General features: G+C 40.5%; 1 protein-coding gene across 1 annotated transcript; it reads left to right on the top strand.

The window, feature by feature from the left end:
- The first annotated feature begins 21,923 nt into the window (after window positions 1–21,923).
- macir (macrophage immunometabolism regulator) lies at window positions 21,924–33,207 on the top strand. The gene is made up of 2 exons (XM_048595134.1): window positions 21,924–22,039; window positions 31,526–33,207. Exon 2 carries the CDS (start codon window positions 31,539–31,541, stop codon window positions 32,160–32,162), a length of 624 nt encoding a protein of 207 aa, XP_048451091.1. The 5' UTR covers window positions 21,924–22,039; window positions 31,526–31,538; the 3' UTR covers window positions 32,163–33,207.
- The last annotated feature ends 24,407 nt before the right edge of the window (window positions 33,208–57,614 follow it).

The raw sequence follows: 57,614 nt of genomic DNA, 5'->3' as shown, positions 1-57,614 counted from the left end.
CGGTCCTGGTAGAGAAAGCAGAATTAACATTTCAGGTCCGGTCCGGTCCGGTGAACCTGCTGAGTTTTTCCAGCAATTTCTGTTTTTGTTCCTAATCACCTGTGTTTGACTTGAATTTGCCATGAGGATGTAACTAGTAAAATAGATTTAAGGAGAACCCGTGGATGTGGCATATTGGGATTTTCAGAAAGATTTTGATAAGGTCCTTCATAAGAGGCTAGTGGCAAAGTTAAAGCAAATAAGTTAGGGGGCAATACATCAGCATGGATTGAGGTTTGGTTGACAAACTGGAAAAAGAGTGGGAATAAATGGATCATTTTCCAAGTGGTAATCAGTGACTAGTGGGATACTGCTGGGATCAATGGTTGGGCCCCAGATAGCCATGATACACATAAATGACCTGGATGAGGGTACCAAATGCTACAATACAGAGTTTGCTGATGACACAAAACTGGGTGGGATTGTGTATTGCAAGGAGGCTTCAACGAGATTTAAACAAGTTGGAAAGACATTGGCACATACAGTACAACTTGGATAAAAGTTAACTTATACATTTAGGTGTAAAAAAAAGTGTTACTTAAATGGTGATATATTGGGAAGTGTGATATACAGAGATCTGAGTGACCTTGTAAATGGGTACATTTGCCTGTGTTGCAAAAGGATTTGAGTTGAGAACTATGGCTGTCTTACTGCATTATTCAGGGCCTTGGTGAGACAATACTTGGAGAATTGCGTGCAATTCTGGTCTCTCTACGCAAGAAAGGATATTCTTACCATAGAGGGAGTGCAATGGAGGTCCACTTCGCTGATACCTGGGATGACAGGACTGTTCTTCGAGGAGAAATTGGTTCAACTAGGCCTGCATTCACTACAGTTTGGAAGGATGAGAGGGGATCTGATTGAAACATAAAATTCTAACAGGGCTGGATGGACTAGATGCAGGTAGAGATAACAAAGTATGGAGCTGGAGGAACACAGCAGGTCAGGCAGCATCAGAGGAACGGGAAAGCTGACGTTTCGGGTCAGGACCCTTCTTCAGAAATGGGGAGGGGGAAGGGAGCTCAAATAAATAGACAGGAGAGGTGGGGCTGGGGAAGGTAGGTGGGATGGTGATAGATGAGTGCAGGTAGGGAGTGCTGGGGATTCATCAGTAAGGTGGGAGGAGTAGATAGGTGGGAGAGAAGATGGACAGGTTGTGTCTGGTCAAGGAGGCGGGGATGAGAGAGAGGGTTGGACATGGCATCAGGACAGGGGTGGGGAGATATTGAAACTGGTAAAATCCACCTTTAGGCCATCGGACTGTAAGCTCCTGAGGCAGAATATAAGGTGCTGCTCCTCCAGTTTACGGGTGACGTTATTGTGACACTGGAGGAGGCCCAGAATGGACATGTCACCCAAGGAAGGGAGTTAAAATAGTTCACAACTGGAAGGTGTTGTTTGTCATGTACAGAGTGCAGGTGCTGTACAAAATGGTCTCCGACCCTCGCTTGGTCTCACCGATGTAGAGGAGGCCACATCGGGAGCATTGGATGATCAAGTTGACGAATGTGCAGGTGAACCCATGACTGATGTCAAAGGTTTGTTTTTTGCCTTGAATGGAGGTGAGGGGGGAGGTATAGGGGCAGGTGTAGCACTTCCTCCCGTTGCAGGGAAAGGTGCCAAACGTGGTGGAGTTAGTGGGGAGTGGCATACAGCACAGTCCCTACGAAAGGCAGGTGGGGTGGGGAGGGTAATATATCTTTGGTTGTGGGTTCGGATCGTAGGTGGCGGAAGTGGCAGAGAATGATATGTTGGATGCGGAGGTTGGTGGGGTGATATGTGAGGACAAGGTGGATTCTGTCTTTATTTTTGTTTTTGTTTTTGTTGGGGGGAGAGGATGTGATGACAGAGGTGTGGGAAACGCAAGAGCTGTGTTTGAGGGCATTTTCAATCACCGGAGGGGGAAGTCATGGTCCTTGAAATAAGAGGTCATCTGGAATGTGTGGGAGTGTAATGCTCCATCTTGGGAGCAGACGCGGCGGAGGCAGAGGAATTGGGAGTAGGAGATCACATTCTTGCAGGAGGACAGGTGAGAGGAGGTGTAATCTAGGTAGCTGTGGGAGTCGGTGGGCTTAAAATAGATATTGGTTATGAGGCGGTCATCAGAGATGAAGATGGAGAGGTCCAGGAAGAAGAAGGAGGTATCAGAGGTGGTCCAGGTGAATCTGAGGTTGGGGTGAAAAGAGATAGTAGAGCTGATGACTGTTCAAGCTCCTCGTGGGAGCATGAGGCAGCGCCGATACAGTCACTGATGTAGCGGAGGAAGAGGTGGGGGCTAGTGCCAGTGTAGCTGCAGAAGAGGGACTGTTCCACATATCCTACGAAGAGGCAGACATAGCTTGGGCCCATGCGGGTGCCCGTGGCCACCCCCGTCATCTGTAGGAAGTGGGAGGAGTTGAAGGAGAAGTTGTTAAGGGTAAGGACGAGTTCAGTTAAGTGAATTAGGGTGTGGTGGAGGGGACTGGTTGGGCCTGCAGTAGAGTAAGAAGTGGAGGCCTTTTAGGCCATCTGTGTGGGGGATACAAGTACAGAGGGACTGGACGTCCGTAGTGAAGATGAGGCACTGGGGGCTAGGGAACCGGAAGTCCTGGAGGAGGCGGAGGGCGTGGCCAGTGTCCCGGCCATAGGTGGGGAGTTCCTAGACCAGCGGGGAAGAAACAGAGTCAAGGTGGTAAGCGGAGATAAGTTCAGAGGGGCAGGAGCAGGCAGAGACAATGGGTTGGCTGCTGCAGTTAGGACTGTAGATTTTGGGAAGAGACGGAAGCAGGCGGTGCAGGGTTGGGGAACGATGAGGTTGGAGGCTGTGGGTGGGAGGTCACCTGAGGTGATGGTTTGGTGGTCATGTTCGAGGGGGCAGTAGAAGGAGGTGACAGACAGTTGGCACCTGGCCTCAGCTACATAAAGCCTACAGCCCGATGGTCTAAACGTGGATTTTACCAGTTTCAAAATCTCCCCACCCCTGGCCTCATCCCATGACCAACCCTCTCTCATCCCTGCCTCCTTGACCTGACACAACCAGTCCATCTTCCCTCCCACCTCAATGACCAATCCCCACCACTCCCTACATGCACTCACCTATCACCATCCCACCTATCTTGCCCAGCCCCACCCGTCCTCTCTATTTATTTCTGAGCTCCCTTCCCCGTCCCCATTTCTGAAGAAGGGTGCCAACCCAAAACATCAACTTTTCTGCTCCTCTGATGCTGCCTGGCCTGCTGTGTTCCTCCAGCTCCACACTGTGTAATCTCTGACTCTAGCATCTGTAGTTCTTGCTCTGTTGAGATGCAGTTAGGATGTTTCCATGGTCTCAGGATATAGGTTTGGCCGTTTAGAACTGAGACAACATTAAAAATCTAGGCACTTAACAGGCAGTGAACCTGTGTAATTCTCTACCATGGAGGCTGAGGAGACTAAATCACTGAATATATACAAAAAAGAGATGGATACATTTCTAGACTTTAAAGGCATCAAATAAGATGGGGAGAAAATAGGATAATAGCATTGAGATAGTACAGCAGGCTCAAGGGGCAAAACGGCCTTGTCCTACTTCTGGTGTCTATGCTTAGGGGAAGTTTGAATCACCTCAAAGGCTTTTTCAAGAGGACTGGCTAATGCCATTATGGCAGGATTGTTATGGATGAATTTCAGGGCATTACAGGAGCTCCCTAGTATTTGTCATTTCCATCCTGGGAAAAATAATCTCTGACTATCCACCCTATACATGCCTGTCAATTTTGTAAACTTCTTTCAGGTCACCCCTCAGTCCCCCTGACACTCTAGCAAAAACAATCCAAGTTTGTCCAGTCTCTCCTCATAGACACCTGGTAAATCTCATTTGCACCCTCTCCAAAGCTTCCACATCTTTCCTACAGCGTGGCAACAAGACCTGCATACAATACTCCAAAATGTGGTTTATACAGCTGCAACATGATTTTTACACAATATCCTTACCAATGAAAGCAAGCATGCTGTACACCTTTCCCACCTTATCCACTTGTGTGGCCACTTTCAGGGAGCTATGGACTTGCACCCCAAGATTCCTCTGTATATCAATGCTTCTAAAGGTCCTGCTATTTACTACATACTTTCCTCTTGCATTTGACCTCCCAAAATGCATCAGTTCACACTTGCTTCGCACTCACACTTCAACTCTATTTGCCATTTCTCCACCCAACTTTCCAACTGATCTGTATTTGCTGTATCCCTTGACAAGCTTCCTCACTATCCACAACCTCCCCAATTTCCTGTAAACTTGCTAATCCTACATTTTCATCCAAAGGTCCTACCACTGATCTTTGCAAAACACCACTGGTCACAGACCTTCAGTCAAAAAAATACCCCTCCATAACCATCCTCTGTCTTTTATGACCAAGCAAACTTTGTATCCAACATACTACTAACTGTGGATCTGATTATTCTTCTGGGCTGCCTACCATGAGGAACCTTGTCAAATGCTTTAATAGAGTCCATGTAGATAATATCCACTGCCTTACCCTCATGAATCATTCTTGTCACTTACTTAAAAAATTCAAATTAGAGAGACAAGACCTCCTCTGCACAAAGCTATGCTGACTATCCGTAATAAGTCCATTCTTTTCCAAATACAACTAAGTCCTTTAATTTCCCTGTCACTGCTGTAAGGCTCACCAGCCTATAATTTTTTTAATTATCCCTGTTGCCCTTCTTAAACATTGGAATGACACTGGCTATTCTCCAGTCTTCTGGGACTTTGCCTGTAGTTAAAGAGGATATAAAAATCTCTGTCAAGGCCACAGTAATCTCCTTCCTTACCTCCATCAATATCCTGGGATTGATCCCATCATGTTCTGGGAACTTCTGTTTCTCAATACACCCAACATCTCCTCCTCCTTAATATTGACATACCCTAGAGTATCAATATACCCCTCCCTAAGCTTACCATTATCCATGTCTTCCTCCTGGGAGAATACTTAGATGTGAAGTACTCAAAGGATTTCACCCACTTCCTCTGTCTCCATGCATAAATTCCCTCTTTTGTCCTCGAGTGTACGTACTCTTCCTCAGCTCCCCTCTTGTTTCTAATATATGTTTAAAATGCCTTGGGATTCTCCTTAATCCTACTTGCCAAGGATATTTCATGGCCCCTTTTAGCCCTCCTAATTCTTTGTTTCTTTCCTGCTTCCTTTGCATTCTTAAAGGGCATTGTCTGATTTCAATTTCCCGAACCTTACATATACTTCCTTTTATTTTTTGACTAAACTTTCAAAATCACTTGTAGTCTAGGGTTCCCAAATCTTGCTATCCTTATCTTTCATGCTCGCAAGAACATGCTAGTCCTCAACTCTAATCAACTGGCCTTTAAAATATTCCTACGTGTCAGATGTGGATTTTCCCTCAAACAGCTGCCCCCAATCTAATTTCCCCAGTTTCTGTTAATGCTGTGGTAATTAGCCTTCTCCCAATTTAGCACTTTCACATGAGGACCAGTTCTCTCCTTATCCATAACTACCTTAAAACTTGTGGAATTATGATCACTGTTTCCAAAATGCTCCCCAACTGAAACTTCAGTCACCTGGCCAGGCTCATTCCCCAATACACGGTCTAGTACAGTAAGGTAACCATTGTAAATTCATGTAATGTCACTTCAGTGTTCCCAATTCTACTTATCCCTTCTGTAGGGAGCTGGCATGGTGGCTGGAAACAGAAGGGGTTTCTAATACCCACATTGAAGCACTTCATATTGTTGCAGGCGAATTGAAAGACAACAAGTAATCATTGACAATATTGTCTCTCTAATCCCACTTGCAAATAGTCCATCTTGCAATGATGTTCATTCCTACAACTGACTTGGGGGGGAACTTGCATGTAGCAGTGTTCCCAAGAATCAGCTGTCCTTGACCTTCTACATGGTATGTGTTGTCTTAGAATCCTTGATAAATTTCTGCAGTACATCTTGTAGATGGAACACACTGCTGCTGCTGAGGGAGGGAGGCACTCCCAGCTGGAGTGCCCAACATGCCCAAAGGACTACCCCTATGTTGCAACTATTTGCCTCCTGTAGGTACCAGTGATATCCATACCGTGGCCAGTCTGAAGAGACCAGCCCTTGAAGACATCACCTCTGAGAAAGAAGCAACAGATCCTTCAGAGGCATTGATGAGGTCTCCTCCATCCTCCACCAGATACTTCAGTGAGTTCTTTAGCTAGATAAAAATTGGGAGCACATTCTGGTGAGCACCACACTAGCACATCTCTGCAGCTGGCCAATGAAGAAACTTCCCAGGCTGCTGGCCCTCAAAGAACCAGAGGCCTGCTCAGCCCAAAGTAGCAAAGGCTCTTTATTGTCAGCTGTTAATGATTTCACAAATGGACACAGGAACAGCAGGCAGGTTTGTCAGAATTGCTCAGGAAATTGACTCAAAGGAGTCCACTTATGCTATCAGCTCTGTTTCTTTAATTCATTCACAGGATGTGGGTGGTGCTAGCTAGACCAATATTTATTGGTTGTAAACAAGATTCCAGGATGGTGTGTTGCCTCTCTGGTGCCAACGTCAAGGATATCTCTGAGTGTGCTCATGACACACTGAAGGGGGACGGTATGCACCCAGAAGTTGTAGTATACAGTGATACCAGTGACATAGACAGGAGGAGTGACAAGGTCCTGCAAGGAGTTCAGGGAGCTGATCCATAACTTGAGGAGCAAGACTTCCAGGGTTGTAATCACACGTAGGAGTGAGGCAAGGAATAGGAAGATAGTGCAGTTTAACACATGGCTAAAGAGCTGGTGCAGGGGGGAAGGTTTCAGATTTTTGGATCATTGGGATCTCGTCCAAGCCTGGTGGGACCTGTACAAAAAGGACAGGTTGCATCTTAACTAGAGGGGCACCAGCATCCTGACAAGGATTACTAATGCAACTGGGATGGATTTTAAACTAATAAGGCAGGGGGTAGAATCCAAAGCAGCAGGTCAGAGAGTGAGCAGGAGGTAGTAGTTAATAGGATAAACGGGCAGGGCCAGTCTAATGACCAGGGAAAGAATCATAAAAGATCAAAATGTGAGTTGAAATTTGGAGTAAAAAATGGAGACGAGCTCAGTGTTATCAGGGATTAATAAATAAGGATGGAGAGTGTGGAAAGCATAGTGGACAAGAGAATATTAAATGAGCGAAAAACAAACCAGTACAACTTATTTAAAAACCTTGTACCTAATGCATGCAGTATTTGGAATAAAGTTGATGAGCTGATGGTACAAGTATAGTCAAATGAGTACAACCTGGTGGGGATTACTGAAACGTGGTTATAGGAGGATCAGGACTGACAGTTAAATATCTGAGGGTACTCAATATTCTGAAAGGATAGACAAGAAGGAGCAGATGGTGGAGTTGCTTTATTGATTAAGGATGACATCAAGGCTTCTTTAAGAAATGATATTGGCACTAGGGACCAAAATGTCGAATCAATCTGTGTGGAAATAAAAAGCAAGGGAAGAAACCCCTTGGTAGAGTAATTTACAGGCCCCTGAACAGTATGTCCAAAGTGGGGCATAGCATAAGCCAGGAAATAATGAGGGCTTGTGAGAAGGGTAAATAGGGGTGATTTGAATATGCATATTGATTGGATTAATCAACTTGACAAGGATAGCCTCAAAGAAAGGTTCATAGAGAGTATGAGGGATTGTTTCTTAAAGCAACATGCCATGCAGCCAACCAGAGAACTGGCTATTTGAGATCTGGTATTATATAACAAGGAAGGATTGATAAATGGTCTTGTAGTTAAGGATCCTCTTGAAAGGAGTGACCACAACATGCTAGAGTTTCAAATTCAGATCGAAAGAGTGAAGACAGAATCATATGAGAGTTTTTACCATTGTGCAAAGGTAATTATACAGGCCTGAGGAAGGAGTTAGCCCCGCTGGACTGGGCAAAAATATTTTCACAGGAACACACTGGTCCCAAACTTGAATCAACTAGCCTTTAAAAGATTCCCACATGCCAGATATGAATTTACCCTCAAACAGGCACCCCTCAATCTACATTCCCCAGTTCCTGCTTAATACTGTGGAAGTTAGCCTTCCCCCAGGTTAGTGCCTTTACCCGAGGACCAGTCTTCTCTTTATCCATATGTAACTTAAACTTATTGAATCATATAATCCCTACAGTGTGGAAGCAGGCCATTCAGCCCATTGAGTCCACACCAACCCTCCAAAGGGCATCTCACCCAGACCTATGCCATCCCTGTAATCCTACATTTACCATGGCTGATCTACCTAACCTGCACAGCCCTGACACTATAGTTAATTTAGCATAGCCAATCCACCCAACCTGCATATCTTTGGACTGTTATGATCACTGTTCCTGAAATGCTCCCCCACTGAAATTTTGATCATCTAACTGGGCTCATTCCTCACTACCAGGACAAACATGGTCCCTTCCCGAGTTGGACTATTCAAATATTGCTTCAAGAAACCCTCCTGGACAAACCTAACAAACTCCCCCCACTGTATCCAGGCCTCTTAGTATTATGTAAGTTTCAATCAGATCTCCTGTCATCCTTCTAAACTCAAACAAGTACAGACCCAGAGTCTTCAACCACTCCTCATATGACAAGCCCTTTATCCTAGTATCATCCTTGTAAACCTACTCTGGACCTATTTCAAAGCCAGCACATCCTTCCTTAGATACAGGACCCAAAACTGCTTAGAATAGTTCAAATGCAGTTTGACCAAAGCCTTATACAGCCTCAGCAATACCTACCTGCACATTCTGGCCCTCTTAAAATGAATGTTAACATTGCATTTGCCTTCCTAATTGCCAACTGAACCTATATGTTAACCTTAAGAGAATTCTGAATTAGAACTCCCAAGTTCTTTTGTACTTCAGATTTCTGAAGTCTTCCCCCATTTAGAAAATAGTCTATGCCTCTATTCTTCCTTCCAAAGTGCATGACCTCATATTTCCCATATTGTATTTAATCTGCCACTTCTTTGTCCACTTTCCTATCCTGTCCAAGTCTTTCTGCAGCATCACCGCTTCCTCAACACTACCTGTCCCCTCCACCTATCTTTATGTCATCTGCAAACTTAGGAAAAGTCCTTTCAGCCAGATTATTAATGTATAGTGTGAATGGTTTTGATCCAACACTGACCCTTGTGGAACGCCTCTATTCACCAGCTGCCATCTGAAAAAGACTATTATTGCCAGTCTCTGCCTTCCGCTAGTCAGCCAATTCTCTATCCATACCAGAAACTTGCCCCTAACACCATGCGCTCTTATCTTATTTACCAACCTCCTCTGTAGTATATTGTCAAAGACCTTTTGGAAATCCAAATAGATCAGGTCTAATTTGCTTGTTATATCCTCAAAAGAATTCTAACAGATTTATCAGGCATGACCTCCCTTGATGAAGGTATGCTGGCTCAGCCCTATTTTACCATGTAATTTCAAGTACCGTGCAATCTCATCCTTAATAATGGACTCATAAAATCTTACCTTGACTGAGGTCAGGCTAACTAGCCTGTAGTTTCCTGTGTTCTTCTTCCCACCTCTTCTTAAATAGGGGTGTTGCATTAGCTGTTTTCCAGTCCTCTGGTACCCTCTCTGACTCCAGTGTTTCCTGAAAGATCACCACCAACTCCTCTACAATCTCCTCAGCTAATTTCTTCAGAACTCTGGTGTACAGTTCATCTGGTCTGGGTGATTTATCCATCTTATGACCTTTCAATTTCCCCAGCACCTTCTCCTTAGTGATGACCAAAACATTCACCCTTGCTCCTGGCTCTCTTGAAGTTCTGGTATGCTGCTGGTGTCTTCCACTGTGAACACTGATGCAAAGTACCTATTCAGTTCCTCTGCTATTCCTTTGTTCCCTATTACTACTTCTCTAGCCTCATTTTCTAGTAGGCTAATGTCCACTCTCGCTTCTCTCTTACGTTTTAGATACCTAAAACTTTGCAGTCTTTTACATTACTAGTTAGCTTATCCTCATAATTCAACTCCTCCATTATTGCATTTTTAGTTATCCTCTGCTGGTTTTTAAAGTTTTCCCACTAATTTTCAGCATATTATATGCTTTTTCTTTTGCTTTTGTGCTGTCCCTGACTTCCCTTGTCAGCTTCCTTAGGATAAATTTCTGCTGTGCCTCTCAAATTACTCCCAGAAACACCTGCCATTGCTGCTCCACTGTCTTCCCTACTAGGCTCCCCTTCCAATCAACTCTGGACAGCTATTTCCATCGGCTATTGTAGTTACCATTACTCAATGGTAATACTGTTGCACCTCCCTCTCAAAGGGTGAATTCTACCATATTATGGTCACTGCCCCCACTGGAATCTCTTCTCCTAGCTCCCTAATCAAGTCTGCCTCGTTACACATCATGAAATCCATAACTGACTGTTCCCTCATAGAATCACTGCAGTGTGGAAGCGGGCCATTCAGCCCATCAAGTCCACATCAATTCTCCGAACAGCATCCCACCCAGACCCACCTCCCTCACCCGGTCCCTGTAACCCTACATTTCCCATGGACTTTCTTTGGACTGTGGGAGGAAACCAGAGCACTCAGAAAACTCACGCAGATACAGGGAAAATGTGCAAACTCTACATAGACAGTTGCTCAAGGGGGGAATGGAACCCGGGTCCCAGGCGCTGTGAGACAGCAGTGCTAACCACTGAGTCACCGTGCAACCCTAGTGGGCCTTACCACAAGCTGCTCCAAAAAGCCATCTTGTAGACATTCCACAAATTCCTTTTCTTGAGATCTGCTACTAATCTGATTTTTCCAAGTTCAACTGCATATTTAAGTCATCCATGGTTATTGTTTGACTGCCTTTCTTGCATGCCTTTTCTATCTCCTGATTTATTTCCTTACCTACATCCTGACTACTGTTAGCAAGCCTGTACAAAACTCCCATGAAGGTATTTTTTCCTTTACAGTTCCTCAACCCTACCCCCAAAGATTCCATGCCTTCTGACTCAATATCACTTCTTGCTATCAATTTAATTTCACGTGTGTTAGGTTTCTGTCCCATAATTGCTGGCTTGTGAATCTTTATTTGATTAATGTGAAAGACTTGGGAGCTGAACAGCATACACTACAGAAAAAAAAACAAAGAACTGAGGATGCTGGAAATGAGAAACAAAAGCAGAAATTGCTGAAAAAGCTCAGCAGGGTCTAGCAGCATATGTGGAGAGAAAGCAGAGTTAACATTTCAGATCCAATGACTCTTCTTCAGACCCTTCTGCTTTTGTGCATATACTATAGGGCTGGCTTCATCCACCACATATGAACCCTTATAGAGTGGTTCAAATACTTACAGACTAGCATGGTTTTTGACCATGACCTTATCTCCCACACTCTATTTCAGGGTCTGAGTGACTTGAAGTTCAAGTGGTTATGATGGTGATTGTGACCTATAATGTTTACAACATTGAAATACAGGGGAAGCAATGTCTGCCACAGCTCAGCTGTAAATTTATCTTTGGTCACTTCCCTAACCTGTGACATAGTAAGTGTAGGTACTAATGTTTTTATGTGAAATAAGGTGTGTAACTGTTTTCTTATTTAGAGTTTGGATCTGGGCTAATACCATGTGTTTCTATGAATCCGTTTAATAATTAACTTACATTTTTGTAGCCATGTGATTTCTTACAATAAAACAGTCTGAAAGAAAGTTCCTGGCGTGTAATGGGGTTTTGTTTTCATTGGGAGAGTTTACGAGAAAACAAAGTAAACAGTGTCAGACTCAATTTAGAAGGTTCTGGAAATAGTTTTTTTGCAGATGCATGGAAACATTGGGAATATCTTTTGGATTTTGGTTTCTCAGATTGCAGAAGTCTTGGCTGAAACAGAACGTGTAAAACACTTGCTACTAAAGAAGGAAGATGGTTTAGAACCATTAAAAAGTAAGTTATGTCAGTGTCAGCAGTTTTGTTTTAACATTCCAGTCCAGAAGTATTTGGTTATGGCCCTGAAGGAGTTATTTCAAGCTGAGAAAATCTAAACTCGGTTGTATGAAGACTCCAGGAAGAAGCTATCAGATTCTCATGATGGGGAAATGAAGTTGCAGTTAAATGTAGCCCGATGGATATGAAAGAGAAGAGAGTTCTCTCTGTTGTGAGTCCTGTAAAAGAGTTAGATATTTTCCACACATAAATACAGGGGACCCTGTTTTTTGTATGCAAAAGGCATTTGTACGCAAAAGGCATTTGTACATACATTGCACTTTTTTTTAAACTAAAGGGGGTCATTAAGACAGACAAACTGTACTGCATCCCATGCTAATACCCTGACCAATCAGAATCTAGCTGCCTGATCTGAGAATTAAGATTGACAGTTAATTGTTCTTGCTGCATCTCCATGTCAATGGTGGCCCAGCCAATCAGCACTCTCTTCTCATGCTATATAAAATGGTGTCTCTTTTGCAAGTTTGTTTCTTGCATCCTAGTTCTGAGTAGTACAAGATGAAATGCTTCAACTTCAAGTCTTTTAGCAATGTTTAAGGTCTGTACTATCGAGCTTTTGGTAAAGGAGTGCTTTAGGGACAATGGAATTGTATTTTATTGTTCCAGAATCTATAAATTTGAGTTTTATGTGTGTAGTTTGGTTTATTCTATTTCCTGGATCTCTTCTGCATAATAAATTTTTCTTTTATTGTTAAAACAAAACCCACAGCATTTTGTGTTGGTGTTTCAGTGAAACACTACCTTGTTATTAAAAATGATCTGGGTTCTGACATGTCCAGTAACAATATAAGCTGGGTTCATACCAAGTCCAGTGACAGCTTTTGAGGGGATTAACCTGCCTGTTTTGATTTCGTACCTTGGATACACATAAGTATGTACGAAGGATTACATCATGAACAAGGAGATCTTCATTCATAGCATTTTTGAGGATATGGTTCGTGCTTTCCATAATACCTGAAGACTACCGGTTCTGTGCAATTCGTAATTTACATTCAATCCCTGACAGTTTTAAAGTGGTCTGCATTACCTGTTCTGTGATGTGGCTGTCCTGATCTAATCACCTCTTGTGGTAGGCCCCGTCAGGGACACAGCTTCCTATTTAATGGCTTGGCTATCCACAATGCAGCAGTCACATTGCAAGGAAAAGCTTCCATACACTTGGTGAACTGTCCATCACAGCAAGACAGAACTTATCCATGTTTGTGGTAGGTAGGGCCCAAAGAAATCAATCTGGACACATTGACAATGACCTTGCTATGCACCTAGTTTGACCCATGGCAATCTTGTGAGGATTGGGGTTTTTTTTGCGACTGAGAAACTGGGCAGGTTTTGCAGTGACTGTGAACATCCACGCCACCAACTACAGTCTGGATCTGCTCACAGGTAGTCTTCAGGCCAGCTGCTGGGGCCCTATGAACTAGAGTAATAAACTCCTGTCAATAGTCACATGGAAAAATATGGATTAATTCCGAAGAGTCAACATGGATTTGTTAAGGAAAATTCATGTCCGACTGACTTGCTAGAGAGGTAACAGTGAGAGCTGATGAGGGCAAGACTACTGATGTGCTGTACATGGACATCCAAATGCCATGCAATACAGTGCCACACAACAGACTGATGAGGAAATTGAAAGGTTGTGAAATTAAAGGGACAGTGGCAATGCGGTTATAAAACTGGCTGAGGGATAGGAAATAGCAAGACGTGTAATGAGGATCTTTTGGGTGATGAAAGGTTTTTGGTAGAGTTCTCCATGGATCAGTATTGAGATCATTGCTGTCTTGGTGTATATATAGATGATCTAGATTTTAGTGTAGAGGAATTAATTTCAAAGTTTGTGAATGATACAAAACTTCTAAGATTGTCCTTCTTACAGTTACAATGTAGAACTTTAGAAAGACATTGACAAGTTGGTGAAGTATGGAGAAGAGAAGGCTAAGAGGAGATTTGATAGAAGTTTTCAAGGTCATGGGAGGTCTGGACAGATTAGCTAAGGAGAGACTGTTCTCCCTCAAAAGTATTGAGAATCAGTGGGCACAGTTTAAAACTGTTTAGCAAAAGAAGCAAATGCAAGGTGAGTAGGCCAAGTTTGGAATGTACTATCTAGAAATATTGTGGAGGCAGGTTCAATTGAGGCATTCAAGAGGTTTTGTATGAATACTTAAATACTGGCTGTCTGAGCATTTTGACATAACATTAAACCCTTGCCTCTTGCCCGTAACCCTGCATATTGTTTCTAATGTTATATCAAAATGCTCAGAGAGCCAGTGCAGACATGATGGACTGTATGCCCTTCTCCTACATTTGAGGAATCAAGGAATTGATACAGAGTGACAGAGTATCCAATCTGCTCCCAAAACTCATTTTCCTCCTCCTGTGTCAGACCATTTGGACAGGATTAATGGATCAGACTAGAAGCTTACATTTTGGAAATCTGCCTAGCCACTGAGTCACCTGAAGAACTCTCTAGTGTGTAAGGATTTCCATAGGATAATGGAGATTTTATAAGTAGATCACTGTGTGGGGGAAGTCCCATATCTACCAGGCATCGCTGCTTCTCCACCCAAAAGCCCACACATGGCCTTCCATACATGATGGGTACTGCTCTATCAATTTTGACCCTTTTGCATGGGTGCCAATATCAGTCCTCACTGATACACCTCATGTCTCTTTCTGGAGCTGCTAGTCACTTTTCCATGTCCTTCAGGTTGGCACTGTAGGCTTCCCTGCCTGCTTGAATTTGATTCCTCCTTTATTGCCAAGAGATTTCTTACCTTCCTGTCTGAAGTGACCGTTACTCCACTGTTACAGTTGTAACACTTCAGGGCAGGTCTTTTCCTGCCTGTAACTTGATGCTTTCATTCCATGTCCCCTTTTACCTCATTTATTTTGTCTTTTGTCATTGAAATTTTCCCTTTACTCACATTTATTCCATGCCTCTTTTCAAATCTAAGGGTCATTCTCCTTTGGATTCCTGCCTCAGTATTGTTATTAATGTCTCTGTCAAAGTCCTCAAAGACTTTCTGCAGATAGAGTAGAGAGTATGCTATGAGGATCTGCAACCAGTGATTTAAGGCACCAGCCTATAAGTGTGCTCAATCTTATGGCACCTTCATGGACTTGATCGTAGACTGCACAAAACCTATCAGTGACATGGATGCTGTAGGTTTCTGGTGAACATTCCATCATTAGTCCCATGGCCACAATTCCGATTTTCATTTCATCCTGTGTCCCTTGTCTCACTTTTGCTTAGCTTAGGACAGCTGTAGAAATTCAGGAAGTCAAAGTAAAAAGGAACAGTCAGGCTTTTTCTCATCATCATCCAATCTGTGGTGACCAGTTTCCAGGAAATGATTGTTTATACAGCACCTCCTCTAACTGGAGTTTCTTTAAGTTTCCAGCTATGTTCTGCAATTGTTCAGCTGAAATAGGTGGTAACCAGTTCACAGTTCGCTGATAGGTACCAAGGGCATAAAATTGCCAGTATTAGATGTCATTGTTTCTCCTCACTCATCATCCTCAAGCTCCTCCCTTACCTTTTTCTCCTCCTTGCCTCTGCCTATAGATTCTCCTCCCCTTAATTCATCCATAGTTGGTTCCATTATATGTTTAGGTTCTGAGGTTCCTTTGTTGTCTCCATTGTAAATCAAAAAGGGCCTCCCTACATTCTAAGATCCTTTGCCCTGTACTTTGATATCAGTAACACAAAGCACAGCTGTAAATGCAATGTCCAGTTACTGTGGTGACCTTTTGTTAACATACCAAAGAAAGGATATACTCACAACACCAGTTGCTCAGTGGGTCCTCATGTTTAAGAGTTTATTACCAAGTGGTCACTCTGCTGATGAAGCCTCCTGCGATGAGCCAAATCATGCTTCTGACTGCAACTCTAATATTATTGAACATTTCATTTTCATACACCTCCTTGTCTAGGTCCTTGCCACTTAAGTCAATACCTTAAATCAGAGGGTTTGAGCTACAGGGAGAGGCTGTATAGGCTGGGGCTATTTTCCCTGGAACATCAGGAGCTGAGGGGTGACCTTATTGAGGTTTACAAGATCATGAGGGCCATGGATAGGGTAAATACAGGAAGAAGGTCCAAAACTAGAGGGCATAGGTCTAAGGTGAGAGGGGAAAGATATAAAAGGGACATAAGGGGCAACATTTTCATGCAGAGAGTGATGCATGTATGGAAATGAGCTGCCAGAGAAAGTGGTGGAAGCTGATACTATTACAAAATTTAAAAGGCATCTGGATGGCTATATTAATAGGAAGCGTTTAGAGGGAAATGTGTCAAATGCTGGCAAATGGGACTAGATTTATATAGGATATCTGGTAGGCATGGACGAGTTGGACTGAAGGGTCTTTTTCCGTGCTATATATCTCTATGACTCTAAGTCATCCAACTGGGTTACTAAACCCACCTTCGCCATGCTGGGGCTAACGGTAGGTGGTCCTACCCTGTACACAACAGGCAACTGACCTTTGGTATGCCAAAATGGGTATGTGCCCCAGCTGGCTATTATCCAAGTATCTGTATGAGTCACCATTTTCATGGCATGTTTTAATATGTCTGGGTGTGTGTGTATCAGTTAAAACATTTTTGGTATAATAGTCTTAGTTTCTGCTGGCAACAATGTCTTCAGTCAGGATCTTCTAATCTCCAGCTCTGTCTTCATGTGATCCAGTTACAAACTCTGGAAACCTCAAAATTTGTTATATTTTAACTTAAGTACAAATTAGAAAGATATAAAAGAAAGAAATGTTTTACATCATGACTAACAGAAAACAAAATGCCTTCATAGAATCCCTACAGTGTGGAAGCAGGCCATTTGGCCCATCAAGTCTACACTGACCTTCCGAAAAGGATCCCACCCAGACTCACCACCATACCTTATCCCCATAACCCTGTATTTCCCATGGCTAATCCACCTAACCTACACATTCCTGGACACTATGGCAATCCACCTAACCTGCACGTCTTTGGACTGTGGAAGGAAACTAGAGTGGCCTGATGGATACTCACACAGACATGGGGAGAATGTGCAAACTCCGTACAGACAGTCATCTGAGGGTGGAATCAAACCGGAGTCCCTCACACAATACCCTCACAGGTGAAACCCTGGCTGCATTTGGTGGCCTTATTCTATGCTGCCACTACTTTTTGAAAAATTTATTCATTTTGTAGGAAGTGGGCATTACTGGCTGGCCAGCATTTATTGCCTGTCCCTAGTTGTCCTTGAGATGGTGGTAGTGAGCTGTCTTTTTGAACCACTGCAGTCCATCTGCTGTGGGTTGACCTGCAATGCCATTAAGGAGGGAATTCCAGGATTTTGACCTAGTGACAGTGAAGGTGATATATTTCCAAGTCAGGATCATGGGTGGCTGGAGGGGAACTTGAAGCTGGTGGTGTTCTCATATATCTGCTGCCCTTGTCCTTCTAGATGGAGGTAGTTGTGGGTTTAGAAGGTGCTGTCTGAGGATCTTTGGTGAATTTCTGCAGTGCATCTTGTAGATAGCACACACTGCTGCTACTGAGCACTGGTGGTTGAGGGAGTTGATGCTTGTGGATATAGTGCCAGTCAAGCGGGCTTGCTTTGTCCTGGATGGTGTCAAGCTTCTTGAGTGTTGTTGGGGTTGCACTCATTCAGGCAAGTGGGGAATATTCCATCACACTCCTGACTTGTGCCTTGTAGATGGTGGACAGGCTTTGGGGAATCGGGGTGTGAGTTACTCGCCACAGTATTTCTAGCCTGTGACCTGCTCTTGTAGCCACTGCATTTAATTACTTTGACCACTGCTGCTGGTCTTTGAGGTCCACTTGGCATCTCTAACATCCACCTCACTTGCTCACTAGAATAGTTTTGTCGCCATTACCCATTGAGAGTCACAGATCTAGGACTTTTTGTTATTATTCTGACTGAATCCTTTTGACATTATAGGATATGCTGGATCAATCAGTGTGGGGTCTGTACCCTGGAAAATTCCTCATACTTTCTTCCAACACATCCACTAGAGGATTCCTGCAGATTTTAACACACTGCTTCCCAAAAGGCTTGCCTGCTGTCCAATTCCCCTTATACTGCATTCTTAAACCCATCATAGTAATACTGAAACCAGCAGCAGCAGTAAACCACATGGTTATTCAGCTACCTCAATGCCATATTCCTGTTTTTGATGCTTTTAATATCTAAAAAAAAAATCTATTTCTTTCTTGAATATATTCACATCTTTTCTGTATAATTTGGAGGAGAGGGGAGTATTTTGCTTGTCCAAGGATTTATATGTCCTTCCTTTGCATGTTGTGAATCTCTTATTTCCTATCCAAAACACAAGATTGTCTTAATTGGGCCAAAGAGTGCACAAATCCTTTAATACATGTGGCTTTTCACCCAGGATGAAAGGCTTGTGTCTGGTTGTGGTCACAGACAGGTTTTGTCCAGGATTGTTAGTATCAGGCATCTTTCTCTATCTTGTCTCTATAGTGACAATTTTAACTTCATCTGGGTCTTGCCCACCTGAATGGAGGAACAATCCCTGGATATCAGTAGGGCTGTCAGTACTGGAAGCAGATCTCCCACTCTTCAACAAGGTTCTGCATGGTAGACTGGTTAGTAAGGTTAGATCAGATGGGATCCAGGGAGAGCTCGCCAATTGGATACAAAATTGGCTTGACAGTAGGAGACAGAGAGTGGTGGTAGAGGGCTGTTGTTCAGACCGGAGACCTGTGACCAGCAGTATGCCACTAGGATTGGTGCTAGGGCCACTGTTGTTTGTCATTTTTACACACAATTCGATTAAGTATATAGGAGGCATGGTTAATAAGTTTGTGGTGACACCAAAATTAGTGGTATAGTGAAAAGTGAAGAAGGCTATCTAAGAGTACAACAGGATCTTGATCAACTGGGCCAGTGGACTGAAGAATGACAGATGGAATTTAATTCAGATAAATGCGAGGTGTTGCATTTTGGTAAGACAAACCAAGGCAGAACTTACACAGTTAATGGTAGGGCCCTGGGGAATGTTGTCAAACAGAGACACCTAGGGCTGCAGATACATTGTTCCTTGAAAGTGGCATCATAGAAAGAAAAGGTGGCGATGAAGTCAAGAGTACTAAACGCCTTCAGTCAGAGTGCTGAGTACAGGAGGTTGGGGCATCGTGTTACAATTGTAAGGCCACAATTGGAGTACTGTGTACAATCTGATCACCCTTCTATATGAAAGATATTGTTAAACTGGAAAGGGTGCAAAAAAGATTCACAAGTATGTTACTGAGACTGGAAGGTTTGAGTTATAAGGAGAGGCTGGACAGTCTGGGGCTTAGGAAGCTGAGGGGTGACCTTATAGAGGTTTATAAAATCATGAAGGGCATAGATAAGGTGAATAGCCAAGGTCTTTACCCAAGGAAGGGGAGGTGAAAACTAGAGGGATTAGGGTTAGGTTAGAGGTGAAAGATTTAAAAGGGATATGAGAGACAACTTTTTGACACTCCCCACAGAGGGTGGTGCATATACGTAATGAACTGCCAGAGGAGTGGTAGAGGCAGTTACAATTACAACATGTAAAAGACATTTGGACAGGTACATGAATAGACAAGGTTTAGTTGGAATGGGCCAAATGCAGACAAATGGGACTAGTTCAGTTTAGGAAACCTGGTCGGAATGGACAAGTTGGGCCAAAAGGCCTGTTTCCATGCTGTATATCTCTATGATTCTGATTGGAGTTGATAGAGAAAATCTCTAGCAAGTGTTCATACGTCAAAAATAATTCACAAAGATCCTGAAGGAGTAAATAAGATCTGGAATGTTCCACCTTGAAGGATGGCGAAAGTTCAACCACAAATATTAATGTCCAGACAACATGAGGCCAATTAACATACAGAATTGTGAACAAACAGTTAGCATTATTGGGCATAGCTCTTTCAAATAACCACTATCGGCCAAAATGCCTTTTTCTACCATTAAGTTTCTCTGACCTTAGAGTCAGAAGTTGGGATGGTCGCTGTTGACTGTGCCATGTTCAGCACTACCTTGACTCCTCAGATACTGAAACAGTCCATGTCCACGTACAGCAAGACCTGGGCAATATCCAGGCTTCGGCTGAAAAGTGGCAAGTAACGTTCATCCCACACAAATGCCAGGCAATGACCATCTGCTATGAGACATTCCAAGAGAGAGCCCTTTGACATTCAATAACGTCACCATCACTGATTCCCCACTATCAGCTTGGTGGGGGGTTGCTATTGACCAGAAACTGAACTAGCCATATAAATGCACTGGCTACAAAATCAAGTCAGAAGCTAGGAATCCTGCATCAACTGTGCAAAGCCTGTCTACAAGGTACAAATACTCCCCACTTACCTAATGGGAGCAGCTCCAAAAACACCCAAGAAGCTAGACACCATCCAGGATAAAGTAACCCATCTGATTAGCACCACATCCACAAACATCTACTCCCTCCACTAATGATGCTCAGTAGCAGCAGTGCATATCATTTACAAGATACACTGATGAAAAAAAAAATCAGGATCCTTAAACGGCACCTTCCAAACCCACAACCACTTTCATTTCAAAGGACAATGGCAGCAGATACATGCAGGTTCCCCCAAAGCCACTCACCACCCTGACCTGGGAATATATTGCTGTTCATTCACTGTCGCTGGGTCAAAATCCTGGAAATCTCTCCCTAACAGCACTGTGGATCCATGCACATGCCTTCAGCAGTTTAATCGGGATGCTCATCACCACCTTCTCAAGGGCAACTGAAGATGGGCAATAAATGCTGGTCCAGTCAATAACACCTACATCCCGTGAGTTAATTTAAAAATTCTATGAATTTACTTGCAAAATGAGATGCAACTTAGAATTTGATCTGTCTTGTAAACACTGCATGTCATGGAGCCCTGGGATATGGCCTATCTGCAAAGACAGAGATCCCCAGTGGAGAGCCATCTACAAAGGGGCCCTTCCCTTTTCCACTGGGGATCTGGGGTGGAGAATGCTGCAGGCAGCAGTCTCACACAATCATAGATTAAGTAAATTCATTTGGTGTTAGGCCACATGTAGTTTGTGTGGCCTGGATGAAAACTGTGAATCACGTTTAAGTTGAATGATTCCATTTTAGCCCCTTTCTCATTTATTGAAGGGTCTGTTCCTTAGATTTTGTTTGAAATTCAGCTACATGTACCTGATTTACTGTCATCTCATGCTGGGAGAGGTGGACAGGTCAGAGGATCTGCCCCTGGGTCCGAGGGTCATTGTTCCTGGCTGTCTGTCCCTCTTTTATGGTTATGTCTGCGCTCCAGTGTCCCTGCAAAGGGAGTATGTGGTGCTCAACAGCACAATAGAGGCTTTTAGAGACCAGTGGGCACCACAGGGGCTGGGATTCATCATCGCTCTGAATGATGTTTCTTTTAATTTAGTGAGTTTCCATTGTAATTTTATATATCAGTTTAATTATTAATTTGTGGAGGTTTTTATTGACAAAGCCCCAGCAGAGGCTGTTTAATTATTTTTATTTGACTTTCTTTTTAAAAGAGTAGAACCCATTGGACTAGTTTTCCTCACTCATGATTTATCGAATCCCATTTGAAATATCCAGCTCACATTTCATCTTTTCCTGTCCTGAAACGTGCCTGACCGGGCTGGGAAAGACTTTTTGGGAGGGGAGGTGAATAAAATATAATCTAAATCACAAGGAAACAAATAGATTTGCCTGAAATTTCTAGCTAATAGTCTTGCAAAATATCACTGTACTAAATAATTACAAAGAACTGGGTCAGATTAGAAATTACCTATTTAAACATTTCCAAAAATATTAAAACCGCCCGTAACCTTAAGAGTTTGAACGGTTTTCTCGTTTAAATCCACTACTTACAGATTGCAATTCCTAGTGGCTGCCATGTCTTTTTTTTTGAAACATCAGAATCATGTGACGGATCCGGGAGCTCTCCCTGCCACAACTGAACTCAATCTGCTTTCTCTTCCTGATTACAGCATTTTCGCGGTCACCGGCTCGGGAGTAACACTGGGATCCGACCGGTTTTTTTCAGTCATTCGGAATCAGGTTGGTTTCCCTTTTCTTCCCCACCCAGTCCACTGACTGAAATAACAAAACATGCAACGACACACGTTGTTAGGATATTTACAAATACCCTAATTCTCATAAGGGTAGAAAGAGAGAGGGATGAGGAAATGGGTTGAAATTGACCAAGAAACTGAGCAGTCGCGGCTTTGCTCTGCAGCTGTTTTGGTTTCTACTTAGTTGACTGGGGTGAAGGAGGTGGATAGGAGATGCTGGAGTCTGATTACTGATGGTGTGAATATTGAAAAATATTGGAGGTCAGCGTTTGCAGATTCTTTCTGGGCGGAGTAATCACCGTTTCGTATCCTTGAATCCGTCAAATAAATTGAAAATTTCTTAGAATTATTTATTTCGGTGTCGCTTCTTTTATATTTGGTTGCAATGACTGTTTAAAATTAGGAAACTGTTACAGGCGGCTTACGATGACGCGGAGCTACCTCCAATAAATTCAAAGTCTGTCTGAACGAGGAAACGCTGCACGTTTCATATACTGTTTCACTGCAATATTTGATTCATTGGAGAGGGTTTAAGTGTCACTCTAACACCCGATTAGGCTCATTTAAGCGTTCTGTGAATAATTAAGACTAAACATTAAAATTTGTGATAGTTGATTTTGAAAGTAGGCGGAAGTGAAAAACGAAGGATGTGTTTTGCACCATCGTTTTTCTAACCTGTTGGATACGCTAAAGAGTTACATCATGGATATGACGCGTAATAATGCTAAAAATATAATGCAGTGGCAGCGTGATAAAAGGAATAGGTTATGAGTACAAAATGCTACCTGGTAGCTGATAGTAAAGTCACATTTATTTTCAAGCAAGATCTAGGTATTTGTGTGTGCTTATGCATCAATTTCGTGAGCGGGCACTCGGTCATTTAGCGAGCACTTGGATTTGGACACGACCTGCCAACTACATTTTGACCACATTATTTCTGTAAATAAAGGGGTATAGCCTCTATATAATTTGGTGTGTCAAAAATTGTCAAAAATCTTCTTTCATTTTTTAAAAAAGTAGAATTTGAGAAATCGAGCCAGATCAGCTTATGGTAATATTTCTCCTGATGTAGTGTTTGGATTTGAATTACTAAATGTGTTATGTACAGGCAGAATCGATATGTTATAGTGTCTAAACTAAATTATTTGTGACTGAGATTGTTTGGTTAGTTTTGGTTAAATGTTAGCTCTTTTGTAAATTCATTGGTAACTTGATTGATCAAGCTAAACTTTCCTACAGATCTGCAAGAAAGTTTTCCTCTGTGAGACTTATTGAGAGATGAATAGGGTCATAATGGTGCTGTTCTATTTTGAACTCTGGGATGTTGGTAGATGGAGCGGGCAGAAGGGTGGTGTTTAGCTTTAGTACCATTGAAAGCTCAGCCTTGAAAGTTGCCATTTAATAGGAGTCATTGCTCTAAATTTTCTTCATGGGATGTGGCAGTTCTGGTAAGGCCTGTATCTGTTACACATCCCCAAGTTACCACGCAATGAGTAGTTTACTAGGCCAAGTCTGAGTCATCCACATTGCTGTTGATCTGGAGTCAAATATAGACCAGGCCAATTAAGGAGAGCAGATTTCCTTAAAGGATGTTCATGAGGCAGACTTTTCTGTGGCAATGACACTAGCTTTATGGTCCATTATCGAGACTAACTTTGTATTCCAGATTTAATTACATTTAAATGCCTTGGCAGGGTTTGAACAAATGGCGCAGGACATTTGCCTGGGGCCACGAATTACTAGTTGAATCAGGAAATTACCACAAGGCCAGCACCTCCCTCCCAACTAATAACGGTGTGAAAAGAATGAGCAGATTTCACTCTGAGCCCTTAATGTTCGTTGAAAGTGCTAAACTCTAAAGTTAGACACAGGGGAATGGCTGCGCAGGGAGTTCTCACGATATACGTGGAAAGGGCCTCCATGGATCCTTAGTATATGCAACAGCAGTGCATTTGGTGTTCAATTTCAAATAACATTAAAAATAGCAACACTAATGGATAAGGTAAAAAGAATTGCTTATGGAATACTGACATGCATGAGAAGAGTGTTAAATAAACATTAAAATCCCTCGTGGGCGTGCTCTCTCTCGTGTGTTTATGTGTAAGGCAATAGTTGGACAGTGCATGCTTTTGTGCTCTTAACTATAAGAAGGATCTTGAGACAATAGAAAAGGTACAATGCTAACTTATTGGGAAGTGATCTAGTATCAGGCATTACGAATAAAAAACTTAGAAATAGGTTTTGTTTTCATCAAACCGGAGAAAATGAAAAACTAATGATTTTTTTTCATGGGATGTAGGCGTTATTGCTGGCCTTGCAGTTTGTAATTCCTTTGAGAAGGTGATGGTGAGTCAGCAACTCAAACTTTTGATGAAGGTACATCCAAAATATCATTAGAACTCCTAGGATACTGATCAAACAATGATGAGAGAATCAAGTTGGTGTGTGATATGGAAGGGTACATGCAGTTGTTTATATTCTTTATTAGGTGTTTAGAATGGAATTAGACATCACTGTCTAGGCCAGCATCTATTGCTCATGATGCAGTGCGTGGGGGTGCAGGTACAGCCATGTAACTTGGAAAGGGAGCTCCAGGATCTTGAACCAGTGACAGTGGAGGATCGGTGGTATAATTCTGATGTTGTGTGGTTTGGAGGGAAGTATGCTGGTGGTGGTGTTCTCATGCATATGCAGCTGTCTATCATGTGGTAGATTACAGATGTCAAAGGTGCTGCCCAAGGAACTTTGAGTTGCTAGATTGTATATTGTAGATGTTACACACTACTGACATTTTTTGTTCTTTGGTGAATAGATTAAATGTTATAGGTGGTGAATAGGGTACCAAGCAAGTGGTTGCTTTGTCCTGGAAGTGTCAAGCATCTTGAATGCTGTTGGAGCTGTACTCATCTAGACAAACTGAGAGTATTCCATCACACTCCTGACTTATGCCTTGTAGTTGATGAACAGGCTTTGGGGAGTCAGGAGGTGAGTTACTTAGCATAGAATTCCCAGCAACTGACCTGCTGTCATAGCCACAGCATTCATATGGCTAGTCTAGTTCCATTTCTGGCCAATGGTAACTTCCAGGATGTTTATGGTTGGGCCTTGGAACTTAACCTGAGGAATTGAATTTTTTGTTTTTGTTTTGCAAAAGAGTATGCTGAAGAATTCTTACAGTAAAGGCTGAGATGATTGACCTTTAATGACCACAACTATTTCTTTTGTACTACGTATGACTCCGACCAGCAGAGAGTTCCCTGCCCACCCCCTCACCCCGATTCCAATTATGCAAGGACTCTTTGCTGCCATTCTCCATCAAGTGCTGCCTTGATACCAAGTTTAGACTCAAAGTCACCTCTGGAGTTGAGCTCTCTTGTCCATGTTTGGACCAAGGCTGTGCTATTAAGTCAGGAGCTGAGTAGCTGTGGTGGAACCAAAATTGGGCTTCCGTATGGAGATAATTGCTGAGCAAGTGCTGCTTGATAGCAATGTCAGTAGGCCTCCATCACTATTTTGAAAGTATAAGGCAATAATTGGCCAGTTTGGATTTATTGTAGTTATGTTGAAACAGCTTGGCTAGGAATGCAGCTAGACATGGAGCACATGTTTTCAATACTGTTGCTGGAACGTTGTCAGGGCGCATAGCTTTTGCGTTATCCAGTATACTCATCTGTTTCTTGACATCACATAGAGTGAATCAAATTGGTTGAAGACTGCCATCTGTGATGCTGCGGACCTCAGGAGTAGGCCTAGATGAATCATCCATTTGGCCCTTCTGGTGAAAGATAGAGGCAAATACTTCAGCACTTGGATCTCCCATAATTGACTGTGGAGATATCTATGGAGACCCATCCTCCAGTGAGTTTAATTTTCCACTATCATTTGCAACTGGTTGTGGCAGAAATGAAGAACTTAGGTCTTAGACCCTTTCCTTGTGAGATTGTTTAGCACTGTCTGTCACATGTTGATTCCACTGTTTGGCATGCAAGTAGTCCTATGTTGTAGCTTCATTAGGTTGATACCTCATATTTAGGCATGCCCTCCTGTGCTCTTCAATGAACGTGAGTTGATACCCTGTCTCAGTGGTAATGATTGAGTGGGAGAAAATATTGGTCTATGTTAGTTAGTAGAGGTTATATGTTTTGGAGGTGCTGTTGAATAATTGTTTGAGATGCTGCAATGCGCTAGTGGAGGGAATAAATGCTTAAAGTTATGGGATGTGTTGCTTATGCTACACTGAAGTCATACCAAACCAGTTCTAGATTGTGCAAACCTTCTTAAGTGTTGTTGGTGCTGTACTCAAATGGCGAGTATTGCTTCACACCTAATTTGTACCTTGTCGATAGATTTATGTTGACAGAGTTGGGTCACTCACCACAGAGTAATCCAGCATTTTTAACTGCTCTTTTAACCACAGGAGATATCCAAGCTGTTAACAGTGGGAAATTTGGTGGTAGTGTTGTTGAATATTGAGGAGAGATTGTTAGACTTTCTCCTGTTCCAGATAACCATCGACTGTAACTTGTTACAAGCCTAGGTAGGGAGGAAAGGCTGCATTACTTGAGAAAATACAAGTCGGATTAAATACTGTGCAATTTTTGGCAAAGATTCCCAGTTCTTACCTTTATAATGGAGAAAAGATAATTGAGAAAGCAAACGAGTATGATTACATCTCTGAACTACCTTGAGAAACGCCTACGAGGTTTTCAGGCTGACATTGTTGGCTTAAGAACCTACAACCATCTCCTTTCGTGTGGTCCCAGTGCGTGGGCTTTCATTTGCAGTTGTCACCAAAAGTTCCAAATGCAATGTTTACTCTTTGGTGTCAGGGTGAAGAACACAAGTGGAAAGGAAGAAACCGCAACCAAAAATCATGGTACATGCTTTATGTAATGAGATTCAGATGCATCTGAGGTCTTACCACGAGGCTTTAAGAAGGAAACAAAGCTTTGAAGTTGATCTCTGGATTGGTTTCAATGTCATGTTTTGACAGGTTAAGGACAGTAAGATTTACCAATTGGATGTGGGAATGTGGAGCTGGGACTGGAGGGAAGAGTTCATAGTTCTGTGGTATGCAAAGTTTGTAAACAGTCATGTTTTGAATTGTGACACTGTTGTTTTGTAGAGAGCAGAAGTAGAATAGTGGAGCAATTGAAATTAATATGAACATAAAGCACATTGCCAAATTGGGGATTGTACCAAAGACTGCTTCCTAGAACGGTATATTTCTCATCTAATAATGAATGAAGCATTGCTTGAGCTAATTCTGTTGCACAAAATGGGGCAAGGAAGATTTAAAATAATTTAAAAATAATGACCATGCCATTGAAAAAATTCTGCAAAATGAAAAAAATTGTGAAATGCAAAAACTAAAGTGCACATTCAAAAGCATAGCTCTGGATTTTTTTAAGAAAGGTAAATGAAACAAAAAGGGGTTGTACCCCACATGAACTGGGCAAATAGCTAGAGATTAGTAGAAAATTTTATGAACTGCACCATGTATAAAATAAATATATTCCTACAGAGTAAAACAGTGCAATAACAGGCAATTAAAAGGAGGTTGAGTCGTTTGGAGGTGAAGGGGAGATATGTGCCTTGTGATATGAAGATACTATGGAGAATATACTTTCTTCTTTACAAATGGTGTAACTAAGAATCTGGAACAATTGTTAGAAATAAATTTCAAAAAGGAACTGTTTCTTTTCAAAAAAATGTGCCCTTGGTGAATGGGCCATGGTTATATATGCTGAATGATTTTTAAAATTTGTTCTTGAGTTGTGAACAATGCTGGTAAAGTAATACCTACTGCCTGTGGCTAGTTGCTCCCAGAGCATCAAGTCATCCATGCAGCTGGAGTCACATTTTAGATCAAGACATGTTTTTTGTGGTGGGATGCTGTCTCTGAAAGACATTAATGAACTAACTCTGCACATTTCATAGCCAATTTTTATCTTTGTCGTACAATATACCAGTTTTATTAAATTCAGTTTCACATCTTGCCAAAGTCCAAATTGATCTGAGTTTTATTATGCATCATAACTGTGTTGAAAAGGAGTCAAACAGGAAAGGACAGAAGTTCTAATCACAATTTTCAATCTTTCTTGAATATTAAAATTATACATGGGACCAGTGACTAATCTCAGTTGCATGAAAATGCCTAGAACCCAATAATTTGAGATCACAATTATAAACATTTTATAAACAAAAGTAATGCACTTAAATCATGGAATTTCAGAAAGCACCCAATAATCACATTAAAAATTCAGGTGTGTGAAGTAAAAGGAAATGTACACCATGGATAAAGAGTTGTTTGGACACAAAACAAAGAAAATACATATATAATATATGTACAACTATGTAAATATACAATATACAACTTCAAAACCTGCTGATAAGATTTTAATCTAATGGTGAAGAGGGCTTGAAAGGATGTTTTCCAAATAAGCAGTTTAGTACTTTAGGAAGACAGGTGATTTTAACAGGGCTAAGGGTTTGACCATGAACGTACAGGTAAATAAAGCTGTTTAAAAAGACTTTGGGTGAATAGAGTACAAGTGTAAAATAAATAATAGATTTGTATAAAACATTGGGATTAACCCACTGTTAAGAGTTATGTGAGCAGTTTTGTGTGTTTCCTTAGGAAATACTTCAATATACAATACAAATTCAATGAGATGTTGTCAGACTATAAGGGACTGCTTTTGAGTGGACAAAGAAGGCTAACAGGAAATTTTAAGGCTTACCTTTTTAATTTTGATGGACTGAGTTGGGGAGAAGGCAAAAAAATACTCTGGTTTGAGAGTCAATGCCAAGGTGCTCTTAATTCGAAACTCTCACTCCAAAATAGATTCAGAAAAGTTCTTGGAATAGGAAATGTTTCACTGCATAATATTGCAGTGGCACTGACATTTGATAACATTTCCAGTGGTAGAACTGAAATAGGAGTTATGTTAAACATGTCTAGAACCTTTATTTTCGTTCACACATGATGTACTATGGCAGTCTAGTCTGCATTATAAACACAGTATAAAGGTACCGTGGAAAGTAGAAATATGGTTTAGTAGATTGATACAGCATGTCAAAGATACTGTACAATTACGATCAAGCTTGGATTGAGAAAAGAGAAGATGAAAATGGGTGACCTGGTGGGGTTCTCAGTAATAATAAAAAGGTTGACACAGAGAAAACATTCACACTTGTGGGCAAGATCAGAAGTCGGTGTCATTAGCATAACAATTACATGAATAAATTCCCCAAAATTCTTTACTCCGAGGTTAGGATTTGGAACAATTGAAGTGAATAATATTGGTGCTTTTTAGGTGACGCAAAACAATCACAGAGAGAAAGGAATCAAAGGATTGTTGATTGTGTTATATGATTGATTGATTGTTATATTTTGCATCTTAGACCATAAGACATAGGAGTAGAATTAGGTCATTCGGACCATTGAGTCTGTTCCACCATTCAATTGTGCCTGATATGTTTCTCAACCCCATTCTCCTGGCTTCTTCCGGTAACCCTTGATCCCCTCACTAATCAAGAATCTATCTATCCCTGTCTTAAATACACTCAATTTTATCCTCAAACAATTATGCAAATATTTTAAGGCAGAACAGAATATAAGTCAAAGGGGGAGCAGATCAATGGGAGCAGTTTTAGGTTTGTGGAAAATTGGTATCTCAGACACGATAAGCAGAATAGCCACCTTGTGCTGTACATTAGTACCAGTGTTTTTCTGGATCTTTATACTTGTTCACCAAGCAACCACTCACCCTGCTGATTTTGTGGGTCAAGGAGGTTGGCCTCCAATAGACGGCCTTGAGTGATGAGTAGATTCATGTGGAATTCACCACCCAATTTTGTTTATGTCATGATATTGTTCTTAATTATTCAAGTCCTGCTGTACTTGCACTTGTAATTATTATTCACCTAATTATAATGCAGGAAAATGGCTGTAAATTAGGAGAGTGGAATGCACAGTGGGACCTGGGTGTCCTTGTGCACCAGTCACTGAAAGTAAACATGCCGGTGCAGCAGGCAGTGAAGAAGGCAAATGGTATGTTGGCTTTCATTGCGAGAGGTTTCGAGTACAGGAGCAGGGATGTGTTGTTGCGTTGCAATGTTACAGGGCCCTGGTGAAGCCGCACCTAGAATATTGTGTGCAGCTTTGATCTCCTTTTCTGAGGAAGGATGCTCCTGCTCTCGAGGGAGTGCAACAAAGGTTTAACAGGCTGATTCCAGGGATGGCGGGTCTGACATACGAGGAGGGATTGATTAGGTTAGGATTGTTTTCGCGAGAGTTCAGACGAATGAGGGGGGATCCTATAGAGACTTCTAAAATTCTAACAGGACTGGACAGGGTAGATGCAGGGAGGATGTTCCCAGTGGTGGGTGTGTCCAGAACCAGGGGTCACACTATGAGGATTTGGTGTAGACGATTTAGGACGGAGATGAGGAGACATTTCTTCACCCAAAGAGTGGTGAACCTGTGGAATTCAATACATTTGAGTGTATTTGAGAAGCGACTAGATATAGCACTTGGGGCGAATGGGATCAAAGGTTATGGGGTGAAAACAGGATTAGGCTATTGAGTTGGACGATCGACCATGATCATGATGAATGGCAGAGCAGGCTTGAAGGGCCAAATGGCCCCCTCCTGTTCCTATCTTCTATGTTTCTAAATAGTCAGCATATTGGGCAACATCTGTGGAGAGAAAAGAGTTAACATTTCAGATCAATTCATTGTCCCTTAGGGGAACTGTTTTAGTGTTCTCTACCTTTGCTGTCCATTTCAATGTGAATTAGACTCATATAGCCTGGTTTCTGTCACCCAAGGCATGTGCCTACACTTGTATTGCCAAAGTTAGTTAAACACCTACACCAAAAATTGAGACAAAATGCACTCTTTATTTTAAAGTATTACATACTAGCTAGGCTTCAAGCAAATAAATGAATCACAATTATTTGCAGCTTTGGTATGATATTTTGAATAACATTTTAACAGAATGTTTATTTAATAGTGTAGATTGACAGTCCTGATACTTATCTTAAATGACCAAGCTTAACTGCCACATTCTAACTTGCACACAGGGTTTTGCTTGAAATTTCACGTCGTAAATCATTCATTTGACAGCTGATCACTGCTCTGGATCCTGTTTCTTTGCATATAGGTTCCAATTGCTTGCCGAATCAGATGTTCTGTTGTGATAGATTTGTTCCATTATGTCTGTGACATTGAGTTTGTATTCCAGTGTTCACCCACCTGTTTAAATACTTTTCAGTGTATTAAAGAGATTAAGTTACAACCAAGGCTCCAAAGAGCTGAAGATTATTCAGTTACTAATTAATTGTTTATGGTCTTATTAGGAAGATTGGTCATGCCTTCAGAGCCCAATGTTTAACCTTGTGTAGATGTTATACTTGTTTTCTGTTACTATTATAACAAGTGTTATGTTGTACTTTGGCCTGACAGCTGCAGTTTCAGAATGGAGGTGGACCTCAGTGGTATCTCCAGGGCAGCCATGCCTGTTCTCTCTGCACCTGCTGTAGAAGTGAAATCTCTGGGTAAAACAGAGCCTGAGAAGCCTCGCAGTTCCAGCACGCCATGCTCTCCAGTAAAGCAGATTGTGCCTAGCTATCAGATTCTTCACATGGACACTAACTACTTGGTTGGCTTTACTACCGGAGGTGAGCTTTTAAAATTGGCTCAAAGGTGGTCAGGCAATGAGCCAGGTGCAGCAGAAACTTTGCCTAGTCAACATACTAAGCAACATGATGTGGGATTGTCTAGAAGCTCTGGCATCTACAGAACAAAGAATCGATATTATCAACCATATGAGATCCCAGCTGCAAATGGTAGAAGACGGCGGCGAATGCCTAGTTCAGGGGAACAAACAATCAAGTCACTGTCTTTTGAATCCAGCAAATGTCTACGTGGACCTTTGCCAGTTTGCCTCATCAAAGGAAAGAGGGCCCCGTCAAAATCCTTGGATTACCTAAATCTAGATAAAATGAATATTAAGGAACCAGCGGACACAGAGGTACTGCAGTACCAGTTACAACATCTCACACTTCGAGGGGAACGTGTGTTCAGCAGAAATAAAACTTGAAAAGAAAATTAATTGCTTTATTCAAGATGCACAAAGAACAACACTGGGCTTATGGAAGTCAGTGTGATACTTGCCCGAATTTCATTGTGACTGAGGGGAGTGGATGAACTAGACAACTTGACAGGAGGTAGTTAACTTCCTTGATGGAATATTGATTCTATACAAATTGTACCGGGCCACAAAATCAGTTCTCCTTCTGATAGGATTATTATGGGTTAGATAGTGTCTATGGAATATGTTACATCCCAGAAAGATTAGAAACAATGTACTTCAACATTACTGGTAAATGGCTGAAATGGTCACCTTTTGTTAGGACTGGGGTAATATGAAATAGCTGAAAAATTGCTAACTATTATTTTGTAGCAATAATAATCTATTGTGAAAAGTCATCTTCAGTTTAACCTTTTCTACATTTTGTTATTTAGATTTGAAGTAATAACTGCATAAGCATCTATTATTGGAAGGCAGTTGAAATTGGATCTAAATAGATAAACAGCTGCTTAGGTCCTATCTAATAATAAAGGTTAATTTGAAATGGCTATATTTTGCAGTTATGGGGTTCAATTTATTGTCTGCAGCTTAAACTGATAAATATTTGATCTGTATTAGGAGGCAACTACTTGCAGAGTAGTAGTTTTCCTGTCCATTTGCACTGGTACGTTAACAGGAACTGGAGTTCTGAGGAAGGGTCACTGGACCCGAAACGTTAACTCTGATTTCTCTCCACAGATGCTGCCAGACCTGCTGAGGTTTTCCAGCAATTTCTGTTTTTGGAGCTGTTGTTTGACTGGGAATGTTTTCAGTACAAAAGTAATGAACTTCTGACGTGATAAATGATAAACTCCATTACAGCCAGCCTTTTAACCCATCCCTATGTTATTCTAGTTCTTTGTGAGCTTGTTACTTTTCTACAATAGAAGAAGACAAACTGCATAAGTTGGTTTGAAAACAAGGAACCCTCACAGTTCTTTCTCAAATGATCAGTTTGGATCTGCATTCATGTGAATCAATGATTAAAGTCATGAGATGCAACTTAAAAATTAAAATGGCCTCCTTTTGTAATATTTTAGTAGTAATTTCATAAAATTTTTCTCCTTATTTGCATTGCACAACTCAAGCAACTTAATAAAGTGCTGAACACAGTATAGAATTTCTCAGTGTCCTTTGATACTAATTTACAATGCTACAGCAAGCTTTCGAATATATCAAAAATATTCATAAAGCTGAAGATTTTAATTTAACTCTTTCCAACTTAGTCATGTCACAATTTTCCATTATTCCTCAATGTATAGAGCACTAAATGTTGGTTCTCTCGCTTACTAAACTGACGCTGATCAAACTTTTGGAACTTATGCCTGATCTATCTTCAGGACTACACAGGTGCCTAATCTTTAAAAGCCTGCTTATATTGAATTTGGTTGTGAATTTACAAAATGAATGATGTGAGAGGGGGGTCTTTTACATTTGCTAGAAACTGGTCAGCAACCCGCTAGAAGCTACTGATATAATTTTAGAAATTAGATTCAGATCGTACTCTTAGACATAGGATAATGTTACACAATTAACTCACTGGGATTAATTGACCCCTTCAATTTTCCAATCTGACCTTGTGTTTTGGGAAAAGGGAGTTTAGAAGATTCCTGAACTAAAATTACATTAATATAACTTTGCAATCCTTTCTTTGTTATTAAGTTTTGTTTTTGAAATCTGACGACAGATTTAAACTTGGCCAATAGTCCATTAAAGATTAGAGGTTTATCATTTGTCTGTTACCTAGAGATTGCATTGTTTAGCCAATTTTGCAGAAGTCTGACTTTCTCCTGTCAGCTTTTTTGCCAATACACGTAGCTTTTCTTTCAAACTACCTGGTACAAATAGGCTGGTCTGCAGTGATTTAGCATTAAGATATAATGTTGGCCACTGGAAGTTGAAATACACCATATTTTAGATGATTGATTAAACCATTCTGGAGTCTCTCTTTAATATTTTGACTCCAATGCTGTCTTCTCGAGTTCTAGATGTGATTCTTTGAAACGCAGGGTTGGCATAACAAGAGCTTATGGTAGAAACATCTGACCTGCTTTTGCGTCCTAATAAAATGTCTCCAGTTTTGTTGGGAGGAGGATGGGTGCAATTTATTAGGACGCCTGCCCTTACAGCAAATAGTGTGGCTAAAAATGGAAAAACCAGTTCTAATCTTTTTTTAAAGTTCCTTTTTAATGATTAGATTTACAGCAGTTACAGTGTCATAATAAAATTCAGTCAAATGGATGATTAAAACAAATAATGGAAATTAAATATAGTCAGCAATTACGGACATTTTCAAATTTCAGTTCTGAATTTTTAAGTAATTCTAATAACCTGCAATGTTAATCTCATTCTGTGTTCTATTATATTTTGGCATTTATTGTTCTGAAGCAGGAATTGTTCTGAAACTATGAAAAGCACCCTAGTCACATGATGAAAGAATTCCTTTTCTAGTTTGTATCTAATTTAAATAAAGCAATATGAAGAGATCAATATAACTTATTTTCTGTTTCCAGGCCCCTGTCCCACACGTAAGAATATTACTTATGTTGCAAACACAGCTTTGAGTTATTCTGTGGCAGGAATAATATTTTTCTTTGTGTATAGAATAATTTGTATTGAGTTCTGTACTTACTGGCAATATGACGAAATAAGGAAGAATTTGTAGACAAATACTGTGGCATTAAAGATAAATACAGTGCCTCTGCGATAGAAGTGTCTGCTCAAATGTAGCATTAGCACAACAAAGTTGACTTTCTCAAAACGCCTCTTAACTTTACAAAAGTGTCAGGTTGTGTTCTGTCCTGTGGAGAGCATGTCACAGTTTTTAAAATCTTTTATGAAGGCAGGTAACTGCTTTATTTTCCTGTATGATTGAAAACCTTGATAATGGACAGTCAAAATTCAAATAGTTTTGCTTTAAATGAGCCATTTGGAATCCATTCCTAACCATTATGATCTGCATGTTTACTAACATCTAGTATTGAGCTGGACCAAAAATTTAATCTGCATTGTGACTTAAGCTTATGTCCTATTATCTCCTAAACCTAAGTCTTGAATAGCTTTTAATATTCAGTGACAAAGCAATATTAAACAAATGTTCAGTGTTGGTACTGAATGTAAGTACCTGTACCAAATAAGTACTTGCATTCAAAGTTGCTATAATCATCCTAAAATTGATTTCCAGAATTTGCTTGTAAGATATTAATTGAAGGCTTTTTGATGCTACTAAAGCCATTCAGTTGAAGAATGAGACACTGTTACATTGCAGCAGCTGGTGATAAATTTAGAAGTCTGAACAGCTACTGTAATTTTTTTAAACACAAAACTGTGACTCATAACTCAGTTGCAAGTCTGAGATAGCAGGAACTGCAGATGCAGGAGAATCTGAGATAACAAGGTGTAGAGCTGGATGAACACAGCAGGCCAAGCAGCATCAGAGGAGCAGGAAGGCTGACGTTTCGGGCCTAGACCCTTCTTCAGAAATGGGAGAGGGGAAGGGGGTTCTGAAATAGATAGGGAGAGAGGGGGAGGCGGATCTTCAGATTTCTGAAGAAGGGTCTGGGCCCGAAACATCAGCTTTCCTGCTCCTCTGATGCTGCTTGGCCTGCTGTGTTCATCCAGCTCTACACCTTGTTATCTGCAAGTCTGAGATGTCAGCTTTCCCCCAGCACCGGCATAAAGATATATGTACGACCAGATTCTATTGGCGTTGATTTTAAAAAAGAATTTGGATCATCCATTTTAAATGGAGGTCACCAATATAATGGGATCACCAATGCCACACTAAGTGTGCTTGATCAGACATGTCACATTGCAAGTAAATAAAAATAACAAAAGGAACACCAGCTACATGAAACTTGAGCAATGTTTAGAACACTGTGGTATTGAGCTGAATAACTAGCTTCATGTGGAGTTGAATTAATAATCATGATGCCTGAATTGTCCAACTTCCAATAGATATTACTATTTGTATTATCAATGTGATTTAAGCTGCCTTGGGGAATACGTCGACCATAGAGTAAGGCAAGATCTCTTTGGGCAGCTAGTAATGTAACTAAATACTTTTGAGTTGTCCAATCTTGAAAGCCTCTTTTGGGGGAGTTATAAACATTTATAGTTGAACTCAAATTAAGTGGGATTTAATGGCAACGTCAGGACAGGTGTTAGATTGCTCAGGACGTTCTACTCAGAGTTTAATAACATATTTATAATTCACTGTATGAACTTGGAACGATTATGGATTTTTTCCTTGAATGCATTTGAATGATTGCATAAGTATAAAGCTGTAACATTGCGATGTGCTGTGTCAGTCACATGTTTCTTAATAAAATTAGACAATGTTTACTCTTTGATTTCTGAATATTCTTGACAGGTAAACTTGCAGTTTTTGAAACTTTCTTAAAATTACCCTTTGCAAAAAGAAAGCTGAAATGTTAAATTTTAGGTGGAGAAAAAAGGGATATCTTTATTTGTGTAAAGTTAATGTTCTTTTTGTCCTAATCTGCATCATGACCTGCTTTTTATTTTCTGTAGCCTACTGGATCTCAGTTAAGCTATAATGCATATTTATAGCTTTGTGTTTGAACAGATGCCTTTATGATTGACCACATGCCTTGCTGTAATGAAAGATTCAATCACACTGTGGAGCTTTGTTTGTGTTTGCCAAATCTGCCAACAATTAAACCTGTAAAAGTGTCTTATGAAAGGAGAGTGTCGCTACTGTTTGCGAATATAAACGTTTTGCATCTTCTCCACTCCTCCCTCAACTTTCCATTTGTAGTTTTGTTTTGATTCGAATAACACACATTGAATCTTCTATTTTTGCTCCTGACCCATGTGGATATTTTGATTATGCTTTAACAAACTAGGAAATAAATTAATATTCAGTAAATTCAAATTTGCATACTTCCAAAAATATTTTCTAACCTGCCTCTGGAAATCTTGTTTCTGTTAATCCAATAAACTACTGCATAGAAATACACTGAAAAATAATCCTGTCCTCCAATTTACTTTTGCTTATTACTTACTGCCTGTGTGTGCTTGTAAGTGTTTAGCGGGAAATTGATCCCTTGAAGGCAGCATTTGCATCACAACCTGGTCTGTAACAGAGTTGTGTGGAAACAAGCTTCTCTACCAGCATAAAACACAATGGTACAATTTAAGAATATATCTTGCTTTAACTCTAAGTGCACATTTCACTCCAAACTCTGCACTGGATTACATATACTGCTTATCACTTCTGGATAGATATGGGTTTATTTGAAGTTACCCTTTTATAGAAAAGTCTGGAACTTTCTGTACATCCTCTGTGATACTTTTATGAATAAAGACTCAGCAAAGAATTCCATCTGAACTGACTGATGGCTACATAGAGAAATTGAACCATTTTGACTTTAATTAGTGGAATAGGAACAATGTGCTTGATTGTTAATACATTCATGTTAGCATCAGTTCCGATTTATAATAGTGACACTGTCCTTCAATGCAAGTGAACTTGTAATCATAGATGCCCATTATTCCAGGAAGGGTTTGGATACTTATTGTGTTTTTAAATACATAATTTTGTATTGAGTTTAATATATTGTATATAATCTTTTAGCACATTATGGATGAACTAAATAATATAACCCTGCATATAATCAACAATAAAGGTAATTTCCAAAATAAGTTGAGCCTGTCTTGTGTCATCTTTTAGTCAGTTGTCACAGTGATTGTGATGTGGAGTGAGTGATGCTTGATGAGCATCTAAAAAGTTTGAGATGTCTTCACAGAAGTTTCACATGACTGTCCTCATATGTAATGCAGTATATATGGTACCCAAAGTATGCAGTGCTGAATGGAGAAACTTGATATTGAAAGTAAGGTAATCTATATGTGTTTTTAAATACAGATGAGACAATGGGTATAAGTAATTATCCAGAGCATCAATTTGGCAACGGTTGGTGGAAGGGGAGAAAGCAAAAACATTAACTGCAGGTAATTTAGTTTACAGACTATATTGGGAGGTTCCCTTCAATAACAAATCACATTTTGCTGCTCAGTTTTGAATCCAACTGGTGAATATCTAATTAATGTAAAATATATTGAATTGAAGATATCAAAATCTTTTCATCATGAGCAACATCTTGAAAATCATAACCAACTTTCACTCTCACAGGTATTAAAACAAAAAAATTGAAAACTCAAAAGGCCAGGGGAGAAGACTGAATTTTTAAGTTATTTTCTTTTTGCAGAATTCCAGCCTATGCATTACTTTTTTATTTCACCCTATCACAAATTATTCAAGTTAATCAATCTCAAGGGCGGGGCGGGGTGGTGAAGAGAAGCAACCTTAAATTCAAGTTTTGCAAGGTTTCTTGCTAAATAAAAAAATTTGATTGAACAAAGCTCCAGAATATTAATCATACTTTACAACCCATACCACTTAGCTCCCAGTAGTAGTATTCAACAAGCAGCAAGAACAACATAAATTAAGTGCTCACTTATCTTATTGCTGTGGGGCCTAGCTGTGTACATTTTGGCTGCCTTTTTGCCTGCACAAGATCAACTTCTCTCTGCACTTGGACGCATCCTGAAGAAATGAAAAGCTATTTAAAATGGGTTTACCTTTATTCCTGGTCTTTGAATACCAGATACATAATATTGGACCGTGTGAGTCAGGAATAAAATACAAATTAGGTTAACAAATCTGTGATTAAAAATAAATGCAAGAGATATTAATTTTATTTGCAAAATGTTTAACTTTTATCTCATGCATTTTATTATTTTATACAACACTTTGCTAACTGTTGATATTACTGAACTCGTATCAGCTACTTTAAAAGTGTGTCCATTAAAGTTTCATCTGACCACCATGGAGCTCTAACTTCCAGCTCATTTAGCTGGATAAGGCTGGTAACAGATTGGCATGATACACCTGAGAATCTTCAAAGTCCCGCCTTAGAAACAAGAAAACAGAAGCTTGCTTCTAGAATTGAATTTGGCTTTGATTAAATTAAACCTCAAGTAAGTAAATTTTGTGAAACAATTTGCATATATTAACAAGCTCTTTACCTTTAGATTTATTCAGGACAAACTAAAAAGCCTGTCTTAGCTGGTTTCCACTTGCTTTGCAATCTCAAGCATATTTGCATGTGAAAAGCACACTGTTCCTAAGTGTATTTCCAGTCACCCATGAGGAATGTGCGTTCTGTGCCAAGTTTGGAGAATCTAAGCCACCATTGGAACAAATTTAAGTAACCAGACTAACATGCATAAGGAAACCATTTTTATTATACAATATAAGATATAATGATTAAAGATGATTAATCTCCTTAATAGATTAACCAGATCAATCCTTGTTATTTTTGGTTAAACGTTTGTCATTACTGGACTTGATTTATCCAACATCCCTCACTACTGGTCTTCCACCTTCCTCCTTGCCTATTAATTACAGCCTGAATATCCTATTTGATCATAAATTGAACTTCAGACCCCACATTCTCTTGGCTTCAAAGATGGCCCCTTCCCCCTTGGTGACATCCTGCCTACAGTCATAATTTAGCCCATCTATCATTGAAACCCTCATCCGTGCATTAATTGCCCAATAAACAATTGTTAAAATGCTGTCCTTTTTGCTCCATAGCCTTCATCTGATTCAAAAACTGTCCTGTACCTATTTAAGACTCTGTTTACCATTATCCATGTGTGTATCTACAATCTGTGTTTCCTTCACGTCCCTATCAATGCTCAAATTCTAAATTTCCATTTTTCTCCTTACCGTATGCCATAGCCTCCCCTTTTTCCTATACTGTTTTAGTTTTTCAATGCTTTATGATCTTTACATCCTGTGACTCATCTTGTTAATCCAATATATCATCATGAAATATTCATTTATGCCTTTGTTACATGCAAAATGAATTATTAATATTGTCCTTTTGTATTTTAACCACCCAGATTCCATATGCTGGATTTCCTTTAATTGCCACTCCATCTCTCTTCCCACTTCTTCTGGCAGACTTTCCTCCACAACCAGCACACTCCCTGCACCGTGCCCTTTTGTACTTTGACTCAATGCACTTTCAATAAAACTTCAGAACTCTATAACATAACAGAAGTGTAAATATATTGTTCAAGTAAAACTGAATAAATTTGCTTCTCTATGGTTTTCAATTTCTGATAATCAACCATTGATCAATAAACCTCCAGTTATTGCCTCAAGACCAAAATCCTTTGTTGTGAACATTATGACAGATAAAAACTGCATAATACACTTGGTTGTCCCTTTGGTAAGAAATAAGAACTGGAGCCCAATCCAACTCTGAAATTCTAAAATGTATAGTATCACACTGACTTTGTGGCACTCTTTAGGCATCTTGCTTGTTTTTTTCTTTGCCTTTTGCTGTAATAAGTCAATTTTCTGTCAACATTTATAAAGGCAGCACTAACTAAATGAGGCATGAGCTGCTAAAATAGTCCTGATAATGAAACTTTAAATAGGAATAGTCCAAAGATGGTTCTTGAAGACTGGTATTGTGACTATTCCCTTTAGTTTTCTCATTCTTTGCCATTTTAAACTGTATTTGTATCTTTAGTTATCTTACACTAAAAGCATTACCAGCTGTGTGGAGTTCTGTATCTGAGTGGATTGGATTTAAGTTGTACCTCGATATTGTGTGTGTTAGATTTGTAGATTTTGCATGTCAGTCAGCTGACCACGTCTGTTTACTATGGCCACTTTACAATGGGATGTCTTTAATTTTTTGTGAGTGGGCTTTTTTAGTCCTAGGAAGTTTAAATTTGAACTGTCCTTGATTTGGGAATGAAGTATAACATAACATAAAGCCAAGTGAAATGGATTTTGCCACCAACAATTTGTAATAATGGTCAGTTTAACTTCAGTGGTGGGGAAGCTTCTGAAACAACTTTTTAATGGGACAAAGGTGGGTTGATTTGAAAGAACCATAAGAACATAAGAACTAGGAGCAGGAGTAGGCCATCTGGCCCCTCGAGCCTGCCCCGCCATTTAATAAGATCATGGCTGATCTTTGAGACTCAGATCTACTTACCCGCCCACTCACCATAACCCTTAATTCCTTTATTGTTCAAAAATTTATCTAGCCTTGCCTTAAAAACATTCAGCGAGGTAGCTTCAACCGCTTCGCTGGGCAGGGAATTCCACAGATTCACAACCCTTTGGGTGAAGAAGTTCCTCCTGACCTCAGTCCTACATCTGCTTCCCTTTATTTTGAGGCGATGCCCTCTAGTCCTAGTTTCACCTGCTAGCGGAAACAACCTCCCTGCCTCCACTTTATCTATTCCCTTCATAATCTTATGTGTTTCTATAAGATCTCCCCTCATACTTCTGAATTCCAATGAGTATAATCCCAGTCTACTCAGTCTCTCCTCATAATCCAACCCTCTCAACTCTGGAATCAACCGAGTGAATCTCCTCTGCACCCCCTCCAGTGCTAGTATATATCTCTTCTCCACCAAGGAGACCAAAACTGCACACAATACTTCAAGTGTGGCCTCACCAGGACCCTACACAGCTGCAGCATAGCCTCCCTGTTTTTAAGCTCCATCCCTCGAGCAATGGCAGACAAAATTCCATTTGCCTTTTTAATTACCTGCTGCACCTGCAATCCTACCTTCAGCGATTCATGCACAAGGACACCCACGTCCCTTTGCACAGCAGCGTGCTGCAATTTTTTTACCATTTAAAACATGGTCCATTTTGCTGTTATTCCTACCAAAATGGATGACCTCACACTTATCAACATTGTACTCCATCTGCCAGACCTTTGCCCACTCACTTAGCCTATCTATATCCCTCTGCAGACTTTCACTGTCTTCTGCACACTTTGCTCTACCACTCACCTTAGTGTCATCTGCAAATTTTGACACACCACACTTAGTCCCCAACTCCAAATCATCTATGTAAATTGTAAACAATTGAGATCCCAACACTGATCCCTGAGGCACTGACCGCCAACCAGAAAAACACCCATTTAGCCCTACTCTTTGCTTTCTATTGGTCAACCAATCCTCTATCCATGCCAATACCTTACCTGTAATACCGTGCAACTTTATCTTATGTAGCAGTCTTTGGTGTGGCACCTTGTCAAATGCCTTTTGGAAATCCAGATACACCACATCCACAGGTTTCCCATTGTCCACCATGCAAGCAATGTCCTCGAAGAATTCCACCAAATTAGTTAAACATGACCTATCCTTCATGAACCCATGCTGGGTGTTCCCAATGGGACAATTTATATCCAGGTGTCTTGCTATTTCTTCCTTAATGATAGATTCAAGCATTTTCCCCACTATCGAAGTTAAGCTAACTGGCCTATAGTTACCTGCTTCTTGTCTACTTCCTTTTTTAAACAGTGGCATCACATTGGCTGTTTTCCAATCTGCGGGAACCATCCCAGAGTCCAGTGAATTTTGGTAAATAATTACTAGTGCATTTGCTATTTCCCCCATCACCTCTTTTAGTACCCTGGGATGCATTTCATCAGGGCCAGGAGACTTGTCTACCTTTAGCCCCATTAGCTTGCCCAGCACTGCCTCCTTAGTGATAATGATAGTTTCTAGGTCCTCACCTGCTATAACCTTCTTGCTATTAGTTTTCGGCATGTTATTTGTGACTTCCACTGTGAAGACCGACACGAAATAACTGTTTAATGTCTCGGCTATTTCCTCATTCCCAGTGATTAAATTGGCCTTCTCATCCTCTAAAGGACCAATGTTTACCTTTGCCACTCTTTTACAATTTACATATTTATAGAAACTTTTGCTGCCTGTTTTTATATTCTGAACTAGTTTACTCTCATAATCTATCTTACTTTTCTTTATAACTTTTTTTGTGGCTTTCTGTTGGCCTTTAAAGATTTCCCAGTCTACTAGTTTCCCACTACTCTTTGCGTTTTTGTATGTGTTTTTTTTCAATCTGATACTTTCCTTTATTTCCTTAGACATCCATGGCTGGCTCTCTCCTTTCCTACAGTTCTTCCTTATCACTGGAATATACTTCTGCTGAGCAGTGTGAAAAATTGTTTTGAAAGTCCTCCAGTTCCTCAATTGACCCACCATAAAGTTTTTGCTCCCAATCTACCTTAGCTAACTCCTTCCTCATTCCTTCATGGTCTCCTTTGTTTAAGCACAGGACATAGGTACTGGATTTAACCTTCTCACGCTCCATCTGTATTTTAAATTCGACGATACTGTGATCGCTCCTTCCGAGAGGATCCCTAACTGTGAGATCATTAATTATTCCTGTCTCATTAAACAGGACTAGATCTAGGATAGCTTGCTCCCTCGTAGGTTCCATTACATATTGTTCAAGGAAATTATCGCAGATGCATTCTATGAACCCCTCCTCAAGGCTGCCATGACCGACCTGGTTTGACCAATCGATATGTAGATTAAAATCCCCCGTGATAATTGCTGTATCATTTTTACATGCATTAGCTATTTCTATGTTTATTGCCCGCCCACCATGATGTCATTATTTGGTGGCCTATAGACCACACCTATCAGTGACTTCTTCTCCCTGCTATTCCTAATTTCCACCCAAATGGATTCAACGTTTTGTTCAGTAGAACCTATATCATCTCTCACTACCGCCCTGATATCATCCTTAAAAATCAGAGTAACACCACCTCCCTTACCTTCCTGTCTGTCCTTCCGAACAGTTTGATACCCCTGGATATTTAACTCCCAGTCATGACCATCCTGTAACCATGTCTCTGTAATGGCCACTAAATCATACCCATTTGCCATGATTTGCACCGTCAACTCATCCACCTTGTTTCGAATGCTCTGAGCATTCAGATAAAGTGCCCTTATGCCAGTTTTTGCACCTTCTTTTTGGGTCCTATTACCTCCATTACTAACAACTCTTGAGTTCTCCTTCCCTTTAACTTTTTTCCTAATTTTCAATGGAGTTGAAGCTTCCTTGTCACCTGCTAACCTGCTGCTTTGCCTTACATTAATTGTTATTCTCCCTCTACGCTCACTTCTCCCTTCCCCCTTCCCCCCACTTACTAGTTTAAAGTCCTATTAACCACCCTATTTACCCTTTTCGCCAGAACACTGGACCCGGCCCTGTTCAGGTGGACTCCATACCAGTGGTATAGATCCCTCCTGTCCCAGAGCTGATGCCAATGCCCCATGAAAAGGAAACCCTCTTTCCCACACCACTCTTTTAGCCACATGTTTACTTCCCTGATCCTCACCTCCCTATGCCAACTTGCACGTGGTTCGGGCAGCAATCCAGAGATTATGACCCTTGAAGACCTGTTTTTTAATTTTGTTCCTAGCTTTTCATAATCCCTAAAAAGGTCTTTTAAAGAGGTCTTCTAAAGGGAAAGCCATGTTTAACTAACTTGGTGGAATTTTTTTGTCCTTTTGATGAGGTAGCAGGGTCAATGAGGGTAATACAGTTGATGTGGTGGGCACTGTTATGATCCCAGCTGATGATATTGCCAGACAAGTCAGATCTCAAACAGGAACCTGGCTAGATGGATCATGTTTCATTTTGTTTTGGTTTTCATGAAGTCGTATCTCGCCAAAATACTGCAGAATTTGGTTTAACAATAAAAAGAAGTTTATTAACAAAAGAAATTAAGATGAAATAGAATGAACCAAACCATCCATGTATGATACAAATTCAAAGATATTTTTTAAAAGAAAACACAGTAAAAGTATAATCCCAAGGTATTCCTTCATAAATTGAAAAGCAACAAAACTGCTTTTGTATGGTATCCAAAATGCACTCAAGGTACAGTACCCAAAAAACCATCCCTATAACACCCATACCAAAGTGACTGCATCTAACACTTGTGTTTAAGTCGCATGTGAATTCAACTTTTAGACTGGAACTGCAGAGAACTTCTTCCTGGAGCTATCATACACTCAGCTTTAAGCAACCGAAAAGGTCTTGGACTAACACTAACTCTTCCGTCCAAGATAACCAAGTTCACTATATATCCTTCACTTCTCGGGAGCACTGGTCTATTCGCCATTGTATTCCAAGGACTTCACACATTTTCCTCAAGCTTATAAAAGGTTCTAGGAATCTCCAAAAAACCTTGAAGCTCCATTATTCATCTCACTGAGTCACAAAACAATCTAAGATAAGCAAAAATCTATTACTTATTACATACAAACCCATTCACTCAAAAGTCAGGCCTCAAAAATTGTTTTTAACCAGTCACCATAACTACAGAAATTCTTACAAGTTAATAGTTAACTTTTGACACAGAAAACCCACAGGTTAGTAACTCAAAATCCAGAAATCCAAGCTTATGTTAAATTGTTTTATATATATTCCAGAGGCATTCAATACAGTGCTATACAGCAGACTTGTGTAAAGTTACAACTTAAGGAAGAATAGGGTCAGTAGCAACATGGAAACAAATGTTGTTCAGAGATATGATGCAGAAAATAGTGGCTAATGGGTTTCTTTTGGGCAGGAGAGAGGTTTGTAGTGAAATTCCCCAGGAGTCAGTATTGGGACTCTTGCTTTTCCTGATATATATTAATGATCCTGATCTTGATGTGCAGAAGACAATTGCAAAGTTTGCAGATGGTTTGAAACTTGGAACCATTGAGGAAGACAGTGTAGAAGTTCAAAAGGACATCAACAAGTTGGTGGAGTAGACAGGTCACAGATGAAGTTTAATGCAGATAAGTGAAAAGTGATGCATTGTGGTAGGAAGAATATGGACAGATAATATAAATTAAAGGAGTGCTTGATCTGTGGTGCCAAGTGTGTATGTTAAAGGTGGCAGAACAGGTGGAGAGAGCAGTTAATAAAGAATTCAGCATCCTGAGCTTTATTGAAATCATATAAGACGTTTGTTCGACCTCAGCTGGTATATTGTACTGAGTTCAGGGGTGTAACTGTGGATGGTTTGGGCACACGTTGGAAAGAGTGCAGGTGTGATTTACAAGAATAATTCTAGAGATGAGAAACCTCAAAAATGAGCATAGATGGAAGAAGTTTGGACTGTTCACTTTGATTTAAAGTGATTTGCAAAATAAGCAAACATAATGTGAGAAAAAATTCTTTTTCACATATTGAGTACCTTGGGTCTGGAGTGCATTGCCTAGAAGTGTGATGGAGGCAGGTTCATTGGAGGCATTGGGATGATTGTTTTTATTTAGATAATGTGCAAGGGTATGGGAAAAAGGCATTAAGTAATGATGCTCATTTGGAGAGCCGCCGCAGACATGATGGGCCAAATAGCCTCCTGTGCTCAGACAATTATGTGATACTATATTTCATTCTTTGTTATAGCTGATGTATTCATTTATCTTGAGCTGTGTTCTGTCCTTGTAAATGATTACAATTTCAACCTAAATTAGTATTGTAGTTATTTTAATGAAACTGTTTGAATAGGTTATGATACATCTTCGGGCAAGTGGGGTTTGAACTTAGATCTGTGGCCCTAGCAGTAAGCACTCTACCACTGGCTATTACAATCTGATTTTGTTACACAATGGGAAGTTTATGCAAAACCATCTCATTGCACATAATAGAAATATGACTTCTGATACAAAATCATTGATCTGAAATATGAACAATTTCTCATTTCTCAGATAATTATTAATCTGAATATTTCCAGCATTTTCTGTTTTTATTTAAGGTGTTTATCTTAATGTTCCATAAGTTTACAAAGTGCCCATTTTAAACCTGGTCTCTGTGATACAACTTTTCTTTATCAACAAGACAGGCTGTTTGGCTGGCTCCTTTTATGTTCATGATTGGATGAAACGATCGTGTCCAGAATTTAAAGGAGATATAGCCTGAGTCCACGGTCAGTCCTGCAGGTGAAATGCAACCAGCTTGATGGGTAGGTCAGTCAGGATGATATGAAAATATCAGTCTGGGGTTGGGTCAAGTCATTCTGACTTGAATTAGACGAAAGGAGGGATTGAGTCGATAGAAGAACAGTTAGCAGCAATGCCCATGCTGGAGAGGTAGTGAGGTGCATCCAGCGAGTGAATAGGAAGGATTAAAGGTTTGGGAGAATGAGGTAGGTGAGCTGTTGAATGTATATGTTGCATGTGATAATGAGATTGTCCATGAACTTTGGTAGTGCAGGAGTCTCCTGTGGCTATCCCCATTTCAAAAGGTATGTTGTTTTGGTTACAGTAGGAGGGGAAGGCCTCTCAGAGGAATACAGCACTGTTAGCTAGGTTTCTGGCACTGTGACTAGTTCTACTGTAATAAGGGGTATGACAGGTTCCAAGCGATTGATTGTAATGGGACATAGACAGACATCTCTGCGGCCATCAGCGACTCATCAGGATGGTGTGTTGTCTCCCTGGTGCCCACGGTCAGGTAAGGAAAGGGATGACGTTCTGCAGAGAGAATATAGAAAACTAGGCAGGAGATTAAAACGTAGGTCCTTGAGGATAGTAATATCTGGAATACTCCTGGTGTCATCTACTAGTGAGAGTAAGAATATGAGGATAGAGCAGATGATTTAGTGGCTGAGGAGCTGGTGCGGGGGGGCATGGATTTGGCCCATTGGGATCTCTTCAGGGGTAGAAATGACCTGTATAGGAGAGACAGGTTCCACCTGAATTGAAAGGGAACTAATATCCATGCAGGGAGACTTGAGTAGAATAGAATATAAAATATAATAGAATATTATTTAATTGCCGCATGTACTTCATTGTAGGTGTACAGTGAAAAGCATTTGCAATGTCTGCCTTCTCATGGTGATATCTTAGGTACAATTCTGGGATACAGCAGTGGAATAAAAGTAATTGCATTACTTTACAGAGTTGAAAAATATGTTTAAAAATAGGACATCATTGAAGGATTGACATTACGAAAAGGTAGGAAATTTCAAGTAGACATTACATTAAAGCAGCTCAGCAGAAGGCCTCCACACGTTGTCTGACTGCCCGCGCCAGATCACAGTCCAACAGCCATCTCCCTGCTCCACTGCAAGCCCCAGTCCTCTCCATACCGGCGCTCAGGTAAGGTAAGTTCCAGGAGTGCCTCCCCCACTCCAGTGTCTGCCTGGGACTTGCTGATGGCACCTGCTGCCGCTCCAGGATTTGCCTGTAGTGCTGAGGCGAGAGAAGAAGAAGAAAGAAAGAGAGGAGGACAAAAAAGAAAAAGAACAGGCAAAGCAGAGGAGCCCCGGCAGGAGGGACCTACACTGCCACCGTCTTGCATTATTGCATTTGCATTTACTAGTGCTACTTGGAAGGCTTTAAATGAGTAAACGGGTGGGAGGTGGTAGGGGGAGCGGGGAACAAAGTGACAGTGAGAAAAGAAAAACTGCTGAGGCTGGTACAGTAGATAAGGGATAGTCAGGGCAGACAAGTCCATGGTAGAGAATGAGGTAAAACTGATAATTTAAACTGCATTTACTTCAATGCAAGAGGCCTGAGGTAAGGCAGGTAAAATTTGGGCATGGTTGGAAACGTGGGATTGGGATATCATGGCTATTACAGAAACATGGCTCAGGCAGGGGCAGGTCTGGCAGCTTAATATTCCGAGGTATAGATGTTATAGGAGGATAGAAAAGGAGGCAAGAGAAGGGGAGTGGAATTTTTGGTTTGGGTTGACATTACAGCTGTACTCAGGGAGGATACTCCTGTGAGATTAACCAGTGAAGTTATTTATTGAACTGAGAAATAAGAAAGAGATGATCACTTTGTTTGGTATTGTGTTATAGGTTCCCCAAAAGTCAGTGGGAAATTGAGAAGCAAATATGTAAGGAGATCTCTGATACCTGTAAGATTAATAGGGTTGTGATGGTAGGAGATTTTCACTTTACAAATATAGACTGGGACTGTCATTATAGTGTTAAATAGTGTTGGATGGGGAGGAATTTAAGCGTGTAAAAGAAAAGTTCCTTATTCAACATGTGGATGTACCGAAAGAGAAGGAGCAATACTTGATCTTCTGTTGGGTAATAAGGCAGGGCAAGTGACTGAGGTGTCAGTGAGGGAGCACTTTGTGACAAGTGATCATAATTCTATTAGTTTTAAAATAGCTATGGAAAAGGAAAGAACTGATTAGAAAGTTAAAGTTCTAAATTGGAAGAAGGCCAATTTTGATGGTATTAGACAGGAACTTTCAATAGTCAATTGAGGGAGGCTATTCACTGGTAAAGGGATGGTTGGGAATGAGATACATCGAGAGTTCAGAGTACGTTCCTGTTAGTGTGAAGGAAAGGCTGGTAGGTGTAGGGAATGCTGGATAGCTAGAGAAATTGAGGCTGTGGTGAAGAAAAAGGAGGAGGCATATGTCAGGTATAGATGGCTGGAAACGAGTAGAGGAGTATAAGGGCAGTAGGAGTATGCTTAAGAAGGAAATCAGGAGGGCATAAAAGGGGACGTGAAATAGGTTTGGTAAATAGAGTTAAGGAGAGCCCAAAGGGATTCTACAAGTACATTAAGGGCAAAAGTGTAACTAAGTAGAAAATAAGCCCCTTAAAGATCAACATATGTGTTGAACCACAAGGAAATGGGGGAGATACTAAATGAATATTTTGCATCAGCATTTACTGTGGAGATGGACGTGGATGCTAGGGAAATTGAGGACATAAATAGTGATGTCTTCAAAAGTGTTCATATTACAGAAGAACAGGTGCTGGAGGTCTTAAAATGCATTAAGGTAGGTAAATCTCTGGGACCTGATCAGGTCTCTAGAGTCATAGAGACGTACAGCATGGACACAGACCCTTTCGTTCAACTTGTCCGTGCTGACCACATACCCTAAATAAATCTAGTTCCATTTGCCAGTATTTGGTCCATATCCCTCTAAACCCTTGCTGTTCATATATCCATTCAGATGCCTTTTAAATGCTGTAATTGTACCAGCCTCCACCACTTCATCTGGCAGCTCATTCCATACATGCACCACTCCCACATGAAAAAAATTCCCGGAACTTTGTAGGAAGCTGGTGAAGAGATTACTGGGCCACTTGCTAGGATATTTGTACCATGGACAGGCATGGGTGAGGTACCAGAAGACTAATGGGTACTGGTTGGCTAATGTGGTGTCATTCTTTAAGAAAGGCTCTAAGGAAAAACCAGAGAATTATAGGCCAATGAGCCTTACAACAGTCATGCGACGTTTTTGGAGGGAATTTTGCAGGACAGGATTTACATGCATTTGGTAAGGCAAAGAATGTTTAGGAATAGTCAACATGGCTTTGTGCATGGGAAATTGTGTCTCACTAACTTGATTGAGTTTTGATGGTTAGTAAGTTTGCAGATGAGACCAAAATAGGTGTTGTAGTGGACAGTGAAGAAGATTATCTCAGAATACAACAAGACCTTGATCAGATGGGCCAATGGGCTGAGGAGTGGCAAATGGAGTTCAATTTAGATTACAGTGAGGTATTGCATTTTGGTAAGGCAAGCCAGGGCAGAATTTATACAGTTGATGGTAAGGCCCTAGGGAGTGTTGCTGAACAGAGATGTTGGGGTGCAGGTGCATAGTTCCTTGAAAGTGACTTCACAGGTAGACAGGGTGAAGAAGGCATTTGGCACGTTTGGCTTCATCAGTCAGAACATTGAGTATAGGAGTTGGGACATCCTGTTATGGCTGTACAGGACATGTGTTTTGAATTGAATCCCAACAATGTGGAAGCAGGCCCTTCAGCCCATCAAATCTGCACCAACCCTCTGAAGAGGATCTCACCCAGACCCACCACCTCAACCAATTCCTGTAACACTGCATTTCCCAAGGCTAATCCACCTAGTGTCACAACCCTGGACACTACAGGGCAATTTAGCACGGCCAGTCCATCTAATCTGCACATCTTTGGACTGTGGGAGAAAATCGGAGCACCACGCAGAAGCAGAAACCCACGCAGACACGAAGCGAACGTACAAAGGCCACACAGTCACCGAAGGCTGGAATCGAACCCAGATCCCTGATACTGTGAGGCAGCAGTTCTGACCACTAAAGTACCATTCAGAAGTGCTCGTTGAAGATCACATACATGTGATCTAGCCAAAGCTTTTACATTGCTGGAGCATCCTACCCATTGCATTCTACTCATTTAAACACAAGTTCCATTCTTCTTTCTGAAGTTTTATTTTAGTGTCTGCTCGTGATGTTTTAAAAGAAAATGAAGATAACTAAGCATTTATCTCTGCCAATGAATTTGCTTCCTACAAGCATCCAATCTGAAGTATCTATTCATCAGAGCTGTACACTAGTAGCCTAGTTACTCAGTATTATCTCTTATTTAATCAGTGACATGATTCAGTCATATCAAGCCACATATGGTATTCGTTTAGAAATTACTTCAATATAATTTTTGCAATATGAATCTTTGTTTCATTTAAAAGAAGCAGAATTTAAAAACCAAAAGTATCAAAACGAATATTGTTTTCTTTGGGATTTATCTCTTGCCCACTTGTCATAATATCACAGACATTTTCTGTCGGATCCAAGAATTTTCACTCTCATTCTCTTTACCAGGACGTTGTTCTGCACGCTGCCTTGCCTTTCAGAATTATTACTGTAAATTGTGATATGCAAGATGGCCCTAAATGTCAATTTTTGTATATTCCAGGCAAATTAGTTGACCCCCAGTTTCAACGATAAGATACTATAATCGCACGGGTTGTCAGATTCAAATTTTCACCCTACAAATATGTTTTACTCGCTGAATGAGCACATATGACACAGACTGTATTGCGAAAGTCTAGAAATTTAAGACATAGCAATTCGATTTGGATGATAAATGGATTATCGTTTCAAAATGGCAACCACCCACATCCCTGATCCTGGTTCACCTTTATACCCATCCCATGTTTTTTTGGAGGGATTTTGTGCTTTCAAATTTCAAGTTATATGCTGACGCCTGTGGTACTTCAGCTACTGAAAACAAATAGGTCTTCTGACAGGCATCTTTGTCACTTGAAGAGTGTTCCTTTCACAGAAAGAGCAACATGAACTAACGGGAATTGAGTATATTAACTATGAACTATGGGAAGTTAATGTCACAGTGATTGGCAGTTTCACTGATCCTTGCTATGATCCCACTGATTGTGATTAGCATAAAACAGGTTAATATAACCAGCATCTGTACAGGGAATTAATCTGTATTGCTTTGTAGTATTGTGCTGCAAGTAAAATATATGTATAGGATAATAATAATGAAGCAAATCTTGGTGTTCTGTCATTCAGTCTTATTGTTCAAGAAACAAACTTCCTATACAATTCATATTTTTATTAATATTCCAAAATTCATAAAGGTCATCATGCAGAGCAACATATGGAGGAAGCAAAATAAAAGTGAAAAAGGTACAATAAAAAAATCTTATGTACAAACTGAAACTTGAACAATCAGTTAGAATCGCAGTGCAATTATTTTCATCCTTATCCTGTCTTCACTTGAAACACTGCATTGCCACACAATTTTTGGAACCTATTAATTTAAACATTGAGCACTGCTCCTACTCTCTTATACCATCAAGCATCTACTTGCGACCTTTGCCAGTTTGTGGGTAGACTTTGCCCTTTACCCAAAATGTTTCTCTGTAATCTTGAAACTTCCAATTACTTATTTGGTTACTGCCTGGTGACTCCCTGCTCTCCCATTCTGTAGTATTTTGTCCTTGGTCACATGTCCTAACAAAAGAAATTGGTATCTCCCCTCCTTGGATTCTGTTCTTCATAAAAGAGCGTGAAAGAAGTTTGGATTGCTGGGCATCCCATGGAGTATGCACACGCTACCATCTTCTTAATAAGCTTTAGAAGAAAGCTAATGGTGAACCTTTGTGTAATTTTATTCTCAAGTATTCATCTGAAACTATATGGGCGGCTACAATTTTTGAAAATAGTCCAGTGCAATGAAAGCATCAATAGCATGATAACTGTCTCTATTCAGTGTTAGGAGTTGGAGAATTCTCTTAATTCCAGGGTCAGTCCTCTTCTGAAAACGGTAAGCTATGCTGCGAATATTAGAATCTGAAGTTTAGTTGGAACTAAAGTTCTGTGTACTAGCGATAAAGGGCAGTGGGGTTGCTGGGAGGTTAGAAAACTAGAAGAAAGAATTTCCTGAAGATGCTGAAGAGGCTGTTTTAATTTTTTACTGTAAAGTTCCTGCCCAAGGTCAATCTAATTGACAGACTGGAGGTCTTTTGGATAAGGAGATATTCACAGGGCTGAAACCTATGAGACAGTTAAATATAGTGGGCAGACAAAAGGTTGTAATGGAGGGAAGGGTTTGTTTTGGAGATTGGAGGAGAATCTAACAGAAGTCTGGGGGTTTCAATTGTAGGGAAAGGGACCTATGTGTTTGGAGGGGTGGTTTCTTGACACTCCTCCAGGACCATAGCAATGCTACAAATTTCTGTAGATTCAACCTCACTCAACTTTTTATTCACGTGTGGGATGTGTGCAATGTTGGCTGGTCCAGAATTTATTATCCATCCCTAAGTTGCCCTTGAGAAGATGGTAGTGACCTTCCTTTTTGAACTGCTACAGTCCATTTTTTGTCACACGAACCACAATGCTGTTAGGGCAGGAGTTTCAGGAATTTGATGCAGTGACACAAAAAATGGCAATGATATGGTTGCAAGTCTGGATGGTGAGTAGCTTGGAAGAGAACTTGCAAGTGACTACTGGACACGAGCAGAATTAGGCCATTCAGCCCATCGAGTCTCCACCATTTAATGAGGTCATAGCTGATCTGATAATCTACAACATCCCTTTCCTACCATTTCCCCGTAATGGTTGATTCTTAACTGATTAAATATCTTTCTCTCTCAGTCTTGAACACACTTAATGATCCAGCCTCGACAGCTTTCTGTGGTAAAGAATTCCACAGATTCACTACTCTCTGAAAGAAGAAATTACTCTTCATCTGTGTCTTAAATTTTGCAACCCTTTTTTCTGAGATGATGCCCTCTGACCCTAGAAAATTCCAAAAGGAAAAACAACTTTTCCGCATTTACGCTGTTAAATTCTCTAAGAATTTGTATATTTCAATAAGGCCACTTCTCATTCTTTTATAATCCAATGAATACAGGCTCAATTTACTCAACCTCTCCTCATAAGACAGTGTCTCCACACCTGGTATCAGCTTAGTGAATCTTCCCTGGACTGCTTCCAATGCTAACATATCTTCCCTAAGATAAGGGGACTAAAACTGTTCACTGTATTCCAGCTGTGGTTCGACAAGTGTCTGGTATAGTTTTATCAAAAGTTCACTACTTTTATACTACATTGCCTTTGAAATAAAGACCGGCATTACATTTACTTTCCTTGTTACCTGTGGAACTTGGATGCTGTTCTCTTTGTGATTCAAGAATGAGGGCTCCCAAATCCCGCTGTTTTGTAGCTTTCTGCAATCTTTCTCAATTTAAATAATATTCAGCTCCTCTACCTGCCAAAATGCATAACTTCACATTTCCCCACAATATATTCTATCTGCCAATTTTTTGCCCTCTCAACCTGTCTATGTCCCTCTGGAGACTCTTTAGGTTATACTTACCACTTGCCTTCTCACCTATTTTTGTGTCATCCACATACTTGGCTATAACTTTCCCAATCCAAGTCATTAATATATATTTGTAAATTATTGTGGCTCCAGCAGTGATCTCTGTGGCACATCAATAGTTAGAGAACACCATCTGGAAAATGTCCCCTTATTCCAACTGCCTTCTATTGGTTAGCTAGTACTCTATGAATGTATTTAAAGTTCCTCCAATACTCTGGGCACTTGCCATATTATGCAGCTTAATGTGCAGTTCCTGATCAAATGATTTCTAAAAACCTAAATATATGACGTCCACTGCTTCCCCTTTATCTACCCTGCTTGTTACCTTCTCAAAGAACTCTAGCAAATTTGTCAGCCATGCTAACTCTGCTTGATCATATTCTGCATTTCTAAACGCTCTGCTATTAATCCTCTATAATACATTTTTCCAATAACAAACATTAAGTTAACTGGCTTACAGTTACCTTTATTGTCTACTTTCCCCTTTCAATGAAAGTATATTTCAATCCTTTGGAAGTTTTCGAATTCTTTGCAACTTTTTCCAGAATCTAAGGATCCCTGGATGATTGTTACCAGTACATCCATTATCTCTGTAGCTACTTCCTTTAATATCCTAGGACGCATAATATCAGATCCAGGGTATGTGTCAGTCCTTAGTTTCCCTGGCACTTTTTCCTCTTGTAAAAATTAATGTATTTATTTCCTCTTCTCTTTTTGCTCCAAGAATGTGTAGTAATTTTGGAACACTTTATGAAGACTGATGCAAAGTAATTACGTAACCCCTCTAATATTTTCTGGTTCCCATTTTTATTTCCCCAGCCTTATTCTCTAAAGGGTATTTGTTCAGTCTGGCTTCTCTTTTCCTCATATATTTAAAGACACTCTTGTTTTCTATCTTCATATACTTGTAAGTTTACCCTCAATATTTATTTTCTTATTCTTTATTACTTTTGTGGCAGTCTTTTGTTGGTTTTTTAAAACTTTTCCAATCCTTTGGTTTACCACACTAATCTTTGCCACTTTAGCATCAGATTGAAAGAAAAAAATGCATTGTTAACTTCCATGGTTAACCATAGTTGGATTATCCCCTTCCGAGAATGCTTCTCCACTGGAATATGTCTTTGCTATGAACTATGAACTATCTTCTTAAACAGCTATCATTGTTCCTCAACTGTCTTCACTGCTAAACTCCTTCCCCAGTCCACTCTAGCTATCTCTGTCCTCCATTCCTTTCCAATTACACTTAGTTAAGCTTGGCACCTTTGTTTTTGACCCAATTTTCTCTTTCTCAGACTGAATGCTAAATTCTCTCATGTTATGGTCACTGTTTCTGAGGAGATCTTTTATTCTGACATCATTAAACATCACCAGAACCAAAATAGTTTGATTCCCGGTTGGATTCACAACATATTGTTCTAGGAAATTGTCATGAATACACTCTGAATTCTTTCTTGTGGCTTGTTCTGCCCAATCTGACTGTCTCAATCTAAGATTGAAGTTATCTATGGTTAATGCACTGTCTTTGTTACATGCTTTCATGATCTCCTGATTTACTTTCTGTCCTACCACCACTTAGGGGACCTACAGCCTACTCTGACAAGCGTTGCCTTTCCCTTTTTTATTTCTTACTTCAAACAATAAAGATTTTACATCTTCCGATCCAAGATCACTTCTTGCTATCATACTTATTCATCCTGTACTAACAATGCTATCTCACCACCAATTCCTTCCTGTCTTTCCAGAAAGTCAAATACCTCTGAGTATTTAGTTCCCAGCTTTGATCTCCTTGTAGCCATGACTCTAATGGCTATAAAATGATACACATTATTTTGTATTTTTGCTGTTAATTCATCTATTTTGTTACAAATACCATGTGCATTCAAGTAAAGAGCCATTAAGTTTGCCGTTTTTTACCATTATTTCCTTTTTTTTGAAACCATATTTACTGTGTTGTCCTATGATCGTACACTCTGTCTCTTCCTGCCCCACTCTGGGTATTGTTATCCAAATAGCTGCCCTGGAATTCTGCCATATCCTCTTGCTTTATAAGCCTATGTTTCCACCTTGCCAACATTTCCCCTCTCTCAATCGGGTTCAGGCCATCTCCACAGTCCCAGTTATTTGATTTGCGAATTCACTGGTTCCAGCATAGCGAAAGCGAAGCCCACCCCCACCACACAGTTCCCTTCTACCCCTGTACCAATACCAGTGTTCCACGAAGAGAAACTTGTCTCATCCACACTAAACTTCAAGCCACAGACTTAACTCCTTGACTTTATTTACCCTATGCCAGTTTTCCAATGGATCACATAGTAATCCAGAGATTATTACTTTGCAGTTCTGCTTTTCAGTTTAGGTCTTAAGTGTTCAAAGACTTTTTGCAAAATCTCCTTTCTAGTCGTACCAATGTGGACAATAATTGGATCCCTCCTGTGCCTCTAAGTTCCTCTTCAGCTCTCACGAAATGTCCTGGCACCAGGCAGGCAACTCACCCTTTAGGACAACTGCTTGTGACTGTAGACAACAGTATCCATCTGCTGAATTAAACTGTCCCCTATCCCAACTACATTCCTACTTCCTTCCCTCATTTGAATGTCTCCCAGCAGCAATGTGCCATGGACATTTTGCTCTACCTCCCTGCAGTCCCTACTCTTGTCCACAGTTTGCAAGAACCTCGTAACTTTTGGCCAATTGCAGGGACCAAAGCTCCTCATATTTAATCCCTAAATCCTCATAACTGGCTCACCAGTAGTCAAACCCTCCTGTTCGGGAACACAGACCAATTTTGAATGACCTAATCCGAAGTTTGTGACTGCCCTCTGGGGCAAAGAGTCCAGGTAAATTGGTGTTAAATAATTGGAGTGTGTGTGGGTGTGTATGAGCGTGTGTGTGTATCCGTGTGTGTGTGGAGTATGCACGTGTGTGTGTTGTGTGTTGTGTG

Source organism: Rhincodon typus, chromosome 3 (assembly GCF_021869965.1).
Source record: "Rhincodon typus isolate 14 chromosome 3, sRhiTyp1.1, whole genome shotgun sequence".
NCBI classification, from domain to species: Eukaryota; Metazoa; Chordata; class Chondrichthyes; order Orectolobiformes; family Rhincodontidae; genus Rhincodon; species Rhincodon typus.
This window is presented reverse-complemented; position numbering and strand designations above follow the sequence as displayed.

What these genes read in the sequence shown, in the direction of transcription:
- macir (XM_048595134.1), top strand. Translation starts at nt 31,539, where the DNA reads ATGGAGGTGGACCTCAGTGGTATCTCCAGGGCAGCCATGCCTGTTCTC.